Source organism: Oculina patagonica, chromosome 4, assembly GCF_052425735.1.
Source record: "Oculina patagonica isolate OP01 chromosome 4, crgOcupat, whole genome shotgun sequence".
NCBI lineage: Eukaryota > Metazoa > Cnidaria > Anthozoa > Scleractinia > Oculinidae > Oculina > Oculina patagonica.
The window spans coordinates 44,572,131-44,644,219 of NC_135761.1; the positions used below are offsets into that span (position 1 = coordinate 44,572,131).

A 72,089-nucleotide genomic window follows, 5' to 3' on the forward strand; every position below is an offset into this window, starting at 1 on the left:
TCAGCATATTTAATTTACATTGCAGAGAATCAAGAAAAGCAAATGAAGTCATAAATAAAGCACAAATATGCCGCAAAACTTAACACATTTAAATCGATTTCAGTCAGCTTCCCAAACAATTCTCGATAAATTCTCTTGAAAGAATTTTTGCTCACAGGGTGTTAAGGCTATTTCTCTGACTCAAAAATACTCTTTGACTGGAAAGCAGTATTTTAATCTATTCACACTTGTATTTAACAAATTAATAATCTCTGTACTTTTCCCAGCAGAATTTTATTCTGATAAACAGTGTCATACTGAATGAAATGCGTAGTGTCTACGTACGGCACAATATTGTGATAATTAATTTGTCCGTTTTTAATCAAAGAATCTCATTTCCTTGAATGATGGCAAATAGTGTTCTGCTTTAGCAAAACTTGACAGATAAACAAGGCAGTTAAACTCATAGATAGAGCCTAAAAACCGCGGTGAAGGTTACCGCAATGGCGTGAAAATCATTGCAAAATGCACAAACAACGCGACGGCAAACTACGAACGGTAAACTACAACTCGATTTTGTTGAGAAAGAAATAAATACTCGCCTTTTGAAGACCTTTGAGGCCTTTAATTCCACTGCTTTTTAGTCCTTTCAAATTTACAACGGTTGGTAAACTCGAGTAAACAGCTATTTCGATTTTGAAGAGCAAAACTTTCATGTGTTCGTTCGTCTCGCTGCACACTGATTTCGCGCGGAACTGAATCCCGTTCCGTTGATTCCCTGCGGCCCGCGTACCGTTGACCGCGGTCAAGATCGGAGAATTCCGCCCGCTCCCGGAACCAATCAGATTGCAGGATTTGGTTCATCTTGCCCGCTCACGCGCTGAGAAAAAAATAAATATATGTTATTTGCCGGCTGGGAGGTCCGTATAGTGAAAAACTGTGACCGAGGTCTGAAAATGCTGCCCGAGGCCGCAGGCCGAGAGCAGCATTTTCAAGGCCGAGGTCACAGTTTTCCCTATACGGACTGACCCGAAGCCGGTAAATAACTTATTTATTTTTTTCCTACCTCTAATGTGTTTGATTAAAAAAACCTACAAAGATTTTCTTGCAAAATGTGTTTGTATTATCCGCGCGCATCCTAGTGAGTCTACGGCAAGAGTGAAGAATGATTCGTTTGCTATATTCACTGCTATATTAAAGAGCTTACTGCCAAACAAATTAAATTCGCTAAAATGAACAGTACTCAAGGAGAAGTTCATCAGAAGCAAGAAAAAAGCATCTGAAATAATAATAAGCACAATGTAGAACCAAAACAGAGTATAAAAAATCAGGGAGTTGCGAAACACTTTGAACTCCATTTCGGCTTGTGAGTTCTTTCAGTTAATTAAACTTACTTTTCGGACTGGAAAGCACTTACAACACATATTTTCCAGCTATTTACATTTGTATTTAACGAGTCAAAAACCTCTGTGTTTATTCCCACAGTATTCTGTTTTGATAAAAAGTTTGCGAAAGTGAAACTGAATGAAGCTGAAATGTGTAGTTTGGTCGCCTACACACGGCACAATATTGCGAGAATTAATTTGACCGTTATAAAAAAGCCTCTCATTTTCTTGAATGGCGATAAGCAGTATCCGTTTGTGGAGAAAAGTAGCAGAAAAGCAAGGTGTTTGAACGGTTAAATCGAGTCTGTATACCCGCAGACTTGCAGTTAACCGCAATGGCGTGAAAATCAGTGCGAATGCACAAACATCGATCGACAAACCACGATCATAAAACTATAACTTCATTTTGTCAATAAAGATCATGAATACTCGCCTTTTGGAGAACTTCAAGGCCTTTAATTCCACTGCTAATTTTCCCATACAAATTTAACAACGGTTGGTGAGCAACAACATCGATTTTGGAGAGCAAAACTGTCATGGACTAGTTCGTCTCGCCGCGAAATTAAACTCACGAAAGCGTTACCGTGGGCGCCGTGGAAGCGGGCAGAGATAGGAGAATCTTGCCCGCGCTAAGAACCAATCAGATTGCAGGATTCGTTACCGTGCCCTCTGGTGGGAAAAAATAAAAAGGTTATTTTCACGTGTGAAGATATGAATTTTTCGTGCGAAAGATTTCCTGGTATTTCACTGATGTTTATATAATAATTGGTGTTATTAAACCGTTTAAAAACTCTTGCTCACGTCGTTATACATTCGTTCGAGTACTTTTCCTTTCATAACTGCGCCGTCACGAGGATTATAGGTTTAGTGCCAAACCCACTTTAAACTACATTAATCAAGCACTCCTACGCAACAGAGGTGACTGGATTTTCCACAGTTTCACGGTACAACGTTATCCAATCCTGATACTTTTAATTAATTTGGAAGGTCCACGACCGTGCACATAAAATTATTTGGCTTTGCGCTCATACACTATGCATTTACTTAATACTTATTCGACGTAAATACTATACAGTTCCAAAATCCAAGATTGCGGACAACATTTGCCACCAGACCATTTTTCTCAAGGTTCCCCTTAACTCTGGATTTCTTACTCTTCTATAAATTGCATTTTCACTTCGTTCTTTCCTTTCAGTCTTTAACCCTATTCAGACCGGCAGGAGAGGGGCTTTTTGAGGCCCGCCCCAACTTTGAAGATTTGTAACTTCGAAACAACTAAAGCCTCAACCACCAAACTTGGCGAACTTTCCTAAAACATTTTCTGGCAGCATTGTGACACTTGTCACGCGACCACAAACGTTGACGTTGCCATAGCAACCATTTTTGACTGCTATGTTTTGCAAAATTTGCATTTTGGGTGTTTTGGTCAGCATTATTTCCCTGTTTTATGATTTTTTTTGATTTTTTTTTATTGCAACACACAGAAAAAAAAAATAATGTATAGCCTACTTACAGAACAATTACTTAGGTTACCCACATGACTTAACGTACAATTACTTACATTTTTACATTTCACTGCATTAGAATTGCTTACATTCTTCACACTACTTACACTACATACATTACTCACATGCCGGTTACATTACCTAATGTACAATAAGTTACATTTGTTACGAGACATACTACATCACATGGCTTACGGAAACTTCAGTTATTATATTCACTATTTAGCTCTCCCTATTTACCCTAATGGACGTACCCTAAAGGACGAAGAACTTATTTTACTAAAAAAAAAAAGATTAAGGTAAATTTTCACATCTTAGTTTATAGTCAAGTTTTGTTTTAAACTCAGCCCAGTTAAGAATTCGCTCAATAATTTTCTGAAAATGGAGGTAGTAATTTGCAAACAGGAGGCAGAAGTTAAATTTCCTTAGGGTGTTGTCCTTAGAGTGTGGTACGCCAAAGAGAAATTCGTAGCTTGTAGGAGAAATAGAGGTGTTATGCATCCCATTGAACCACAGTAATACTTTGTTGTGAAAAGATATTGTTTCACTACATTCTTGAAATGTATGGAGAGCTGAATCAGGCTCACCACAATAAAAACATCTGTTGTTATGCGTAATTCCATAGAGATTGAGCTCTTTCTTTGTCACCACAATTCGATGAATTAGCTTATAATAAAATTCTCTCAATCTATTTTCTTTACAAATATGTTTTACTCTGGTGAAGATTTCACGCCAAGGCAAGGCTGCCGGAGCAAGGTCACGCTCCCATTTCAATGGACCGGTGGCTTGAGTCTTATTGTTATGAAGAAAAAGCCAATAGAAATCTTTGGATTTGAGTTTTAATAGGTCTATAGTTAATTGGGGCGATAGCTGAAACGACGTAGTGCCGGTTAGAAAATCGACATTTGGTCTGACCCGGCCCTTGGCTTTTTCAAATAGGGCTTTTGGTATTGCGGATATTACTTGGAAGTATTGAAGAAAGTTGCACTGTATTCCATATCGTTGTTTAAACTGTTTAAATGGCAAATATCTCCCGTTATTATCAATGACATCTTGCAAAGTAAGGGCACCCTTATCAACCCAGTCTTGATAGAAAAAAGTCTTACCGTCAATTTGGATCTCTTTGTTATTAAAGAGAATCATCTCCTGTTCCTCGCCCGTGCTGTAAATGTTTCTAAGTTCTAGAAAGAATTGCAAAATTTGTTTGTAGAAGAGCGGAGTATCTAGGTTCTTAAGGAATTTTGCGTCATAATTTGAGTCTAATAGAAAATTAAGACCCCCGTATCTTTTGAAATAATTATTGGGGATTATTGCCCACGTGGGGGCTTCCACATCGTCACTTTTAAGCAAGCGCGGAATCCACGTCAGACGCAGGGACTTGAACATAGTTTAAACGTTCGTGTTACCCTTGGCACACCATTAGGGAAGTCGTGATATAGAACCTGTCTCTTGATTTTGTCTGGTTTGTGTTTCCACAAAAATTGAAAAATAAGCGACTGGATTGCAGAGATGTATTTGCTGGGGATGTCCAACATGGACGCAGAATAAACAATCTGGGATAGTCCCAGCGTCTTTGCTATCAAGCTCCTTCCAAAAAGAGTGAGATGTCGCGAGCGCCAACCAGCTAGCTTCGTTTTTAGATTATCGATCTTCCTAGAGACATTTTTTTGCTCGTTTTTAAGACAATCATAGGAGATAAAAGTACCTAATACCTTAATCGGTTCATCGGTCCATGCGAGACCAAGAGGCTTACCACGGTAGGATCTCCAAGGCCCCAACCACATGGCTTTTGTTTTTGACTCATTTAAGTGTCGAAGTCCTGAGATGACTCCAAAATCATCCAGAATGGCCAGTGCATTCTCCACAGAAATAACGTTCTTACAGATGAGAGAAGTGTCATCAGCAAACTGGCTCAATTTAATTTCTTTATTGAATAGCTGAACCCCTTGAACAGTTTTATCGTGCCTTATTTTGGCAGCGAGGATCTCAGCTACCAAAATATAAAGATATGCCGACAAGGGGCAACCTTGTCTAACACCTCTCGACAAGAATATTTGTTTCGTAGTATAGTAAATCCATTGTTAAGAACCGAACTTTCAACGTTACAATAGAATGTCCTGACCCAGCGTTTGATACTTTCACCAAAATTAAATCTCGGCAAGGCTTGGTCTATAACAGGCCACTCAACTGTGTCAAACGCTTTCTTAAAGTCCAGCTGCAACAAGATGCCGGGAACATTTTGCTTTTCTGTTTGCTCAAGTACGTCATTTATTAATCTAATATTTTGGCCAATAAATCTATCTTTCATAAAGCCGGACTGGTCCGAATGTATTAACTGAGGGAGTACATTTTTTATTCTTGACGCTATTGCTTTAGAAGCAATTTTATAATCCACGTTCAATAAGGTAATTGGACGCCAGTTAGATAACTCAAGGAGGTCCGAGTCATCTTTTGGGATCAACGTGATTACTCCTCTTTTCTGGGATATAGACATTTCCCCCTGAAAGTAGGCGGCATTGAGGCTCTCAAGTAGATCTGGTGCAAGAAGATCGAAGAATTCATCGTAAAATTCGATAGTGAAACCGTCTTCCCCAGGTGACTTCCCATTACTGAAGGTATTTTAAACCCGACGGCATTCCTCGAGAGTCAACTCACCTTCTAGGGCATTCTTATCTTCTTAGGATAATTGCGGCAAATCGATATTTTCAGTGAAGTTGTCAAACAGCCCTTGCGAACCAGCATATTCCGAAGAGTACAAATTTTCGTAAAATTCCTCTATGCGCTTTAGTATTTCACTATCATTGACAACAGTTTGGCTGTCAGATACTCTAAGTTCAACTATAGTTTTCTGCATGAAATTTCTGGCCTCCAGATTAAAAAAGTACTTGGTCGGCTTCTCGCCCTGTTCCACCCATCTTAATTTTGATCTAAATATTGCACCCTCACCTCGTTTGCCATAGAAATATTGCAATTCTTTTTTTAATCTGTCCTGCTCTAATTGATTAGGTTCCAGCTCGCTTTGGGGGCCAGAATAATTAAGGATTTCTATGTCCAGTTCCGCTAGTTGCTTCTCTACATTCTCGATATATGCTCTCATGGTTCTCGCTTTATTTTTTGAAAATGCAATAGTGACACCCCGTAATTCCATCTTAATCAACTCCCACTTTAGCCGCATGTCTTCAATCTTCGCATATTTCGCCTTGATCACCGGGTAGTTATTTTGAATTTGCATTTTAAATTCTTGATCTTTCAAGAGAGAGTTGTTGAATTTCCAAAGGCCGGGGCCGCGTTTATTATTAGCCATTTTCACACCCAGTCTCACCGCTCTGTGATCTGGTGCGACTGAGATCTTGATATCAGCAACGAAGACTTTTGGACTCATCAACTTAGCAATGAGAAAGTAATCAATTCTAGACTTCATTTTTAGGGCTTTGGACTCATAGGTGTAGAATTTGCCACTGGGATTCTTAACTCTCAAAATGTCGACAAGATTGAACTCCCTAGACAGTGACAGCTCTTGTTCACGATAAGCGGTTGGTCTCCAAGGAATACCCCCAGTTTTGTCGATCGCTTCCAAAGCAACATTCCAATCACCCCCGACAATTAGTTCACTGATATTTGCATTAGAAGACAGAAATTGGTTTAACGATGAAATAAAATTTAGTTGAGAGTCAAGGTTGTTTGAAGCATAAATATTACACTGGGAAACCCTGACTGAATTAAAACTCAAGTTTGCCAAAACGATCCGACCTTCATCATTAGAAAACTGGGATTCAATCGAAACAATATTTGTCGACGGGTTCAAAAGGATGCAAACACCTTTTTTATGATTCGTACCATGAGAAAATAATATTTTCCCTCCCCATTCGTTTCTCCAAATCGTTTCGTCTTTAGGCTCGGAATAAGTCTCTAGCTTGAAGAAAATAGCAATGACATTTTTGGTCCTTAAGATAAGAGAAAATAGATCTTCGCTTACGTTGATTTTTTAGGCCTCGTACATTTAAAGAGATAATTTTGCAACCAGTGGTGTCAAGCATGTAAACAAAAAACGCAAGTGTTTACGAACTAGTTAATACAAGAAAAAAATAGAAAGGTATGGTGTACAACCAGAAAGTACAAAAACTTACAAAGATACACTAATAAATAAGATAAGCTTTCGAAACCGCGATTGTCATCCCAACTGCTAGCTATGTCAACTACTTAAATATCGTCGAGGTCCTCCAAACAGAAAATTCTAATGGGATTACCATCAGGGGACGTTTTTACATAAATCTTACCGTCTAGTGTCCATAAATTATGAAGAGTTCCATTTCGTCTCCGTTTACTTGCCTCAGCCACAACGCTCTTCCTGTATGGGGTAAGATTTTCGTGGATGAAGATCCGGGCTTCAGGTGTGAGGGAGTAGCTTGGAAAAATATCTGATACCTTTACACGCTTGAGCTTGGTGCGCTCCCTGTACAGCTTAGATTTGGTTTTATGGCTTGTAAATTTCACTATTATTGGTGGTATACCCTTGTCCCGCTTTAACTTATGACAGATTTCAATGTCGCTCGGCTCAATGGAGACATTTATTGCTTCGGCGACTTTACGGACGGCTTCCTCCGCGTTTGAGTACAAATTGTCGGGAATTCCATGGATTTCAATCTAATTTTTTTTTTGCATGTGTATTGTTCGAGATTGTCTAGCGCGTCCTCCAGTCGGACCGTTTCGTACTTTTGATCAATGAGCTTTTCAGCACTCTTTCTTATCTCATTGTGAGCTTTGTCAAGCTTCTTTTGAAGGGCTGTGTTGGCTGAAATGGCTTTGTCTAAGGAGTCTTTGACTTTCTTCATCTCCGTGTCACTGAACTCCAGCGATGCTTTTAAATCTGATACTTCTTTCCGCAGCGCTTGGTTTTCTTTAGCATTGTTAGTGATTGAAGTTTGAATGTTTATCAATAATGTTTTAATTTCCAGCAGAGAGGGTTCCTCATCATCTTGTTCGCTGTCGTCTTGTTCGTTTGTGCCTTCGGCTTCTTCATTGTTCGACGCCATGTTGAGACGTTTCGCGGCGTTGGGTTCTTCGTCCGTAGAGCCGCGAGCTCCTCGTTTGTTTTTTTAGGAGGCATTGACAGGAGAATGTCCAGATAACAACATGAGACGTAAGAGAAGGCTCGTGTCCTGATAATAAGGAGCAGAAGGGAAGGAATTCTCTCAGCTCCAAAACTCTCGTCAGCCTCGTAAGAGCGACATGCGCAATCTCCCTGACATGCACAATCTTCCCTGTTTTATGATGGTATTTGTATTTTTGTACTTCATTTAAAAACATTTTATCACATAAGAAAAAATTAAGTTTATTTGATACTAATTTGACGTAAATACTAACTATACAGTTCCAAAATCCAAGAGGGCTGACAAAATTTGCCACCAGACCATTTTTCTCTGTAATTCTATTATTGCCTTATATTTTTCCAAATTAAGTTTTACAGTCTGCAGACTTTGATTTTTAGGATATTTAATGAAATAAATCGATTTTAAAGAAATTCAAAATGGTCGATCCAAGATGGCGGCCATTTTAATCTAAAGACGTCATAATTGCTTATACAGTAGAAAGTTTTATCAGAAACACAATTATCAGACATGTTGCTACTAACAGTTTACGGTCATACATTCCACTGTGACGAAACTATTAGTTGAATACTATTTTAGCGATCAAATCCTACATCTACATCCCAATTGTTGACCATATGATAAACAGTTTCGGTCCTCGGTCCAAAAAAGCCAGGTCTGAATAGGGTTTAGCTTTTCGACCCATCTCTCGGATCTACTGTATGTGGGGGGGGGGGGAGGAGGGAAGAGGGGGAGGGCAAGTATTCTTTCAGAAAGGGACAAGTTAGGGGGTTGTTAGATTCTTAAATGGTGTTAATTTCGTGACGTTTGGTGTACAAACTTTGTCGCCAGCACAAACAAAAATGCCTTAGGTTACCTCCAGACCCAGACATTTCGTCAGATTTATAGCAAGAAAGTTTTTTTCGTGCTTTCTAGCTCGTATTTCTTTAGTAACACCATGGCTACCCCAATCGACTCAACATATCCATAGTGTTGGTTTGTAGAGCTTTTGAAAAATTTCTGCCATGTATCAGGGTACGTAAAGTCAGCATTAGCAGCAAACAAACTGCTTGTTCCTTCATTCTTCAGAGATTTATGTTCCAGAGTATCCATGGCAAAAAGGCTTTGGAAACTTAGAAGTTGTATGACGTCAACACTGATGAAAAAGTCGATGAGCCTTGATGAACAAACACTGTTTCGAAATTTTCCGCGAAAAAAAATGCAGTGTCTCTTGGGTTGGCGGAAAAATAAACTTCGTCTATTCGGTATGCAGTCGACGGCCGTTCGGATATTATCGTAGCCACGAACGTGTTCAAGAACGTCGGTTTTACGTTTGGAGCCGGCTCCATACTTCAAAATGTCCAATGCACTTTTCCTGCGTTTGATGCTACTAGGTTTTCAAACACGGTCAGACCTACAATTGTTATTTTTATTAGCATTTATCAAAGTCGATAAGAGATAAACGTGAAGATAAATGTCCTGATAGACCGTTTGTAAAGGGAACGTAAATAGCCGCCTCGTTCGGCGTAGTCGAACAGCAAAGTTCGACTCTATTATTCTCACTTGTATATTATTCTTACGACAACACTTCATTATAATTACCATTCTCAAAATAACAAACGCCTGCATTTCTAAGAAGAATCAAGTGCATTACAGACACTGTGTATGGCGTTACTGAATAAACCGAATTGAAGTGGAATGACGAACGAACCCAAAGGTCAGGAATGACGTCACGTCATTTTGGAGTAGGGAGATTAGTGCTAGGCAATTCAACTCCAACGCCAGCGAGGGATGTTTTCAATCCTTCGTTCCCTCTTGCACCTAGGGTAGAAACCACTATGTCTGATCCTAAATTCAATCCTGAAAAAGGTCAAGCTGTAGTTATTTCCTTACCGAGATATCATGATCAAGGACATACTTCGCTCGTGATTTGCTTGAAAATTTGCTGTGATGAAAACAAGGAAATCGCTGGTGTTTCAGGAAAACCAACTCGTCTGTATGACGGAGATGGTTCACATATTTGGTCCAATGAGAAGTTGATAGACAACAATATTCAAGTTGGATCGATAATTTCGTACCGGCTCCACAAGAGTTACAAAAATCGACGTTACTTGAGCAACACAGGAAAGAAGCTGGTAAGTCTTGTTTCTGCGCGCTATTGAACGCCGGCCACGCGTACGCTGGCTACACAACTCTCAGTTGTCCGTTCGAGAGATCAATTGCTAGAAGAGACCAATCTTATGAATGAGGACTTTTTAAAGTGCACTTTCCACGCGAAATTATAATTTGAAAAGTATTATAAAGTCCTACTAAGAGAATTATGGACACAACATATTTAAAAGCTTAGAACATGTTTGTGGGGTGTCATAGATCAAATAACTTTTAATAAGTGTAAAAAAGGAACCTCGTGTATATTTTTCGGATTTAATTGTGCAAAAGGCTAATATTATCGACATGATTTTCAAATATATTTTTTCATCACTGGAATATTACAGCCGTAAGGGACAGGTTCGTTCTAGAATTATCGGGATAAATTGCTATTGTAATCCGAGCATAGGTGTTATCAATCGAAACATGTACTCGAGCCGAAGGAATACGTTTATTATCGTGGTAAGTCGTAGACCATCATAGTGCCAGAAGATTACTAACATAGACGAATGCAGACAGATACTAGCGAGGAAGAAACTGTGTTTCTATTGTGCTACGCCAAATCATCCTGCGGCAGAATGTTTCAGAAAGGCTTCCTGTCAACATTGCCACAAACGTCATCGCAATTAGATTTGCAACTTAACACAAAAGGGAGACCGTACCGTGACAGCAGACATTGATGACAGCTAACCAAAATAATGAGGTCATTTTGTCAGTGATAGTCACGAGCTAAAAGATACAGGGACTGAAGGATTATACGCTTCTGCGAAACTGTTAGATCTGCTTAAGAAGAAACCAAGCGAGACCAAAATGAAACGTGGAGACATGCTAATTAGCTCGCGAGTGATAAAGCTTGAAATGTTTGATGTAGTTGTGGAATCTCCAGACAAAGTAAACATAGCGGAAGCGAACATCAACATTTGAAGGGAATCAAAATAGCAGATCTTGACACCTAAAAAACGACTTACAGTGAATGTTGTGCTAGGGCGTGGTGAATATGCTCGGCTCAAAACTAAACAATTAACGATTATTCGCCCAGATTCACTGAGCCTGAGGCGATTAATTGTTTTAGTACTCGTAATTATCATAGATTAGTGGAGTGCGTTCGAGTCAATTCTGTGTGCCTTAATTCGCCCGCTTTACACGATTGACCTCCACAATTCGCCTGGCATGTCAAAATCACACATGATAGAATTGCGCAACTGAGCCGTCGAGCCTAAAAACAATTCGATAGATTTACAGTGTCAATAGATTTCTTGTGTGGCACAAAAAACCAATTTAATACAACGACTGTGAATCAATTTACACTCACACACACTAAATTAGCTGAACACTGGATACTAAAATGCTTTGCTGGTGCTGCATGGCAAATGTCTGCACAAAAAAAAAATTCTGTTTTTCTGTAGCATTTATTCTTTGGTTGAGGATGGTTCAGGTTATCTATATTTCACATTTTTGTTGCTTGTTCGTTTTGCTGGCTGCCTTTATGTCAACAATAAAAGTTAGGTGTCAAAATTGATCTTTTTTTTACGGCCGCAGTGCCGCATCCTTTCTGTACATCTTTGAGGTCTTTCATCTGGTTATAAAGCAGTTTCTTCTTGTTTCCCACTTACAAATAAATTATAGAAATTATAGAAATTCTTAGGTATAGCCCCCGGTCACCTTTTAGTCCGCAATAACATCCGGTTTTTTACCGTTTGTGTAATGAAGTAATAAAATTCGCATACAATATGTTAATTAACTAGCCGACCAATCAGCACTCCTTTTCGGATTCTGGACAGATTTACGTCATCAGTATGGAATTTCTGACCGCGAATCACAGACGTCTCTCTTCGCGTTTCGCACGTAGTAGCGGGAGCGAATGAGAGGCGGCTGTATTCGCAGGCTAACTGACTGACTGACTGACTGACTGCTTATTAATTTATTTGTAATCAATATTTATTGTTTCCGTTTTGTTTGTAAACAGGAGACAAGCAAAGTTCTTTCATTACTGCACTTCAAAGACGATAAGAGGCAATTGCCTGGTAGAGTGGTATGTCGCAGTATTAAAGACGCATTTTCAGATGCAGTGATTACAGAATCAAAAGAAGTCTGTCAAACATCTAAAACCCCCTTTTCTTGTTGCCTGATCAGCATTTCCCGTGCTTACGTTGTGGGTTTCAGAATTGTGATTGTAACACAATTAGGTGAGGAGGTAAATTTGAGCAACCACAGTGTTATCCATGGTCCAAATTTAACCGAACCAATCATTTTACCGGTTCAAGACCCAGTGTCGGAAGAAGACGTTGGGGATGTTGTTCTGGTTGGTTTTGAGTCAGAACCAGCAGAAAACGGCACATACCAAGCATTCTGTGAAGGAATCCTTCTTCGCACAGCTCAAAGCACACAAGTCCACACCGAAGGCATCTTACCTGGTAAATAAATTTAAAAAAAATAATAAATAAAAACTTTCTTTAAATGTAAAAGTGATTAGCTTAACAGCCAATGAAGGATTACTGTGATACCCAGATAATAGCTGGTTAATATGGACACCAAAGGGACACAAAAAGTGTCAGTATTATACTATGAGATGAGAACCTGTGAAAAACCTTTAAAAAATTCCGTGAATGTTCTGTCATACCGGATCGCCCTGTAAAAAAAAAAAACAAAAACAAACAAAAACAAAAAATAAACCTTTCAAGTTTGTATGTGCTTAAATTTGTTCAAAAATCACAACATTCATATTTTGTGAAAAAAACCCTGAAAGTATGTTTATTTTTCACAGGATTTTTCACAAGTTTTTGCCCCTGTGAAAATTGCCCTGTTGACAGTTTATTAGATTTCAAAGGTTTTCTCACAGGTTTTTCACAGGTTATTATCCAATAGTGTTATCTGGGTGTCCGTATTAAGCGGACTCTGAGAATGAACGTTGCGTACACATGTTTTATAGAAACAAAGACTAAAACATGAAAAGCAACGATTTAAAAGTAACAGAACGTTCTCTATGCTTTAAAATTTTAGATACCTACTGTCTTGAACTTTTTCTTAATTTGAAGTAATGTTGTGCATTAGAAGTGATTTAGAATATCATGACGTTTCTCTTTTAAGAGAACATCGAAGTTTGTTTTGCACTTACCAAAAGAGATATGATGTCTTTTGTTAAAGGAGATCAAGATATGTCTGATATGTCAGTTGGGTCATCGTCTTCTGCGTATATGTCACATTTGTCAGTTGCCTCACTTTCTCCTGGATCTCCTGATGAAAAGCAACTGAAACCATCTAAAGGTGATTAAATAACTGCTTTTAGTTTATAAAATAACTCAGATACTACGCCTATGTACTATTGTACCATTGTACCGGTAGTTTATAAAATAACTCAGATACTACGCCTATGTACTAAGTATTATTGTACCGGTAAATGCGGTCATGTCGCTTCCCGACGTGACCGCACTACGCTCGATTACGCATAAGGACGAAGAATTAACAATAGTTTAATGTCTTCTTTTGGTCTTTATTTGTTGGTTAAAACGGAGGATATGATTCTCGTAAATGATCATTGTGAAAATTTACTGAGGGTGGATCACAAAAATGAATTTTCCCGCCCACCAGAGTTAAAGCGAAGGAACTAGAGAAAAGAAACGAAAACGCAAAGATAAACATATAAGAAGGAACACAATAAACAGGTCCGCTTTCACCGAACTGGAGATATATTTTAAACATAGATATCGTTCCATGCAACATTTACTAGGAAATGTTATTTGAAAGGAATAAAAAATGCATCGAATTCATTTATTGGACCGCCCTGTAAAAAAAAAAAACCTGTCAAGTTTGCATGTGCTTAATTTGTTCAAAAATCACAACATTCAGGTCCAGTGAAAAAATATGGTTGTTTTGTCACAAGATTTTTTCACAGGTTTTTGACCCTGTGAAAAGTGCCCTGTCAACAGGTTTTCAAAATTTCACACCATGTGAAAAACCAGTGTGAAAAAAAAACATATGAATGCTTAGATTTTACATGTTTTCTCATAGGTTTTTCACAGGTTCTTATCTAATTATAATAGTCTTTTATGGGTGTCCGTATTAAGAGGACTCTGAGAATTAACGTTGCGTAGACATATTTTATAGACACAATGACTAGAACATAAAAAGCAACAGGTTTTTTTTATAAAAAAAAAACAAATTGCACGATTTGTTTACATTCATTAGCGTTCTGGCTTGATTTTGTATCAATTTCTGTTATTTTCTGACTTTCTCAGAAAATAGTAAGGAGAGTTCCTCCTTTTTTTTTTAAAATTAAATCAAGATGGCAGCTCTTATGGCGTCATAAAACGCTATACGACGTCACAGCCAACAAAATCTGTGTCATCTTGTAGAGTTAGCTAGAGACTTTGTACTTATTGCAAAAATTTTGCTACACATTTACAAAATGAAAAACCACCCCGCCCCCCCCCCCACCGCCCAATCCCCCGCCCCTTCTTGTACCACGGTGAGGGTATGAATTTGTATATACGTCCAAGGGCTAAGATCATTGAGTACCTTAAAGTTATTGTATTATTATTTTCTCGAGATACTCGCCATTCTCCCAAGCAATTTGATACTTAGTAGTCCAATATATTATCGAAAAAGTCAGAAACACAGAGAACGTTTCCCTTGTCTGTCTATATCCTTCAAACAAATATCTGAACACATTTTATTAAATTGTTGCAACAGTGAGCATTGGCCCAGAAGCTTTATCAGAAGGTGCAATTAAAACTGAGACTGGATCAATGGACCAGATGGAGAGTGCATCACACTACAAGTCAGAAAGCAGAATAAAGGTTGAACTATCACATGATAGACTGGAGACCGTGTCAGGAACTACGTTGGGCGACAAATCAGAGAGGTGGTTTTCTTTCAAATTGTTTTTTACTCCTTTTTGGTCAATGGTAACTACAAGTTTCATCTTTGAATCTGTCATAGGCACTTTGCCATTTTCTTTTTCAAACTAAAGCACTTTATAATATTTATCCAAATACAATGACGTTGTGTATTACCGTGGAATGTTGCAGAAGTTATGCAAATATCGGGAAACCTGTCAAATTCTAGAAACACTGTCTCACTTGCTTGTTGCGACACTTCAATCAAGAAACATACCAAAATTGAATAGAGTCTACTTTTTATATGTTGCACTCTTGTTCTAAACAGTTTGAAATGAAGAAATACAACCAAATTCTATATGAACTTTTTTACTTGGCTCTTAGCTTAAAAGGAGATATTAACGAAAAAAAAGCTCATCAAGATCATTTAAGTGCGACTTTCTCCAAAAATCAACTAATATCGCCTTTCGCCGGCACAAATTGGACAAAATCGATTTCGCTCATATTTTGCCCATAGATAGGTCCTAGTGAGAAAGCAAACGGACTGCAGTTAGTTTTTCCTAATACAGCTTCCTTTCGAAGAAATATGCAAAAAAAGATTTTGCCCCAATTGGGCTTAAAATCCACTTCCGGTTTGACTGATTTTATTGAAAGTTTGATCGCCTTGCGCGTTATACTGCAGCTGTTTATTGATATTTCAATAATATTTATAATGTAATTAGGTCTTTATTGTATGACTTTGCGAAAAATGAAACAAATCGAGATTAATTTTTAGCCTGAAACGGGGATAAATTCAAAGGCAAAATTGGAAAATGAGTAGCGAGCGAAATTATGCAGTAAACCTCTGCCATATTTTTCTATGTGCGATAACTTAAAATATCGTAAAAACAATTTTTAATGGGTTAACTAGACACTTATCTAATAGGATATCCAAAAAAATCTCTGGGGAAAAGGTTTTTAGTGGCCCGCTTTGGCCTTTGTTTATCACTAATTTTGCCGTAAATCAGCTCAAATGTAAAGAATTGCATGACACTGCTTGTCACAATACCCGTAAACAGTTTCACAATTTCTGTATTTTAAATAATCTAATCATTTAAAATACACGAAAAGGAGTAGACGTCACATGCCGATTGTAAATGGGTACTTAAAGTAAAACCTTTACTTGCTATATTACCCTATAATGAATATATGTTTAACCTATCATTGAGGTGTTGCTTTTCCTGCGAGCTGGCTGTGCTGTTTACTACTCTTCAGCTGAAATTAAAAACAAGGCGAATGTACCATGTTTTGTCTGCTCTTAAACACTTGAAAGTGCACTTGAAAGTGTATCTACCTTTAACAAGACAATTCAGAAGAATTCAAACGGGCTCAGTTATAAGATCTTTATTTTTCATGCACCCATCATGACGGAGAGTGTCACTGGGCGCTTTGCTATATTGGAAATAATTGTCGTTTCTTTTATAATTCATAAGATAATGCTCAAAACAACGAATAGGCATACTAGGTTCACATTGAAAAATGCCCCTACTTTCACAACGTTCGTTTATTCATGATCATTGTAGGGTATTAGTTTTTAGATCTAGTGTTATTTTTGTTCTAGTACAGTTCGCTGAAAGTTAGTATTTTCAAATATATTTACGTTAAATCGGTAGACATGTAATTCGGTCTACTGGTGAATCCAGCGCAGACGACCAGTTCTTCATCTTTTGTTACAAAACTGACTATTTTGTTCTAAAATCAGTGCCAACTAGACTCCACCTCCCACTCCATTTAAAGAAACGAAAGGCGAATGCCCACCTCCCTTCCTGTTGTCAGGCCACTGATGGCGGTTTCAGTTGCATAAGCCGATAAGGCAATTGTTTTCAATGTAAAGCTTGCCAAAAAATCTTATCCTCTTTATGGAGAGCTATAGTTTTGTTTGTGCCACTAAAAATGGGCAAAACGAGGTGAGATTATTGCAACAACTGACTGCGGCAAATCAAAGGCCGGAAGGGAGGTTGAGAAGGTTGGGGGGGGGGGGGGGTGGAGGGGAGCTTGCAGGGTGGGATTTTAAAATTTTTCAACAACGTACATGTATGTAAATTATGCGATTACTGCTCTTACTTAAATAACAATAATCGTTTCCACCAAATGCTGGTATAATGAATTTGTCAATGCTTAAATATTGGATGGAGAGCAGACGACGTATTCACTCATAATTATCCATTGAACGCTTTTTGCGGGTTATCGTATCCCACCCCGCTTATAGGAAAGGAAATTCAAAAGCCTGTCTTCTTCGCCGCTCCTTTGCCCTGTTCCTTTTGTTCCCCTTTTGCTGCCTATAGGTAATGGTTCCAGTTGCATGAGGGTGATTTTTCAATGTGAAACGCCACTAAGCGCTCTAAGTCTGTTTTTAAGGGCTAAGTTTCGAAGATAAGAAAACTGAAAGGAGTAGGGAAAGGAGGGGGCTTATTGCTGAGCCCATAACGAGGGCTGAAAATAACATTTTATATCAAGTGTCACTGGAGCATTTCTCAGAATTTTGTTAAAGGATCCCTGTGCTGTGCCCAAGGGAGATACTGGGATTTCAAGTGACAGAAATGATGGAAGGGTTTTGGGGGGGTTGAAATTTTTAATTCTGGGAATTGTTTGTCTAGGAAATTTTTTAAAAGTATATTATGGGTGTTCTGAATAAAGAAGGGATTTTTGGGGGAATAAAAATCAATCTAAACATTCGTGGTGGTGCATTGGTTGTATAGTTTCGCGAATAAATGTTAAAAGCGGGTTTAAGGGGGACTAGCAGTTCCCACTTTTAAGCAGTTATGACTGACAACTTCGTCTTGTTCCAACTTCTTTAATAATCACTACACTCAGGCGTAGAACCTTTACTAACAATGATGTTCACAATTCTCTCTTGTTTAAAACAGCTCGCTCTCTTTTAAAGTGGCCAGCTTTCTAGCTGTCAATCCCTGTCAAAACGTCAAATTTGATGTATCTAAGCTTACGTAATGACTTGCGCAGTTAGTTTCCGTTGTAGTACGACTGCGCCTTTAAGGTAAACCTTCGAGCTAATTGCGATGTCGAAAACGCTTTTCTTTCCAAAATTTCGTTACGAACCAAACGTGAACTGGCCAAAATAAAACAGCGCGAGCAATATAAAAATTACAAACATTGTTTTTCTACAACAAAAACAGTTACAAGTAATACACAGTCCAGATTGTCCTAATATATTAGGACACGGCCAACTTGTCTCTCGACCAATCAGAAACCGCCTTTTGATTCGCGGATCGTGTATCAAAACAAAGCCTCGCTTTTCAAAATGGCGACGAACGCAGAACTTAGCGCCGGTTTCCCGAGTTATAATGCCGCATTCTTGACGTATATTTGCAGAATACAAATATACATTTTTTCTCTGTAAGAAATCTTTCAAAAATGCCAGTGCTCGAGTCTACATTATCACACTAAGCATTGCCCTTGAGGGCGAGGAGCATCAAGAAAACTACCACGCGCCGATCGATCGATAGCCCATTTCGGATATTAAACTGTCTCAATCATTGAAATGCAATCAAATAATCGGGTAAGTAATATTGTCCCGTATTTCCCACTACAGCTGCAAGATTTGTTTAACTGAAAAAGGTGAAATATTTTCGTTCCGTAACAACAGATTTGTATTGGTTTGCCATTGGATCGAACATCTTGCACGTTCGACAATAAATTGCTCTACTCGTGTTAATTTATTTTTCCACTCATGTCAGCTTATTGAAATTCCCGGGTACATTTATCTTTGAACAATAAAATCGAACCTTTCTCTGGCATTTGTGGCTCATTACATTGGTAAATAAAATGATAAAATAAATGAATCTGTTTTAAAAGTGATTATTTGTAGCTTTTTCAAAATGCAAATGTTCAGTAGGCAGAGTAGGGTGCACAGATATGGCCATACATTTGTGAATGCAGGAGTGTTATGCATGTACTCCATTTTCCACAAAAATTACTTTATCTTTGTACACATTGTCTTGCATAAAGGGAAAATATTTATTCAATACAATAGCTCATCAGGAGTGTATCAATACACTGATTTCTTTCTTTTTTACAACATCAACTGAGTGCTATTTGGTGGACATTGAAATAATTATGCACTAAAAAATTGTGAGTATTGTTTTTTTGGCATGTCTTATATTACCCCCAACTGCATGCAGTCAATATGCCATAGATAAAAAATTGCTTGGATGGCTTGTTGTGTTCCAAGGTAAGGTGAAGACTGTAAGGTGTGCTCTGACCCAAGTTAAAGGTGGCCCATACTACTGGAGCTTATCCCGGTTTCTGATCTGTAGCATTTAGCGACTAGGCGTGTTTTTACTCCCCAGAATGGGATGCTAGTCCATCGAAGGTTACCCCAGCAGTAAATAAACTAGCCCGGGCTCGGACCTGGACGTTCAATTCGCAGTCCAACATCTGGCTGTGTTGTACTAAGGTTATCTCGACGAGGTACAATATAGTACTTTGAATCCATTTACAGATCCACCAAAACAAATGTAAAACAAAAATATTTTGCAAATCAACACACTCAAACTTTTAAGATACACAAATGCAAAGAGGTGTGGGCTGGAGATGATCATTACCCAGAAACTTGTACAAAACATAAAACTATCAGTCAGATCGAGAGGAAAAAATCAAATTTATTCTCATGTTTCATTAAGTGAACATGTGCATCAATTTTTTGCCATTTAGCAACTGCCAGACCTGCGAAAAATAAAATACATCTACATTAGAATTTAACAATTTTGTACAAATATTGCAATGGAGGATGATAGGGCAGAACAGCTGATAGGCAAGTCTGTCTTATAATGCATGTTCGAGCCTAGTGGTCCATGAACAGATAACACTGTTGCTTATCCCACTTTCCACACTCTTACGTGACTGGCCATGGTTGTTTTGGGAGGTGGTTAGGGGGATTTTGGAATAAATTATTCTATGAACCTTTCAAGAGTGATGTCTCTCCATAAGTGGTCAAAGATAAACATTGTAAGAATATCTCAACAAGCAAATTGGTGTTTTACAAGTGAGAATTTAAGAGTGATTGATCTCGTTTGTATTATGCATTCTTCAAAATTCAATTTGGTTCACATTTGAACTTGCCATGGTATATAAAGATCCATATAATTAACACAAGTGGAAGTTTTTATAAAGAATGAACCAAATGAGCTAAATAATACAGCCTACTCCTTTCCTATGGTCGTTTCAAGTCCTTCCAGTGCCAAATTGTCTGATGAAATTCTTACATACAGTTGCATGCCCCGCAGATGAGGTTTACAACCCGGTCAATTCGTGCAACATGAAAGTTTTCTATATCCTTTATCAATACTCAAAACAATTCCCTGTCATTTCCGTAATTGTTGCTGAACAACAGCTGCTAACGCATAAATGGCCGATGTTTCATACAAATACAGTGGCCTGGATATATTTACGTTAAGACTGGCATATTTTCAAAAAGAGTTTACTAAAAATCAGGGTTGTTTACTACCTCAGACTTTTGCATAAAGACACATAAACAACACTTCAATCGAAAAAAAATACTACCAGCTGAGTAAAAAATGGGTAAATGCCAAAAATAAAGGTTAGATTTTACATACCTTGAATAACGAACAGGAAAATGGCGTCATTAATCGCGGTTTTCCGTCGAGATACTTGAAGAACGCAAACGAGCGAACACTCAAAATGGCCGCCGACGCTTCCTGTCTCTGTTACGCCAAAAAAGTCCCGGATTTACACTGTTTGGAGACTGGAAACAAAGGATTTCTTTTGTTCTTGGCGATTTGTACAAATGGCCGCCATCTTGGTCGATAACAATAGCTCCGTGACGTCACAGTTGTCCTAATATATTAGGACAATCTGGACTGATACAGTTGTACAGTTAGAGCTGAAAATAGGTTTTCTTGTTTACAAAGTTCAAACAACAACTTTTCCACTAAACTCGAAGAAGAAGGGGCGTGTTATTCGGTAACTACAGTCCGACCCCTTTCCATAAATGAATACTAAGTTGTTTACGAGTTCAGAGCAGTCGTTTGTACAAGCCGAATTTAAAAGAATACTTACGTACATGGTTGTTCAAACAAGGGTGTACAAAAATGAATAAACATTGTACAATAGTTGAAAAGGTTCTTTGTCACTTACAGAACGTGGGAAAATAAGGTCAAGGTTTCCTGCTAGAAAAATATCACCGAATACAGTGTATAAAACAACTTAAGGTCAGAAAACAAGTTATTCCAGGAAAGAATCCGTGGTTGACCAATCTACGGTCAAAAAGGTCAAGATTTATTTAATCATAAATAAGCAAACAAGTATGTCCCTTGTTCTTAAAACAATGGCTCATAGTGTAGGTTACCTAGGAATGAATAAATATTATGAATTTACTTTGTCGTTCAATAGTCAAACAAAACTGTTTTCCGGCAAGTATCTCACAAGAAACCTTGACTCTCGTTACAAAAAAACACACACTAGATAAGAAAGATAACTTCAACCAAAATTGCACTCAATTCAAACATTTCCAAAAATCAGTATATAATTGATACCGTAATCAAAGATGAAATACCTAAGTGTTTGATGATAAAAATAACTCCACAAAAGGTGTCAAAAGAAATGAATTTATTACGTGAAAATTTAAAATTTGTAATGCAAAACAACCGTTCAAAAACCTCGACTTTTTATGGTTTAACAAAAGTACAAACGAATGTTTTTTACTGATGATTAATCTTGAACGATGGTGTTCCAGTCCTTTGCTTTGCATATAAACTCGAGCGTTCCCCCTGAGTTTCCATTTTTTTCTTTGTGTTACCATCATTGTCCCTTTCTGGAAATCTAATGGACAGAAATTCGGCATGGGATATTTTCAGGGTAAATTTTTTTGTCCAGATATTTTTTAGAGTGTTTTTGGAAGCCCTCGGGGTTTTTTGGGGGGTTCCATTATCCACGTTACTTGAAATGCCAAGTACCCTCTCCCCCCACCCACTCGAGGTGCTGTGCATGTCTGTTATGTTTCCATTGTCCTAAATAAAGCAGCTTTGCACTTGCTAAGACCATTATGGAATTACTTTTAGAAAAGGCCTTTTTTGCATTTTTTCTTATCCTGAATTTCAATTCTTTCATTTGACTCACTACTACTTCCTCCTCGTTATTTACGACGACAAGTGGAGACAGGTTCTCTGCTGCTAATTTTGACAGCTTCTCTTCTTCGGAAATTGAACACAAAAATTTCTCTGCGTGATCTGCACTGGCTGCACATACCTTATAGAAACAGAAGGAAAACTGCCAGACGTATTTTTATGTCGAAATGCCTGCATTCAGACAAGATGTGAGATGTCGATATCTACCTGATCCAACGGGAATCAAATGTCCCGTTCTTTTCATGATTAACTTGGAGAAGATTTTGTTTACCCCTTAAGCTTCCTTCGGCATTCGGACATTTTCCTCTGACGATTTTATGCTTTGGTATCTCCTGAGGGAACCTACATCTTTAGGTTCCTCTTGTCCAGCCGAGACCATGGGTTTAGCAGTCATTACGTCGACACTTTGAGAAGTGTAAAAAATCGTAGCTCGAGCAAGAATCAACTTTACTTCACTCTCCATATCATGAAACTCCCAGAGTGACTTGTGCTGTGCTATATTTTCAGTGCATGATAATAGCGAGACTTTCTCCGTAGGCTGATTTCTGTCGCTGCGATCAAAGGAGTACTGACTTTAAAAGAACAACAAGCATTCATCTTGTTTTATCCGCAAAAGCGAAGAGTCGTGTTTACCGATCGAAGTATGGAATTGGATAAGGACTTGTCATCAAAATAAAAATAATTTAATTATAAAATTTGCAGGTCGCAGACACTGGATTCAGGACTGATGCAAATATTGCGTTAAAATCTGGCGCTAATCATATTAGAAGCTTCAGGTCCTTGAAACGTACTATTCGGGCACAAAATACATAGAACTTTGCATAAAACTTAGAAAGGCAATGCTATGTTTTATCTGTCTTATACCATAAAATTGTTTAAAATTCTCAGTATTACCTTCAATGTTGATATATATTGGCCGTATACAATTCTCCCCATTTTTTATGCTTTATAGTTTTCTCCTTATAAGGACATGAATTGGAAAAAATATCGGCAATTTGAGACAAAAAGGAAACAACAACACATCAACAAACAACAACGACAACATCATCGCACTCGACGAATACTTATAATTTAATTGTTGCGCTGTTTCCTTCAGATCACGGAAAGAAATAAACCAAACAATATTGACTCGTTATTACGTAAAATAATTGAACTGAGAATGCTTCCTTTATACGACCGGTTTTGTGGATGATCGAATGATCAACAGCTTAAAACAACTATTAACACAGAACTGAACCATCTAGCATGTTGTGATCAAGAGCGTGTAGAGATCACGCAAAGGTTCCAGAAATGGCGAAGGGAAAAAATCTAATATTGCCTTTACCTTGTTAAATAGTTCACCACATGACTTGTTTCTTTGCATAGGTTGTTTGACGGAATTCTCACAAGAGCGTCAAACATGCATTGAAAACGATAATTTCATTCGCTGTTTACTACCAGCTGTGTCACGCAATTGCTGTCACGCAAAAACGGCAGATTATCGGCAAAAATTAGTGATAAATACAGGCCAAAGCGGGCCACTAAAATCCTTTTCCCCAGAGATTTGTTTGGATATCCTTTTAGATAAGTGTCTAGTTAACCCATAAAAATTGTTTTTACGATATTTCAAGTTATCGCACCGTATCAAGAAATGGTCTATTGTTGTGGCCATATAGGGTCACTTTTCGCTTGTAAAACAAAGCCTATTGTTATCAAAGTTGAAACGCATTTCTTGATACGCATAGAAAAAAATGGCAGAGTTTTACTGCATAATTTCGCTCGCTACTCATTTGCAAATTTTGCCTTTGGATTTATCCCCGTTTCAGGCTAAAATTAATCTTGATTTGTTTACACACATATATGATAGGAGTTTCGGCGCAAATAGCAACAACTCGCTCGGCTCGCATGCTCGCCTCGCTCCTTGTTGCTATTTGCGACCGAAACTCCTATCATATATGTGTGTGGCTGTCTCTGTCCTTGTCGCAGTGTTACAACCAAGCTTGTCTCGCTCACAAAAAAATTTTTTTTGCAAGAGCTTGAAATATGTGCGCCAGAAAAAATTCCTATTGAACAATTGCTCTTATTGAGTAAACGAAGATGGGAAGAGGGAGAACTGGAGAAATTAACTTGAATGTAAAGAAAAACTTGAAAAGATCTCGTGGAAAAGCGTTTACAACCTACAAAAAAACTAAAGAAAATGAAAAACAAATAACAATCTTTTTAACAGACGAGCTGATTGAAAAATTAAAAAAATTAGACAGCAGTGTTGTCGCAAACGTTTTAACAAGCTAAACAAGACTTGCACGCTCCGGTGAGTGCATAAATTATTGCAGCAACACAGAAAGTCATTGTTGTGACTTTGATTGCGTGGGTGTATTGCTGTCAAGAAACTGGAAACCCCGTTGACGTAATCTAATTGTTTTTTTTTTCATCTTGAATATTTTTAGCCGGAAAACAACTCAATCGGTGGGTGATTTATTCTGTTTTGCTTTTTCCATCGCCTCAACGACTTGATATGTTATTCTTCTGACATTCTTCTGCCAAGCAGGCTCAAAAAGTTCGGTGAAAATAAAGAAAATCGCATGGAACACAGCGATCATTTTGAAACTCTTCGTATGTATGTTTTGCGAGTTATGATAAATTAACGACAATATTCAATTTGACTAACATGTAAATATACCGTGAAATATTGAGCTAAGAACTTTCTAGCACATAAAAGAACAATATAAGATCACGGTAAGTTTATTCACCAAGCGTCATTACTATTTTTAGTTAATAGGTTATTTCCCGATGTAATGACGTCTTTTGTGACCAATCACAGTTAAAATTATAACTTTATATTATTCACATAAGCTTTTTTGTATTACACAAACAAGTATGGCCGATGTATAAAGACGTTTATCCAACCTTCTTCATCGAAAAAAGAGGCAAAGACACAGCTTACGGACATGAATCATTTGGAAACGACAAACTAGGATCTGATTATAATATTTTACATCAGCTATTCGTGCCTTCGCTTCGCGAAACCTAAGCAATTACGGACAACAATCAGATGCTTGGTAGTGAAGTTTGATCGCAAGGTAAAGTATATCGGATGCTTGTAGACGTTTTTCAAACCTTTTTCGATCAAAATTAAGAAGATTTAACTCAGTTTATCGACATGAATCATTTGTAGATGTCAAACGATAGCCTATACAACTAAAGCGTTTGCCAAACTTGACCAAAATTTGCCAAGTTACAAGCCAAAACACGTCATCACTTTGGAATGCAATCGGTTAGGCGTAACCCGAATTGACCAAAATCAGCCAAGTTCTCAAACTTGACAAAAATCGGCCAAGTTAAAGCCTAAACACGTCATCACATTGGAATGCCAATGGGTTACGCGTAACCCGGATTGAAAAAAACTTGCTAAGTTCACAAACTTGACAAAAACTTGTCAAGTCATCAAAGGACAGACGCCGCGTGGCCATGAGATGTCCGCCGTTGTCAAGGAACAATTTACCTTGGATACCGCGGCCATGAAATGTCCGCCGTTGTCAACGAACAATTTACCTTGGATACCGTGGCCATGAGATGTCCGCCGTTGTCAAGGAACTGTTTACCTTGGATACCGCGGCCATGAAATGTCCGCCGTTGTCAAGGAACAATTTACCTTAGTTACCGCGGCCATGAGATGTCCGCCGTTGTCAACGAACAATTTACCTTAGTTACCGCGGCCATGGGATGTCCGCCGTTGTCAAGAAACATTTAACTTAGCAACTGAATAAAATTATTTTACTTAACACACTTGTAATGTTTATTGATTGCTTCAGAGTAAAAAAAAAAATGACATCATTAAGCTATTTTTAGCGGCAATGTGTCATAATTGATATCACGTGCATTAAATCAAAAGAACAATGGTTTTGCACGTGTAAAACAATAGTATTTACATTCCTGTGTGCTTAGAACTCGGATTTAAGCACACTGGAATGTAAACAACTTACTAACGTCTAAAAATATCATTCGGGTAAACCCCCGACTTTGTACACCCACGCACACACACAAAAAAATTTGCATGTCGCGTTCAGACAAGCACCTGACTGTGAGTGTCACGTCACGCAATTTCACGCTTTCTGCTACAACTTTATTTTATTTTTCTGAACACTCAGATTAAATCCAGTGTTTATTTTTTCAAATCGGATTTCGACTCTGCTGATAGTCTTTTTTTAACCTATCTAATTCTTGTTTTTGAATTTGCTGTCTCAGTTTCTCAATGTCAGGCTGTGGGGATGACTTTTTTTGGCTTAAATTTTTTGTAAGGTGCCTGCGAACAGTCTCTTTGAGGGTCATGTAACGAGAATATTCATCCAAAATAATTTGAAACTCTTTGTCATCAACTTTATTGTCAATGAGAGCGGCAGAAACAAGTCTATTGACAGTTTCACGTTTGGCAACAGCAAGAGAAGTAATTTCATTATTTTTCATAATTTTTGGTTCAAGTTTTTTGCTTGCTCCGGTGAAAGCGGCTGACAAAACGCCTGTAATTGCAGCACATGCTGCGAGAGGAACGCTTACCGGAAAACCAACGACCGTTACCGCGGTGCCAAGACTGGAAGCAGAGAGAACACTGGACAAACCACCCATTGAAATTGCGGAATAATAGAAAACAGACTTCACCTTTTTATACTTTTTCAAAACAGCACGGTATTTTGCAACTTCTTTGTCAAACTCTGAACAAATTTGATTGATTTTTGTTAACCTAAAGTTTTCCGTTTGAGTTGGCAAAGCGGGATACAGTGTTTGTATTTCCGCGTGTTTTACGCTGTCTTCTTCGCGAACACCATAAGCAGGGGCACTCGGGAGCACATTTGCGGATGACATTCGGTCGTATACATAAAATTTTATTTTTGTATTTAATTTAATTTAATTCCATCTCATATGCAAGATTTAAGCCGTTAAAATCGAATGGATTTCCATTCTCATCTCTAATCGAAAGAGTCAGAGATGACACATGTTCATCAGCCGCAACGTCACGCAAGACATTGGGCTGTGCACTTTTGTAATTTATGTTTTCGTAAGCTTTTCCTCGTATGTCAAAACAAGCTAAAATGGAAGATGGTTTACCATTAAAAAGATTCTGTTCTCTGTCAACTAAATCACAATGTATGAAATAAGTTGTTAGAGAATTTAATCTTTTTATTTTAGTTTCCGGTTCCAAATGCCGCACATTATCGATTCCAAGAAGTAAATTAGACATATCTTTATTGAGAATTATTTTTTTATTCTTTTTATTTTTAATTACAAGCGGGGTGTATTAACATCTGTGGTCGTTTCAATACCATGTTCAGCCAATTTCTTTTTAAATAAGCTCACCAACATTTCGAGTGTGTAATAATCAGCCGCAAAGGGAACAGTTACCGTATTTTCTTTTGTATCTTTTTCATCTTTTACAAGGATTGTTCCATCTTCTTTTAGATTGAACCAAGAGTAGGGATATGAGATGACAGGAGCCGGATATAGCTCGGTTTAGGAATAGGATAATCGAAATTCACAGTGTGAGGATTTTTTGTTGTGGTGACAGTGAGCACAACCATTTTTTATAATTATCTTTTGAAAAATAAATCTTTAATATAAAAATGGCCCCGCCTATTCCGAGAGCTGATGACATTTCTCAATCAATTTTTCTTGATTCCAAAGAAAGAGATTTTATGAAGTGGATGAAAACCCCAGAAGCAACTAAAATTTCTGAAGCGGCAAAAAACAAGGCGTGGAAACCTTTTCTTGCAAAATATCCAAACGCTGAAAGAACAAAATTTAAAGCACAGGTTGAATTTACTTACAACCATACAGCAACGGCAGACATTTATTACAAGGCAGGGCAAGGCCATTTGATAAATGTTTTTGGCTCAGACAGCAAATATTGGAGCCAGGATTTGAAAAATGCACTCGGTGTGCAAAGCGCTGGAGGTATTCCACTACAGCTGACACCAAGTGGCGCAAAAGGCTTATCTTTGCCAATTCCCGCGGTTGGATTTCACGAAGCAGCACCGAGTTTGAAAAAAATATTTAACAGCAAAATTAACATCTACGTCACACCAGACCAATATTTCACAACGAAATTAAGAGAGATTTTTCAAAAAACAAAACTGAAGCATACATCAGGAAAAGAGTCAAAGAGGTGGCTTGCTGGCCCTAACATGAGCTACTGGCCGCAGCAACTAAACTTTGCTGTCTGGTGCGCGACAACAGGCAGTGGGATTAGTCGAGAGATTTTCGATGAAGAGCACTCAGCTCTCAGCTTGCCGCCGGTTGTGCGTAATTTTTACCTTTTTCACGTTTATTTTACAATCAGGCGAATATTGTTTCAGATGGGTGGAATTCAGAGCGTAAGCGCCTTGCCTGGCGACCCAACTTTTAGCCAGTTCGACAACAAGTACGACGTGGCTTCGTACAAAAGAATATGCGCTGAGTTCGGTGTCGACCCGTCAAGCGATTTTCGTTTCACAAGAGGCGCAAACCACGGACTGGGTGACGTTTATATCTGGATCACAAATATTGGTCCAAAAAATTCTGGAGCAAAATACCCCGATTACGATAAATTTTCGGATGAAGGCGGAACTGCAAGCAAAGGTAACTTGATTCAATACATCGAGCCAGACGACGCTGCATATGCACAGGCAGACTGGTTTTGTCCTAACGCCGCGGAAGGGTTGACCCAAGCAGGTTTGTCGAGAGTAAACCAGTCGATAGAAGCTTTTGTCTACTGTATTTTGGGTTCGCAGGTCAACGTTCGAAGTAGCATACTTGGCACAGGCGGCCGTGCAAAGGAAGCGCAAAGTGAGTTCCTCGTGTTGGTTGAAGACGCTATAAGGCAACCTGATCTGGCAAAGTCGGTCCAAAGGTACCAACTTGCAATTGACGAGGCCAAGGTTCGGCTTAACCTTGCCGTCTGCCCAGGTGCCTGGCTTATGCCAGCCAGGATGGTCATAAATACAGAAAGCGTTGTTGGTTACAACAACCAGCTTAAGCAGGCTGTAGGAGGAATGAAAGTTGGAGTAAATAATGATGTTAATACCTCCACAAAAAAAGTGGGCGCAACAAGTATGAGCGGGGGGCCATCAAAAGTTAATAGACCAACAAGTCATCCGTCAAACCCGATTCACAAAGCTGCAAAAAAAGAGCCGGCGCCACATACGCCTTCAGCGGGTACTGTGTCAAAAACAGATGAATCTCAGAAGCCAGACACTGAAGATACAGCACACGAAAAAAACAAGGCCTACCTTCTTGCTGGTGCCGTTATTGTTGCGTTTGCAGTCAGCCGCTTCGTTTTGTAACTCGCTCGATAAGAAAGATAGCAACACCGGCAATCAAAAGCCAAGCATTCTTGCCGAGAAAGCTAATCACCTGGCCGGCCGTTCGAAACACAAAACTGACAATCGCGCCAAGGAGGCCCGGCAGAATACCTGCAATTTTTTTGCCAAGTGTCTGAAGACCGTTACCAACACCTTTTGCTACATCTTTTAAACCGTTTGAGAGAGAACTCAGAATTACGCCAATAGTCGTGCCAACGGCAAGCAAAACTGCTGTGACTGTGAAGCCATATTTTTTGAAGATCTTTTTCACTTTTTCTTGTAAAGAAAGACCTTCCTCGAGTTCATCTTTTTCCCTTTGTATTTGATTTAGCGTCACTCTGTCTTCACGGGTTTTTGAACGAGCTCGTTCTCTGACAGATAGATCTTCATTTTCGTCATTAGCGATTTCTTCATTTTGTTGGATTCTTTCAATAACTTCTTGCTCTTCTTTTTCTTTTTGTGCAATTTGCTCCTCCCGTGTAACGCCAAGAAGTTCTTTTATTTTTTTTTTGGAAGTGAAGGATTTAATCTTTCTTCCCCGGTATTTTTGTCTTTGGTTTTTAAATAGTAAGGTTTCTCTGTTTTTCCTGTTATACTTTCATGCTGTCTTACTTGTAGTCTTCCTGTTTTGCTGAAACTCGCTTCAATTTCTGTAAAATTTACATTTGGATAAATTTCTTTCAACGCATTTTGCGCAGCATCGTATGTGTCACCCTCGGTGTGAACCTGTCTTCCAGAAACATCGCCCTCGATAAAAGAGGTTTCTGCAGTGCGTGAGCCGCGCTCAGGCGGCCTATTCATCGTAGTGGTTCTAGTTTGTAATGGTATTTGTTCGCTTGGTCCGGGCGTTGATGACCCTCCAGGTTGGAATGGGCCTGTTGTATCGCCGTCATCGTTGTCATTACGGTCGTTACGGTCGTCTGTATGTTCCAAAAGAGGATCTGTGTCACCAAAGCCACCGCTTGCTGCCATGTTATATTAAATAAATATATTTTTTAATTTAAATATACAATGGCTGCCGTGAGCGAAAGACACAGACCAACGTTCGAAGAGAAAACACCAAACGCGCTCAAGGCAGACAGAGTGCGACATCGCGTTACATTTAACCCGAATAAAGCGTCTCCAGAAGAAATTCTGAGAGTTGCTGTGCCAAAGCTTGAAGAGGGCGTCGTTCTCGTGCCAGGCTCCCTGGCTCTTGTGTTCAACTTGACGGTGAGCGGCCATGCCAACAACTTTCTCGTAAACAACGTCACCCGGGCGCTTGTCTCAAGGATGGTGGTCAGGTTTGCTGGAGAAACGCTGCAGGATACGAACGCTTACGACGTCTACAAACTTTTCGAGGACCTTTTTCTGCCGGTAGAAAAGCGCAGCAACATGTTTCTTGAAGGTATCCAGTCCGAGGATTTATGCAAAATCCGTTCAAACGCTGGTGACAAAAAAACCTCAGGAGTTGACGCGGAAAAGAAGCTGGCAGAAGTGTATGGAAGCAAGTATCGTATCCCGCTGGATCACGAGATTTTGAGAGACCATGGTGTGTTTTATCCGCGTGCACTCGCAGACGAGCTTGTCTTCGAGATAAAACTGAACAGTCCAAATGTGGTTGTAAGAGGAACAGATCCATCAAAACTTGGCTATGAGCTAACTGACATCCAACTCGAATACGAGGCTATTTATCACAAAGAACTTGCAAGAGAAGTAGAAAGCACTTACATTAACGGCAAAAGTTTCTTTTACGAGCATGTGCATAATTACAAAACGATCACAGTAAAAAAAGCTACTGACACGATCATAAACGAAAGCATTAACGTCCCAAAGCGCTCCTTGAAGGGACTTCTACTTCTTTTTGCTGAACCCCACGACGCAGGCGCAAGAGACCCAGAATCTTTCTTTAACCCTGACATAACAAATGTAAAAATCAGCGTGAACGGCGTTCCAAATAAGGTGTACAGTCAGGGCGTTGAAGGAAGAGACATGTGGGAGGAAGTTCTCAGGTTCTTTGGCAAACACGCAGACCAAAAAATCTTTAATAACGCCACAAAGTTTTATGCAGAAAAAAAGTTCGGGCTTTTCATTGACCTTCGCTCCATGAGCGACAACAACATGCACGGCAGCGGGCTCCGTTTGGCGAACACAAAGGATGGCGTAAATTTAGAGATACAGAGAACCGCCTCAGGATCAGGGAATGTCAAATGCTACATTTTCGCTATCGCTGATGCACAATTTTCTATTGTAAATAAAGAATTACAAAGTGTTGAGTATTAATATAGGTTTCTCAAAGCGAAGCATGGATCCTGCCAACATTCCCTTCAACGCTCTCATTGTGGGACCAACGAACTCAGGAAAAACAAGGTACGTGGTCAATCAGCTTTGTGGCCCTTTCCGAGGCAAGTTTGACTACATCGTGCTCATATGCCCGACGTTCGCGCACAACAAGACTTATTATCGCTTTGCTGAGGAAGATCTTCGGTTTTTTGTTTTAATTTGCGAGCAGCACGAGGTTGAATCTTGGTTAAGGCTTTCAAGATTTCTTTTTGAGGGAACGAACACGCTTATCATCCTCGACGACTGTGCTGCTTCGAAAGATGTAAAAGGAAGAACAGGTGAATTGGTGAATCTTGCTTTCTCTGCTCGCCACGCAGGCTTGAGCATATGGGTGTTGACTCAAAAAATGACAAGCATAACCGCCTCATTCCGCGAAAATGTAGCGGCAATCGTTTTCTTTTACACCCCCTCTGCCAAGACCACGAAGGCAATCTTTGAGGATTACGCTGGCGAACTTGCCAATGAGGATTTCAAAGAACTCATTTCAAAGCTGAAAAAAATTAAGTTTTCGCATCTTGTCATTTCTCATCGCCACCCTTATGGCACAACATTTTTTTATTGAACATATTTTTTAGAGTAATAAATGGCTGACCCGTTCGCAACTTCCCCTTCCGAGAGCGTGAACCACGCTGCAAGTGAACAAGAATTTGCTTCCGTAATGGAACTGCTAGGAGCTGAACCAGAAAGTACAGAAAGCGCTATGGCATCCATTCAAGGACCCGACATTCCTGCATTGCGTGAACAGCTTGCTATCCTTGTTTCAACAGGAAAAGCCAAAGAAGCAATCGGTGTGCAGCTGACATACGAGCAGGTGAAGCGCTTGACAGATAAAGAAGTTGAAAAGTACTTCAAGAGATATGAGGCATACGTTGGGAATAAAACAAACGAAAGCTTGATTGACAGCTTTATTTTTCTTGTAACCAAAGTCGTTGGTATGGCCGTAAATATCAAGGACGTCAATGATTATCAGAAGGAACTCAAAAACGACTACATTATCAGCAAAGAGCTGTCCACTTTGGCAGGCGGTCTGGCTTTGAAATGCGGCCGCTTTCTTGCCGTTGCAAATGCTGCGCTCATCACAACAAAGCACATTGATTTAAACGAAGCCGCGCCTGGCGCGGGGACCCAAGGGGTCCCGACAAAGTCGCACACCAAAGGTGCTTTCAAAGATGCGGAAACACACACTACTGAAGATTTTTCTGAGCAATGCTAAGAAAATGCTAAGTAATTACTGAGCAATGCTTAGAAATTGCTTAGCAAAAAATCTTGCTGAGCAATTTTCTATTTAAATATTAATTTTTTTCTCATTATATAATGGCCGAGCTCGAACAACGTGAATCGCAAGCTCCGGTTGCTCAAGAAGAAGTACAGAACAGCCAAAATGGCTTGAGCCCTTCGCGTTCACAAGTTACTTCAACAACTCCTGCAACAAAGCCTGCCAAAAATCCAAATCGAGTAGCTGCTGGCAAGCTTGCAGCTGAAAAAACAAAACAGGCTCGTGAAGCACAGAAAAAAGCTGCTATCGAGGCTGCTGCCATAATTGCAAAAGAAAAGGAAAAGAAATCTGCGTCTGCTAAGCGCAGTGTAACTCCTCCTGCTCCTGAGAGCACAAGTAGCGCGGCACCAGCTCCGCCGGAACCCAGCGGTCTCAGCACAAATCAATGGATCTCTTTGCTAAGTATTGGCGTTGCAATTATTACAACTTATGTCAAACGCGAAGACATCAAAGCATTTTTCAAGGGAAAAAGCGTAAAAGGTGATGACTCTCAAGTTACACCGCGCTTGGCGCGGGACCCAAAGGGTCCCAGAGAGTGCAAGAGTTGAAAACACAGTCAGAAAGGCTTCGGCGCTGCCAAGTGCGATATCTCTGCTGCCATCGAAAATCCCACAACCAAAAAGAGGAATCCGGCGATGGATTAAAAAATTTCAATTAAAGATTTTTTTTCTTATTTTATACTGAACTGTCATGTCCGACAACAAGCTCGTGAAAACACTCATGGATGCCGCCACCATTACAGGTCTCGCCGCCGGAATCGGCTGGGCTGCCAAAAAAGTTGTGAAAGAAAACTTTACATCCGACCCAAGCAGCAGTTTTATGAACTATGCAAAGTTCACGGCCGTCATGGCCGGCAGCGTTGCACTTAAACAGTATCTCGAGGACCAGAAAATCCTCCCCACCAATTAAAAAAAATTTGCATAATATAATAACAAAGTTCTACTATGGCAAGCATCGCGATTATGGCTGGCGGAGCTATCTTGAACGCTGCTGCTTTCATTGGCGGCAACTACCTTGCTCGAGCTTTGGGTGGCGGAGATGACGCCGCTTTGAAAGAAAAAGAAAGACACGACAAAGCTCTTGAGGCTTACCAGGCAGCTTACGCGAAATACTCTCGAGACCGCACGAAGCTTCTCGACTGGATCGAAACCAACAATGAGATCAAACAGCAAGCGAAACAAAACTTCACAAACACTGACTACGCTTTCAAACTCTACAACCAGGCACATCCTGACAAACAAATGATTCCTCCGAAAGAACCCAAGTTCTCTGATTTTTATCAGCCAAGTGAGCAGCAGAAACAAGGTGAACTGATGTTTGTTGGCGCTGGCGCGCTTGCACTTGGGTACGCTCCCTTTCGGTTTCTTTAAACTTTTCTTTTTTTTCTTGTATACGCATGGACGCAAAGATCTCGAAAGTGTACTATAGCCCCCAGGGCTACTGGAAGGGAATTGCAGCGATAAAAAAATTAGCCGAGGCTGCCAAGGTTTCCGAAGATGCCGCAAAAAAGTGGCTAGTTAAGCAGGCCCTTTGGCAGATCTACCTTCCGGCACCACGATACGTTCCTCGCCCAAAATTTGATGTTTCTACTCCAAACGCGGTCCACCAGGCGGACCTTCTTTTTCTGCCACACGACAAACTGCCGCGAGGGCGAAAAGTTTACAAATACGCGCTGACTGTTGTTGACGTTGCCAGCCGTTACAAAGAGGCCGAGCCTTTGACCTCCAAAGATTCAACTGAGGTTGCAAAAGGTTTTCAGACAATTTACAGGCGAAGTGCACTGAAATGGCCACAGATGCTGCAAGTTGACCCCGGGCGCGAATTTATGGGAGCTGTTACCAAAGAAATGGAAAATCACAAAACTTATATTAGGCGCGGGCGTGTTAACATTCACAGAGATCAAGCTATTGTTGAACGTTTTAATCAAACACTGGCAGGGCGCCTGTTTGGTTATCAGTACGGTGTCGAGATGAACCTGCCATCTGGCCAGCGGTCGACAGCGTGGGTAAAAAGGCTTCCCGAAGTTGTTGCCGCTCTGAACAACGAAGTTACCAGTCTTACTGGAAAAAAACCTGCTGCTGCAATCAAAGAAAAGGCTGTTTCTTCCAAACCGTCCTCAAAATATACAAGGCCTGTTGGCAAGAAAGAAAACAAAATACCCTCTCTCGTTAATGTGCGCTATCTCTACCAACCTGGCGAGCTAGAAGGCGGCGTAAAAAGGGCAACAGATCCGATTTGGTCATTAAAAGTCTACAGCATCGAAAGGTCTGTTACTAAACCTGATCAGCCAGTGCTTTATTACTTGCACGATGGTCCAAAGCGCGGCTTCGTGCGTGAAGAATTGCTTGTTATTCCTCCAAATACACAGTTACCACCAGAAAAGCTATAAACGTTCTGTTTATGTCGGCTTTGTTTCGCAAAACTTATACCCGTAAGCATTTGTATGTATCCCATCATCCGCTATCCATCGCTTTGAGTCAAAAGGCGACAGCGAGACTTTGTTGAGATGCATTCCGTAAATCTCATGACCCTCGCTTCTAAGTATGTTCATTCCATGCCATAACTGCTTAATTTTAAAAAGGGTTTCTAAATAATTTTCGTGCAAGATTTTCTTTTTTACCACACACTTTTTTACTCCTTTAGCTTTCTTTATTTTTTTTTGGTCTTCTGTCAGTATTGAATACATTTTTGGCCTCAAACAAACACACTCTGCAATGGGGGTTCCTGCGCATTCGTCTTTCATTTTTCCCAAGACCTTTTTGTTTTTCTCACAAAAAAGTGGATGATCTTTGGGATAGTCGCTTGTGTCGTATTTTTCTTTGTCAACACTCATGTCTTTGTAAACATCTTCTGTTTCTATCTCTACCAAAAGGCTGTCTGTGTCTGTGTACAGCAGCTCACAACTCGAGCCGTACTTTTTTTTCAGGTGGTTGTAAAAGAAGTCATACATCAGTATCTTGCTGTTGTCAAGGATAGTCATACCTGTGTAGACAGGCTTGTTAAGAAAAAGCAAGCTTTTGCGCATCTCAATTCCGACCAGATTTCTTGAAAATAGAACGTGTCTTGAGTATAATGGACTAGCAACCAGTTTTCTTATTTTGTTTTTTTCGTCGCTTCGCACTATTTTTATGTCAACACGATTACGCAGATTTTCCATTGTTTTTCCAAAAACAGAGTTATTCATTAGCTTGTAAAAGTTCTTTTCAAAGTCGTTTTTCGCTTTTTTCCTGAATTCTGTGTTCATCCTGATGTACGGCTCCATCCAACATTCTTGTTCGAACTCAAGCACCCTGTGCACCTTTTTCAGCTTCATTCCTTGTTTCAGATAAAACTGCAAGTTTCGATAATGCACAACATAATTAGTTTTGTCCTCAAGAGTCAATACGAGCTTTTCACTGTCAGGCGGATCCAGATCAAGGTCTTTTATTAATTTTTTTTGGTAGGGTGAAAACAAGTCCTTATTTATTTTCTTTTTCTCTGGTGCTAATGGGTAGCTGTTGTGCTCTTTATGCAGTTCTGCAGGGTATTCGAGGTCTACTTCCAAAATCCAGCCAGTTTTTTCAAACTCCTTTTTTCTCATAATTTCTTTTTCTGTTGGCATAACTCTTTTCCATCTAAAACCACTTTTTGGCAGTGGCTTGCTCATTGCCCACCCATAAAGGTTGTTTGCATCAAGGTACATTATGTGTTTTTTTGGCTTGCTTGGGTCGTAGCCTTCAACATAAGGATTGTTTGCCTTTGCGTATCTCTTGCTTACCATGGAAATGCCTCCTCTTATTCCTCTTTCCACAAAAAGATGCATGTCGTAGTCTGTCAGTAGCTCCAGCTGTACTCCTGTCTTTTTCAAGAGTGCGTCCCAAGAAAGTCCTGGAGAAGTAAAATAGTGTGCAGGATCGAGCTCATATTTTTCTTTACATATATTGCGAAAGTTCTCAAAAACATCAGCTAAAGGAGTTACATCCGTTTCAACATAAAGGTCATGGTAATCTCCCAGCGTTTTACACCCAAAAGTTTTCCACACACTGTTTGCATGCTCGTATTCTTTGTCAGTTATGTGTTCATCGTAAAGCTTGCTATAAAACTTTTCTTTTTCAGGCAAACTTGTCTCATTAAATCTTTCCCATGAGTCCATGTATTCGTAAGGATAGATTCTCTTTTTGAAAAGAAGTTCTGCATTTTTCCCAACTTCTTTTATTTTTTCTTTTAGTGTTTTTGTTTTAAATTCAGAATTTTTTTCGCTGTTTCTTTTTGATATATTTTTTGTTATTTTAAATGCCTCTTTGGGTGTTGCATTTACCAGTGAATCAAGACTTACTTGAAGAAAGTTTAGGCTGTCAATGAAACGAAGGCAACCAAATGAAAATGTAATGTATTTTTCCATGTTGTTGGCTACGCATTTTACCTCTTTATTAGTTTTTTGCGCGATCTCTGCCATCGCTTGCATTAAATGGTGCGCATCATAACCCCTCAGGTTGTGGAATACAACAGGTATTTGGTCTGTCATTGGTTTTATTCTCATTTTAAGATTGCATGAGTCGTGCGCAGCTCCTCGGTAATTTCCTGTAATGTGGCAGTGATCTTTTACTGCATCTCTGAAGTTTCGCTGAAGTAAAGGTTGTCCGCAGCATAAGCAGTCATCTTGTTCTTCTGCAGCTTCTTTGTGCTCCTCTTCTGTCAATCTTTTCAGAATCAATCTTTTATTAATGAAAATCGAACTGTCTTGTTCTTTCTTTGCATTGTAATAACATTTTTTGTGCCATTGCCCGTCATAAGTGTACACGTCGCTGCCTTCTTCACTTTCCCAAACAGGTAAAGAGTCTAAAAAGTAATCTTTTATCAAACTTTTTTCACAAATATGGCAATCAGTTGCATTGTTAAATTTTCTCCAATCTTCTGAAGTCATAATAAGCGGTTTTGGTTTTGACAAATCATTTTTTATTATTTTTTCTTCCACTTGAAGACAGTTCAAAAACACTTCAACCGCGTTTTCACCCCTGTAAACAAATGGCCGCTTGCTTTTGCCGTCACTCCTTACAACTGTGTAAGAAAAACCACATGCCTCGTGCTGTTCTGTCTCCTCTGTGTAGCTTTTTTGATTGTTCTCTGGACTACGCTCGCAGCCAGAAATCTTTTTGACCAATGCCTCAAAGTCGGCATAAATTACGTAAGGAACTTTCATCTGTTTGTTATAGTTCTGAAAATGAAGGTAATTTTCACCTTTTTCAGGCATCTCGATCCTTGTTGGTCTGCCATTCACTCCATTGCAATATTTTGTGTGGTTCTCGAGCAAGTCCTCTCTTGTAAAACCTGTCAAGCACAACATGCAAAAGTGTTTTTTGTTGTGTGCTTTGCTCTGATCGTAAAGCAGAGCGCTTAATTTTTTTACAAAACAATAGTGCTGGATTTCGCCTGACTCAATTAACATAAGGTTAATACGAGGAATGGTTTTTTCTTTTTCGCTCATTCTGTGCAAAATCACACGATCGTTTTTCCATCCAAACACATTAATTGCAAGGTTTCTGTTTTGCGCCTCAAGATTGCCAATCTGGTTAACAGGTGTAGGAAAGACAATTCCTTCATAGTTAATTCCGTCGTTAACCGGATATTTGCTTGTTCTTTGTGGGTCCTTACCGTTGCTTGGAGGGAATAAAGCAGCTCTTAGAGCCCACTTCAGGCATTCATTGCCCCTGTTTCTTACGTTAATGATTGCTTTCTTTTTTGCCAATTTGGCTGGAAGAGGTAAGTAAGTTCCTCCGCGCAATGGCTGATATCTTGCAACATTTAAGTAGGCAGCCATTATTCTTTCAACCTCCCACCCTGAGCCACGTTGTGACCAAGCCTCAATTTGTCCCTTTATTATATCAATATATTTATCATACTCTTGTTTTATCTGTTTTTTATTATGTTCGCTGAAAAAAACGTGCGGTTGTTTTTCTTTAAAAAAATGATTCATCTCTTGTGTTTCACCTGTCTTTAAATTTTTTTTTTTAAAACCTTATTTTTGTTTCAAAACTAACTTTTGCGCTTCCCAAATCACTTATTTCATTGTTTACCAAATTAACATACTTTGGTTTTGTTTTCTTTTGAAAAACAAAAAGGTCTTTGCTGGACGGGTCACCTTCAGGTATGGTCATTTTCCACACTCGTAGCCATTCGTTGAAATCGGATTGGGCCAATAAAAAGTTGTTGTTCCATTGAGGATTTTTTTGAAATTCACGTATTTCTCTCAAGAGTGCTTGCAAAACTTCTTGCGAATAACTTGCAGCAGCCATCTTGGTTAATATACACAAAGGAAGCAATTGTTCAATAGGAATTTTTTCTGGCGCACATATTTCAAGCTCTTGCAAAAAAAATTTTTTTTGTGAGCGAGACAAGCTTGGTTGTAACACTGCGACAAGGACAGAGACAGCCACACACATATATGATAGGAGTTTCGGTCGCAAATAGCAACAAGGAGCGAGGCGAGCATGCGAGCCGAGCGAGTTGTTGCTATTTGCGCCGAAACTCCTATCATATATGTGTGTTGTTTTATTTTTCGCTCAGTCATACAATAAAGACCTAATTACATAATAAATATTATTAAATGATCAATAAACAGCTGCTGTATAACGCGCGAGGCGATCAAACTTTCAATAAAATCAGTCAAACCGGAAGTGGATTTTGAGCCCAATTGGGGCGAAATCTTTTTTGACATATTTCTACGAAAGAAAGCTGTATTAGGAAAAACTAACTACGGTCCGTTTGGTTTCTCACCAGGACCTATCTATGGGAAAAATATGAGGGAAATCGTTTATTCCATTTGTTCCGCTGTCTGGTTGATAATTCTAGAAAGTCGCACTTAAGTTTCGGACGTACAAGGGGAGAGATGGATGCAACCCCCGCTCGTGTTATTTTTTTTCCCTTAATTCCGTGATGCTTCAAGTTTCATTAGCGGTTCATTTATTTTTGATTTTTTGGCCTAATTTTCAAAATTTTCCAGCTTTCTTAAAAAAATTGAAGAATTAGCACCTTTTCACATTCCATTGGTGTTGTCGTCGATGAAAAGTAAGCCAGGCAAACAAACGTTTAAGTTCGTTTGCAGTTCATACTCAAAATTCTATAATTTATAACGAACAATCCCCCACCCCCCCCTTGTTCCACCGTGAGGGTATTAATTTGCTTGTACGTCCGAGGGTTCAATTACGTGTTTCGTTCTAGATGTGAAGTGAGCGAGAGAGGAGGAGTATGGAAGCTTCAAGAAATTCAAGCTGCTGCTTGTATAACATTTCCCCAAAACGCTGTGACAAAACCTGTGCTATTCATGTGTACACTGTGGGGGTCAACAACTAATTTCCCACCTTTAAAGAAGGATGAGGCATTGGTCAGCAGGGTAATAGTGCTGGATTACGACGATGCACTCAACTCCAACTTTACCGGAGATTTTGATAAAGAGGTGACAGTTGCCTTAAGTCACAGCGCCAGTAATCTTGAGGGGTACGAAGTGGTGGTCAGAGAGTTAATCGATCCAGACAACAATGATTGGAAGGATTTGAAGACAACAAACGTATGGAAAGCGTTAGGTAACTAGTAATGTTACAAATAGTTTTAATTCCAAATAAAACTTGTCATCCAACTGTTCGTTCATCTGTTCCTTTCTGTCCACTTGTACCAGAACTAATGTTCAGCTGTTTTACCTTAGGATGTTACATTTGAAATAAATTAGCATTGGTAGAACTCCATGTGAATCGAATTAAAGAAAACAACGCTCTTTTAATTTTGGATTAACAGAAGAGCAATGTTTCGCTTTCTCGATAAAAAGTACATAAATCGTATTAACAGCTGGTTTAATTGAAGGCTACATTTGTTCACTATCGGCTACAGTAAATTCTCTTCTTGCTTTACCTTTCTTTTTTTTATATAGCAGATGTTCAACAAGACCCCTCCTCAAAACCAAGAGTCCCCTTTGCTGAGGCCAAAGTTACATGTTGTTCTGCATTTGCTGTTATCTGTCGTCTCAAGTCCTACACATTCTCGACTAATGACAAAGGGACGTGTGATTTTACTTGTAAAGTTCAAGAGTATCCGGATGTGAGTGTGACAATCCCAGCGAGTGTCGTCCATGAGAACAGGGACTTCCTGTTAACTCTGAAGGTATAACGCAGAAAAAATGAAATCGCTTACTCCTTTATGGGAAAGAAAGAACCCCACAGAAAAGGAAATACCTGCCTCTCGATAGGTGGCTTTATAGCTCAGTTGATAGAGCACCGCACCAATATTTCGCAGACGTCACGGATTCTAAAGGCATACTTACTTTATTCTCTGATACATTATGTTTAAAAGATTCTGTGTACACTGTATATAACACTACTTAGATGTACGTTAAGCTGCGTAAGACATAAAAACCAAAGCGAAAGTAAGTACGGGTGAAACAAATAGAGTACCCTAACTTCTGTAACGTGCCCCCCACCCCCCCCCCCCACCCCCTCCCCCCATCCCCCTGATAATAAAGTTCCCTAATCTGAAATACGAAGATCCTTGCGGTAATAAAGAAAGTATGTATTTCGGAAATAATCCTCTAAGCGTACAGCTAAAGCTTGATCTGTGTTTTTTGTGTGTAGTTACATTTATTTGGAAGCGCTTATTGCTTATTTTGTGTTTTTGTGATGTTTCGATGATTTTGTATTCTCCTAATAACTAGTTACCATACAACCTTATATGCACCTATTTTTGGCATACAACATTTCCTCTAATAAACAACCAAACATTTTAAAAGACAAAACACATCTTTAAATGTTAATACCCCTTCTCCCTCACCCACCATAAAAATAATTTAGCAAACGGCTAATTTGCGAAATTCTGTGGCACGTATATTGGTTTTGTTAGAGCAGTTAGATTACAATTCCAGCTGTTGTTCAAATTTCAAGGTGCAAGAAATCCCACGGCAGTGGTTTGACGATAGTGGAATAACCGCTGGGCCTGTTCTTCACATCACATGCTCCCCCGCCATTCACCTTGGAGAGCCAGCAACGATTACTATGCCTCTCTGGCTGCAAACAGACAAAGTTGATTTTGCAGAATATTCGTCTAAGAATGTACGTGTGCTAGTAAATTCTGATGAGGAATCGTCGGATTGGAATGAGATTACAGACCAGCTACCAAGACCAGCTGATTTGACGAACGGAGTAGTGACATTCCAAGCGACACATTTTACTAGGTAACTAAAAACATTAGACAGAGGCGGATCTAGGGAGAGGGTGCAAGGGGTGCACACCTCCCCCCCCCCCCCACACACACACACACGCACACGTCACCACGCAATTCCTTAGTGATGTACCCCCTCCTAAGAAAAATCCTGGATCCGCCCCTGTTAGACTATTGTTTGACCATTAGACAAAAGTTTAGGTACAATGATCAGGAATCAGCTACAAGTGATTTATTAATATATGTTTGTAAGGGTGTCTTTATTTCTTGTTATATATTGATCTTTTTTCTTCAATTTGTCAAATCAGCCACTCAGCTTGATAAATATAAGTAAGGGTTATTTTTAGGCAACGAGGGGATATGTGATTTATTCACCTCGGGCTGCGCCCTCGGTGAATAAATCACATATCGCCGAGGTGCCTAAAAATAACCCGCTTATTTTTCACATGGGCGAGGTATCAACACTGGCTCAAACAATAAGAAAGATTTTTTTCTTCGTTGTTTTGATGTAGGTGCGCTGAAATGCGCTGAAATGTTTTTCCCGACACACACTTAACAACAGGAAAAAGGTTCCGAAAAGACGCATTGGGGTTTCCACATTGTTAAATTTTATAATAAACAGGTTATTTTTTCGTTTTTGATACGCCGACCAAAACAATCAATATGCTTGCCAAACAAGCTTAACAATAGATTAAAGATTCCGAAAGTACGCATTGGGATTTTGTAATTGCCTGATAGTTCCGACAACTTTGTAACCACATTTTTCACCACTTTACTGCAAAGTTGGCGGAGGTGAGCGAGTCTGCGAAGGAAAGTTTTTATTTTGCGACAAATCCAGGCAATAACTTGGAGAAATTGCTATCCTCGTCGAAGATGACAAATTAAAGAGCTGCTGGCCAGGAACAGTGAAAGGATCCCGAAGAACACTAAAAAAAGGTAACCTTTTGGTGTTTGAATGTTTGGAGTGTGTTAGCAACCGAACAGATTGAACTGCAACGGAATTCTGAAAAAGAGCATACGTCGAGGCATGAGTACCGGAACGCATTTCTCGTGTTTTCAATTAAGCAATTGCTCAGTAGTATTTAAAATGTAACAACAGTCAAGGTAAAGTAAATCATAACGTTATTAAAGTAAAGTTGTGTTTTGTTTGTAATGCGAGACTTGTGGCTTTGCTACGAGGGGAATATTATCGTAATATTCCCCTAGGGGATTATCAACTTTAATAATCCCCTAGGGGAATATTAGATATCAGCCCCGCTCTCCCCTGTTACAATAAAAGCCGCCCCCAGCTTTTCAGAAAGTTGCTAATTAGCGGGGTTTATTCAATATAATCAGCCTCGAAGAACAAAGGAAAACGAGCCATGTGAAAAATAAGTTCCTGTAGTATTTGTGGGTGAAATTTCACCAATTCATTTTCATCAATTCATTTCACCAACGCGTATTCTGAAATGCCGTATGAGCACGTTGCACACAATTGCTAATTTCTCGACTGCTCGATAATACTCACCAAAAACGAAAATGGTTACTTAAAACTTTAGAGAAATTGGATTTAAGGTGGCTCCATAGGGTAATCACATATGATGTGGCGCGCGCTAGTGTCATACTTTGAAATGTGATTTTGCATTCGTTTTTTAATCCTAGTTTGCTAGAACTTATCAAATGCAATCAGCAATGATGAAATAGTGTTCTACAACCATCTCTGTTAAAATAATGGGTTCAAGTCGAGAATTAAGACTACCCAAACAAATGCGTCTTTTAGTGTTTAGCTGGCTTTGAGTGCTATTTTCTACAATTTCCTTCGGTGAAATCTTCCGAAATTTTTACAGTACATGGATACAACCTGGAAAAAAATTGTAAACAGGAAAAAAGTAAGGGTTGTTAAGGCAGATTTTTTGCTATCTGCAGATTTGTGTCTTTTCCCTCTGCGTAAAAACACGTCTTATAGATTTTCCTAAAAAACGAGCGCCACGTAAAGCAAAATAATTATAACCTCTCTGCCAACTTTTACGAAATTTCACCGAAGGAAACTCAAGAAAAGCTAGACGAAAGTTGCCATTCCCCCCCCCCCCAGACATTTGTAACAAAAACGTCAGCAGAATAGAAAATATCCAAGATCGCTATTTGAGCATGCGTCAACGTTGAAACCACTAGGCGCTCGACTACAGTGTTTACTGAGCGTTTGATGTAATTTCATGAAGAAAATCTACAAACTCATAATCTTTGGAAGATTAAACAGCGTTGTACGGTCTCGGAAATCTATTACGGATAAAGTTATCCTTTGAAATGTTTAACATAAATCCGTGGTTGATCATTTTTGTCTGAGCTCGCGTCAGCTCGCGCGCGCAGATTCCGAATGCTTGCATCATCAGCGCGCGCGGTCATGAGAGCCACCTTAAACAAGATTTAATCTCAGGATGCACGCGCGGAATGGCGTGGCGGATCGTACGCGACGGCGTCAAAAGTTTTTGATCTACAAATTCTTTTTTTCTTCAAAAACGCGTCTGATTTTTTGGAAATAAAAGCAGGTTAAGCACTAATTGAGGTCTTATCATTAATATTTGATAGAGCTGAACCACTCAAACCTTCAAAATTCTTCTCGGTTTGCTAAAACAGCGAAATTTGAAATGATCCACAAGCTGCACGCGCACGCAAACGGTAAAAAATGGCGAGAGCACTCGTAAGCAGCGTGCTTTATATTCTCATAAAGCACGCTGTTTAAACCAATCAGAACGCTCGTTAGATTGTCACTTTATTATAAATCTGCTATAACATTGCGCGCTGGCCGAGTTTGCACGCGAGGATTTTTTCAAAGCGTTTTTTGCATAAAGCGCAAATAACTGCAGATTTTTTCCACTCTGGACATATTGGATAGCAAGGAGACAAGCAACAAACAGAAGCAGTATTCTCGGCATGTTCATTTCGCGGTCGTCACGTAATGTTGGTTCTAGCAGTAATTAATTCACGTGTCAGCGATCCACGGTCTGCAATCCGCGGTCAGCGCATGGCAACAACAGAATCTCCTCCTGTTGGGTATACAGTGGGCAACTGAACAAGGGTAACATCAACCGGCACCAGGAGAGAAGGGTGGGGCGACAAAATCTTTCTCCGCCGGAACGCCGGCAAAATGACAGTTATCGAAGTAAAAACCAGGAATTTAAGCCAGAAAGCCGCAAAGCATCATGCACGCCCTGAGGCATGAACGCATGCTGTATTGTAGTTTAAAAGTTTAAGTCAAATTCCGTGATGTGGTACTTTATGTAGGCAGCGAGGATACCGTTAATAAAACGAGTGCTCCATTCGGAGAGTGTAGTGTTTGAAATATTACGTAGCAACAAAGATTCACACCTCTATAAAGCCGAAGCGGTTACCGTTAAGACCATAAATAAATGCAACACAACATTGTCCTCCTTTGGACACGACGATAAGCATCACGTTTTTACTTATCACATTGCATTAATGTTGATGACAATAAAACTTACATCGTCATTTATTTCGTAATGTGAACTGATTTCAGTTTAATTTTCGTTCTAATCACAATATGCGAAGTTTTCGCTTATTTCCCTCCTCCGGCCATTTGACCGGTTATAAATTCATGCTGACTACAGACCGTCCGAAAATCCAAGTTTTTGATTTGCTGCTTCTTTAGAGACAAAAGACTAGAAATTCTTGCAATTTATACCTGGAAACGCGAGGATTTTAATCTTGCATATGATTACATACGATCTTTTGGAAGTAGCCCGATGATTTTGTGACACTCCGGCTGCAACTCATTTGAAAGCCGATCTTTTGAAATGAATGGCACGCTTGTTCTACTTCAGTGAGCATTAGTCCACACCTAGCGTTATCCCGGTAGCGCTTCCACCTCACCCACAACCACCGCATAAGTGTAGTTCAAACACTATACTAGAAACTAGAAGAGAAAGGAAAAAAACTTGCTACCTTCCGGATTTGAACCAGCGAGCCAGCGAATGGCGCATATCCCGTAGAACTGCTTTCTACCAGTAAGCTCCCGTAGATTTGAAAACCAAAAACAAAAATGCGGGTTAGAGTTATATAGAGCTACTTTCCTCCATATTTTAGCTCAAAAGGTGTAATATTCGAGGTATAACATTGTTTAAACGTAATTTATTATTTAATTATTTAATTGTATTTATTTTATATTTTGTTTGTGTAATTATTAATTTATGTATTTATTTATTTATTATTTATGTATTTATTTATTTATTTATTTTATTAATTATTTTTTTATTTATCTAGGGGCAACCGCACAAACAAGATAGTGACAATCATTTTTGTGATTTTCGTGGTCGGTTATAACATTTAACATTATTTCACTGTTATTGACTCTCCGAGATCATCCGTTTACATGTAGTTAGAAAATACCATGAACGCCACATCCATGAAAGAGGAAAAGTAGAGCGGTACTACTTATTCGGGGAGTGTCACGGAGACAATACGGGGCGGGATATCCTCTTTGAGACGTGTGCCCGTGTAAATGTCATATTTTGAAAGAAACATCTTCAAACTGATAATGGATACGGAGTGTCCGAAACATATGTCTTTGAAATTTAGAAGTGTGTTTATTTTTTCAAATGTTTAATTTCGCTCATACTTTTTAGAGATTTCGCTAATATTTACTTGAAAGGTGCGATAGTCTTTAATTTTCTAAACATGCACGATAATGGCCCTACACCAGTTATATATATCAAACAACGTAGCTCCTAGCTTCCTAGTCAGCAAAGGAATCAGATTGCGTACAATGTTTGCTGGACGCACACACTTGGGACTTTTTCACAGCAAAATTAAGATAAAGATATACGAACGAAAAATTCGCTCGCATACATAGCTTGATTTCTCGGTGGTGTTTTTTTCTACACTACAAACGTTCCAATTCTATTGACTTCAGCGGTTGAAGTCTCACTGAAATAGCCGGCGTTCGATCTCAACGTACTGAAATATCAAAATTTACTGTTGCGTTTGTTTAACCTTTAAACTTTAAATAAAACGCCATAGTGACTTTTTTTTAAAAAAATGAGAAAAAAAAAGAATAATTATAGCTTCCATTTGGATTTGAACCAACGACCAAGGCATACACAACTTCTGTATCAAAGGTTGTCTACCAACTGAGCTATCGTAACTTTGTATGGTACAGAATATTTTGTTTTGTATATTTTAATATTATATTTGGACGCGCTTTAAAAACGACATGTTTTATTACTCGGTTATGAGTAAGCAAAACACTAGAAAATCGCTTTGTTTTAGCTTGTCGTACAGGGATAATTTCTACCAAATTTCTGCTCTGCGTGTCGCAATAATATTCAAGCGTAGCGAATAATTTAAATTTATGCAATTACAGAGCAATGTATGGGCACGTTGCACAGAATTGCTAACTTCTTGACTCATGAAAGATCCACGCCAAAAACAAAAACGTAGGGTTATTAATTAAGAGTCATACAGAGATACTTCATGCCCAATTTTTGACTGGAAGGTGTAATATTCGAGCCGGAGAATTATTTAATCACAGAGATGATTTACATAATTACAGAGCAATGTATAGGTACATCACAGAATCGCAAATTTCTCAACTCTTGAAAGATTTTTATCAAAAACAAAAATGTAGGGTTATAAAGAGTCAAACAGAGACACTTCATGCCAAATTTTAGACTGAAAGGTGTAATATTGAAGCCATCGAATTATTTAATGGTACTAATATGATTCTTTATTGAACTAATTTACAGAGCAATGTATGGGCTCGTTGCACAGAATTGCAAATTTCTCTGCTCTTGAAAAACTTACAGCAAAAACATAAACGTAGGGGTTTAAAGAATCAAACAGAGATACTTCATGCCAAATTGTAGACTGAAAGGTGTAATATTCAAGCCGCAGAATTATTTAATGGGACTTATTTAATTATTTAGTGAATTATTTACAGAGCAATGTATGAGCACGTTGCACAGAATTGCAAATTTCTCGGCTCTTGAAAGATTTACATCAAAAACAAAAACGTAGGGGTTTAAAGAGTCAAACAGAGATACTTCATGCCAAATTTTAGACTAAAAGGTGTAATATCCAAGCCGCAGAAGTATTTAATGGGACTTATTTAATTATTTATTGAATTATTTACAGAGCAATGTATGGGCACGTTGCACAGAATTACAAATTTCTCGGCTCTTGAAAGATTTTCATCAAAAACAAAAACGTAGGGTTATAGACAGTCAAACAGAGATACTTCATGCCAAATATAAGACTGAAAGGTGTAATATTCAAGCCGCAGAATTATTTAATGGTACTTATTTAATGACAAATTACAGAGCAATGTATGGGCACGTTGAACAGAATTGCTAATTTCTCGGCGCTCGAAAGATTTTCATCAAAAACAAAAATGTAGGGTTATAAAGAGTTACACAGAGATACTTCATGCCAAATTTTAGACTGAAAGATGTAATATTCGAGCCGTAGAATTATTTAATCGTACTTAATTATTTAATTATTTAATTTTATTTATTTTATATCTTGTTTGTGTAATTATTTTTTGTCCAGTGCAAGAAACGGTTGGCTAATGAGTACAATTATTTACCATTTCTTTGCAGGTTTTCAGCATGGCTGGAAAAGATAACCTCTTTAAACGTGGAAAGTCTTGCTTCTCGTCTTACTAATCGCCAGCCCTTGGAGGCAAGTTTCTTTGCATGTCTGTGCAGTACTGGTTGCCCTGGAAGCTCCCAATTAAGATTTTGTTGTTATCCATATGATCATGACTTAGAAGTTAGAAAGAGCATATGTTCTACTTATGAGGTGCTCCGTTATGGTGATACAGACTCCAGTGAACCACTGTGTCACGGTGACGTTATATTTGTCTCATTACGGAATGGTCTCGATCTAAGTGAGGGCACATCAAAGGAGAGGTTGAAACTCAGGTAAGACTGTGTGGATATACCCTTGAGGCAAAGATTTAGACTGTAATATCCCAAACTTTACACTGTTTCATGAATGCCACGGGTATAGTATTCCTTATGGCGGAGCTCCCGCGCGCTCCGAAGGCGCGCGCAACCATACCCATAGAAAATTTACAGAACCATACATTTGGTTTTTCATGGTCATCATGGCAAGCGGCATGGTTCGCGGGCGCGTACGACGTACGTTTGTCGTGCACATGGCGGCCATAGTTTGATTGTAGAAAGAGTGAAGCAAGACAGCCGAATAAAGGCGGCCTTTAAAATTTAAAGAGGTTGGACAATAAAAACAAGAAGCGAAGAAACAAAATGTGGCTGACAATTACGTGTAGAAAGTAATCAACCGCCAAAAAAGTGGAAATTAAGAGCCATAATCGATCGATGACTTTCGTGTCTATCTGTAGAGCTAGCGTCGTACATGAAGGAGCATTCGAAACCTAAATCGGGTTTCACAAAAGCTTCATCAACATTGGATCTATCTAGAAACCAGAGCGTTGGCTAAAATCGAGTGCGTGGCTGCTTGTTCGCAAGAAAATGAAAAGCTTTTCAGATGTAACAGCACAAGTACATTTTTATCTAAATCAGTCTATATGTTCTGATATGTTATTTATTTACTGCTTACATATAACTGCTTTTATTCTGCAATGCATACCTACGGAGCGATTTAATAAACAAACCGTTTTAGTGCTACGGGGTAGAAAAGAAAAAAAAAAAAAAGAAATTGACTCCTCTGGGATTTGAGCTCACGACATCCATCGCCGCATAATGGCTAATCTGACAGGCTCAGTGATACACAAACGAATATATCCTATATCAATGTAATAGATATTGTAGGGTCTACTAAACTGCTGCGAAACTATAACAGGATCGCGAAACTATTTGCTATTGCTAGAAAGCAGATAATTTACTGTACTCTTAAGTAGTTTTTCGTGCCATGAGTAATGACATTTGCCCTGCAAATGCATTTTGTACAACATTTGTGAAATTTATATGTCAATTTTCAGTAACTATTCTACCTTCTTACTGTTAGGTTTCGTGCTGATAAGAAGTTTGTAAGTGATGTAGTTGTTCGAGATCCGTGTGGAGTTGTTCCAGAAATAGAGTTCTTCAAACATCTTGATGAGAAACCACCAAGAGACAAATGGCTGTGTGGATTGTCAATTGTCCACCCAAACACTCAAGTAAGATATTTCTTCATTTTTCGCGATATCTCACTTTCTTCTGCATTCCTTTTTTCTAAAAAAAAATATGACGCTTATGTTATGGGAGGTTTTCTTCCGCCCTCCCATTGCTACGCATTTGTTTCTTAACTGAAAGCGACAGCTGACTTCCATTCTAAATCCGCATACCGTAAAACTCCGGTTATATGCCCTGGTCTTATACAATACACTTTTTCGGGAGAGCTTCGTATGAGTGGAATTAAAAACGTTTCGAATGGAGCCACGGCAGCGTTTTTTGAAATACATTTTTAAGTTAAAAAGTCGTAATAAAGCAAAATTTTTACCTAATCAGTACTGTCATAGTGCGCTGAAAATAGATTACTATATACCTACTATAATTGGGTCCTCTTTATAATTACAAACATTCGGCCGATCTAAGATACAATGAGTCCATAAACCATGGCTAACCGGAGTCTATTACATTGTTTGAACGCTGGTAAGCCTAAGCTTACGATGACAACGTTTAGATGCCGTCTTATAAGTGAAGCTATTCTTTTGAGATAATGCACTTTTTTAATAAAAGGGCTGCATGCATAATGCAGTATAGAATTGCCCGGAAATATTTACAAGCAATTTTATTTGCGCTTTTAAAGGAAATGAAAAATAGAGTCAGGAAGCACATAAAAATACAAATCCAGACATAAACTGAATCCAATGGGAGCGGGTTTAATTTGCCATTGTTTGTTAGTCGACGGTTGAACTTCGTCCAAAGGTCGGGACACACTAGGCGACAGGTCACAGCGACAGGTCTCTGCGACAAGTCGCTCCGTGTGTACTGCTACAAAACAAGTCGCTGCGACAAGGTGTTTGTTCGGTGTAAACGCTGCTAATTTGGAAGAGTGGGAATGTGAACTAGTTTTCCAATTCAATATGACGAGAAAACATGACGCTCTCTCATTGGTTAATTTATATTTTGTCACAGTGACTTGTAGTGGAAGCGTGCACACGCTGCGACGACGCCGCTTTCGCTCATTTTATCGCTGTGATCAGACGCACGAATTCAAACTGGTTTGAATTCGTGCGACTGATCGCAGCGACAAAATTCTGTCGCAGTGACAAAGATTGTCGCAAGAATGCACCATGTCACACGAGGCAACAACATGTTGCAGCGACTTTTCCTTGCGACATGTTGCAGTGTCCCAATCTTGAGATTATCGTCGATAATAACCGCAATCAAAACCTCGTTTATATAATAATAAATTATCTTTTTATCTCATAGACCTTGAATAGACAAAGACAGCCTGGTAAGTTCTCTTGTTATTTTAGCTGTTGGCCTCTAATAGTTCATTTAACGTAGCTGCTAGTAGTTTTCATAGCTGGAATAACAAAAAGGTACATATAAGTTAACTATGTGTTTCTATTGCAGTCAAAGATGGCAATCCCTCTGTAGACGAATTGGAGGTGCTGTCCACGAGACTTGGTGATAATTGGGAGAAGCTAGGACGTCGCCTTGGTTTTGATCAACCAGAGTTAACCGCATTTGAAAGAGAAAACGCGAGACTGTCCGACAGGGCATATCGAATGCTGATGTCTTGGAAACAAAGAGAAGGCTACGATGCTACTTACCAGGTTTTATATGATGCCTTGATTCATGATCTGGTGGCATGTAGACTTCTCGCGGAAGAATTTTGTTGTACTTAACTCTGGTGAAAACTCATCAAGTCACTCCTTATAATAAGGTGTATACGTGTTAACTTACGTTTCGAGTCTCGACCCCACAATTTCTTCTCCGATACAAACCTTTGTGTACAGCTCCCATTGGCCATTTCAGGGGCTCCGTAGGGGACTGAGCGAGCTTCAAATATTAACCATTCGATAAACCGACAACACCACACGAAAGATCACGGTGAGATTGGTCATTTTATTCATGTTTGATGCTCTTACGATGAACAGAGACCAAGTTATGGACCTTGAAACATGGTTCAAAATCATACAAACGTCTCTTTCTGTGACAATCTTAAAACGGGGAAAACATAGAACTTTCCATATCAGCTTCTTCCAAATAGTAGGTCGTGGCAGGATTTTACAAATGTCGGAAAACTGATAAAAAAGTATATTATAATCATTTCATCGGGCATTGTGGCGCATTTTGCGGGCTAAAATTGAGAATTCAGCGGGCTAAAATATATTTTAGCCCGCTGCCGTTGACCAATCAGAAACTAGAAAATAACGAAACCAGCCAATGAGTACCGGGAATCCATTAACGGTTCGCGCCGTTTTCTTGCTGGCTGGCAGCACTTCAAGCGCTGTTTGAATCGAAGCGAGCTTTTATCTCAAACTTCAAGCGGTTTTACTATCGACAAAATGGCTGAACCTTGCGAAAATACAAACTCTCAGTCGTCTCAGTTGGACGAAGAAGAGCTACAGAGAATAGAAGAAGAATCCATGCCCGAAAACACAAAAAAACAAACAGCATGGGGCATGAAAAAATTTAATCAATGGCGCGACAAGAGACAAATTGAAGTCGACCTTCACTCGGTGAGTGCAACTGAATTTAGCGGCATCCTTCGCAAATTTTATGCAGAAGTCAAAACGAACAAGAAAAAGGATCTCACACCAAGTGCCTTGACAGGTATTAGAGCTGCGATACACCGTACAATCACCAGCCAGCCATTTTCAAGACCCATCAACATTCTAAAAGATCGCGAGTTTTTGCAAGCAAACAAAATGTTTGAAGCAGTTTGTAAATCTTATTATAAAAGAGGTAACCCGAAGCCGAAGCACAAAAGCCCAATCGAAGCTGGAGATATGGAGAAACTTAAGTGCAACTTTCTGTATTTAGTACGGATCGGTGTGAAAAAAGGTAAAATCGAAATTCCTTAAACTTTGTCACAATAAAGCCCTTCGGAAACTATTTTAAAAAATATAAGAATCAGATTGTTTGGATTTATATTTTTCAAATAAATCGATTTTCTAGTTTTCACCCTTGGATAAGGCTTCAGACTAAAGTAAAATGTGCTTCGTATCTTCGGCCCGTGTATAAAAAATAACACAAATGCCACAACTTCTTCGATTAATTTTAATTTAATGACCCTTCCTGTACATTTTGCCGTTATTAGATTTTCGCGAGATTCCAATTTGAGTTTTTAAAATTTTTCGAAGTTGACCTCCAAATTAGCATTTTCGTGACTACTAATTTTGGCAAACTTCAACGGCAAAATTCCCTACCTGGTACATGGCTTTCGCTTTGAAAATAGTACTCCAAAGAAAGAGCAATCCTTTCTCTATCGTTCTGTGAAATAAAATTTTGGGGCAATTCAAACTACGAGTTTTGACAACCGAAAACATTAACGGTACTTGCTTGGAATTTACGACCTTTGAACTTACAGTTGTACTGATCAATTCAAGAAATAAGTCGGACCTCAGCTGACATTTTGACCTAAATGCGACCATTCCTTTCATGCTAAATACATGCTAGGTATTCTGAAATGTTAAGAAGCAATTCATTAAAGTAATATTACTTTCACACCAAAATTGAGCTTCCAAAACTTCTTGAAGCGTTCGTGCGTGTTTGTTTACTTGTATTCTAATTGAAACGATTGAAAATTCTGCCTCGCGTTTGAAGTTCTATTTTGTATTCTGCAAAGTTTTAAACACTCTTACTGAATCAGGATGACTTTACAGAACAGAAAGGTTTTCTTCCTGGATTTAAGAATATATAGCCTACCTTCCTATATGCATGCCTTGGTTAGCAGCACAGCATTAGTGATGGCATGTTGCGTGACAAGTCACTTTTCCACAGATACCGGCCGGTCGCCGCTTGTGCCGGTATCGTATTACACTGACACGTGAGACCTTACAATTTTAATTTTTGGTTCTCGCTTTAAAAACGAACACGAGCGATTTTATCATTGTGTTTTGATTGAAGAGTTCAACAAAGATATTCGAGGACATCTGAAGGCTATCTATGTGAGGGATTCTTCTTTGAACAAGGGAAGGTTACTGTTGGCTAGAGCAGGTAAGTGTATAACCTTGCTGTAATTCTGAATAAAAAAAAAGGAAAAAAACAACAGAAATTTCTGTGATAGTTCTGTAACAGCTGAAGTGCTCCAACCCGACAGTCCGATGGAAATAACTTAAGATGGCACTGTCGTGTTGAAAATTTCTTGATAAGCAAAAACAACATCTAGTATAATGTTTTTGTTTTCCCTCCTAAACGGTCGTCAGTTATTTACTTTAGTCAAAAAAATACCGATTTCTGAGTACCTCTAAGGGGCGGAAGAGGGAGAGAGGGGGGGGGGGGGTGGGGTGGGGTGGTGGGAAAGGGGTCCATTTTTCTTTATGTTTCCCAGTTTCCTAAAAGAATTTCGTTTATTTCTGTTACACCTGTTCGCTAGATAATCAAAAACACAGCTTTTATGCCCTTGCCTTCCTCTTTCTTTTCCAATTGCTCTTTTGTTACCGCATCTTTTTTGACACTTTTAATCTTTTTGATATTGACAAATCTGAGCGTATCCATGCTGCGTTCGATGTGCGATGATTTCGACATTGATGTGAAGAACCTCAAAGAAACACGGAAAGCGCCGTACGTGTCCTCTTCTCGAGACATCGAGACGTTTCTGTGATCCGTCTCAACAATAACGTAAAGAGAACGTTATTCTCTTCTATAATAGTTCCTGGTGTCATTTTTAAGAAGTCGGAACAAATTTGACAAGCACTTTCCTCACTGTCTGAGCTAACCACCTCGCGTGCCCGTTTGCTAAGCCGTGAACTAGCTCTCGCTGCACATTTTACCGTAGAAAGTAAAGAAGTGCTAAGCAAATTTGTTGCGACTTACTAACAATGACACCAGCAACTACTATAGAAGAAAATTACGTGCTCTTTATGTTATTATTGAGACGGATCACAGAAAAACGTGTCGAACGACAGTAAATATCCACCACTATTCACCTCCACTTCGGTGATTAATTGTTTAAAATATTGACATACCGTATTTACTCGAATAAGCGCCGAGGCGCTTATTATATTTTTCGCGCCTCAAGTGCGGCGCTTAGTTAAAATTTGGACGTCACAAAGAATCTTATCTTTTACACCCTTTTACAGTTATTGAAAAGAGCGTCTTTTGATTGTCAGTATTCGACTCTTGCTGAAACAGAAGTGGCGCTAGCTGTCCTGGAAAAGTTTACAGCTCACAACATTTACAGAACTACTTATTGTAAGAGTGCTGAATAGAAAAATTTCTTGGATCTCCCAATTTTTTGAAGCATTTTTTTTTTCTGGAAACTCGAGAAATCAGTGCCTCTCAGAGATAAAGGGAACAAAAAAATAAACAGAAAGCGAGCGAACGGGAATAGAAATCGGCAAAATACATTTACATTAAAAACCCAGGAGTATCAAAAGGGTGTATTGTGTGATCGTCCGGGTGAGAGTAGTTCTGAGAAGAACTGTTGTTCGTGACTGACGTTTCGACAACCTAAGCGAAACTCATCTTCAGTAGAAACATGACCCCCCCCTCCCCCCCCCCTCCCACTAAGCGGGCCTCAAAAATAACTGGGGACCTTTTTGGAGAAAAAAATGCTAGATGCTGTTTTTGCTTATTAGGAAATTTTCAACACAACAGTGCCATCTTAAGTTATTTCCATGGGACTGTCGTGATGAAGCACTTCAGCTGTTACAGAACTATCACAAAAATTTCTTTTTTTTTTTTTTTTTATTCAAAGAGTTACAGCAAGTTTATACACTTACCTGCTCTAGCCAACAGTAACATTCCCTTGTTTAATGAAGAATCCCTTACATAGATAGCATTCAGATGTCCTCCAATATCTTTGTTGAGTTCTTCAATCAAAACACAATGATTGCGGGATTGGAAACACTAGGACCGCATCTACCTTATTACATGAAATTTTCGCGACACGTTAATTTCGCGATTTTGAGGTGCGCATATTTCGCGACACTTAAATTTCGCGATTTTGCGAAAATTTTGTATTTTGAATCACTTTAATTTCGCGTTTTTGAGTAAGACACAATTTATATTTCCTTTAAAAACGACTTCATTAATGAAAAAATAACGTCAAAATTAACAAAAAGCAAGGGTGTGACAAAATCTCGGCTACAACAGAGCAGTTAGTGTCTAGAAGTAGGTTAGGCTTGTACTTGCATGAGTTATTGTTCTTGAGTCAATTGACGACAACATCCATTTAGATTGATAATTCCTTCCTTCAGCAGCACTAAACTTATTTTTTCTCAATTATTGACATAATGTGAGTCACTTAATTTTCGCGTCATGTTATGTTTGCGACACTTATTGTTCGCGTCACTTTAACTTCGCGATTTTTTTGGAATCGCGAAATTCGCGAAATTAAAGTTTCGCGAAAATTTCATGTAATAAGGTACCATCCACAATTTACGAATAACTTCAGGTTCGCCATTTCTCAAAAGTAACCACATGAAGATATAAAATTATCGCTTTAAAAGCAAAATCCTTCCAGAAGTCACATTGTAAAATCGCTCGTGTTCGTTTTTAAAGCGAGAACCAAAAATTAAAATTGTAAGGTCTCACGTGTCAGTGTAATACGATACCGGCACAAGCGGCGACCGGCCGGTATCTGTGGAAAAGTGACTTGTCACGCAACATGCCATCACTAATGCTGTGCTGCTAACCAAGGCATGCATATAGGAAGGTAGGCTATATATTCTTAAATCCAGGAAGAAAACCTTTCTGTTCTGTAAAGTCATCCTGATTCAGTAAGAGTGTTTAAAACTTTGCAGAATACAAAATAGAACTTCAAACGCGAGGCAGAATTTTCAATCGTTTCAATTAGAATACAAGTAAACAAACACGCACGAACGCTTCAAGAAGTTTTGGAAGCTCAATTTTGGTGTGAAAGTAATATTACTTTAATGAATTGCTTCTTAACATTTCAGAATACCTAGCATGTATTTAGCATGAAAGGAATGGTCGCATTTAGGTCAAAATGTCAGCTGAGGTCCGACTTATTTCTTGAATTGATCAGTACAACTGTAAGTTCAAAGGTCGTAAATTCCAAGCAAGTACCGTTAATGTTTTCGGTTGTCAAAACTCGTAGTTTGAATTGCCCCAAAATTTTATTTCACAGAACGATAGAGGAAGGATTGCTCTTTCTTTGGAATACTATTTTCAAAGCGAAAGCCATGTACAAGGTAGGGATTTTTGCCGTTGAAATTTGCCAAAATTAGTAGTCACGAAAATGCTAATTTGGAGGTCAACTTCGAAAAATTTTAAAAAATTTAAATTGGAATCTCGCGAAAATCTAATAACGGCAAAATGTACAGGAAGGGTCATTAAATTAAAATTAATCGAAGAAGTTGTGACATTTGTGTTATTTTTTATACACGGGCCGCAGATACGAAGCACATTTTACTGTAGTCTGAAGCCTTATCCAAGGGTGAAAACTAGAAAATCGACTTTTTTGAAAAATATAAATCCAAATAATCTGATTCTTATTTTTTTTAAAATAGTTTCCGAAGGGCTTTATTGTGACAAAGTTTGGGGAATTTCGATTTTACCTTTTTTGATACCGATCCGTATTAAATACAGAAAGTTGCACTTAAGTCGTATTTCTCCACTGAATGTCCGGAGAAGCTTCAAGAATTTGTCTGGTTCAATCTCTGCTATTATCTGGGCAGGAGAGGAAGAGAAGGTTGGCGCGAACTCACAAAGAATTCCTTCGAATTCAAAGAAGACGATCAAGGCAAAGAATATGTCACCATAAGGTATACAGAGCAGTCTAAGAACTACCAAGGGGGTAATAAACAGAAGGACCAAGATTACACGGACGTGAGAATGTACGGAATACCTGGCTCGCCGATGGATCCAGTAGCCTCGCTGAAACTGATGCTCGCTAAACTTCACCCGGAGTGTGTGGCGCTCTTTCAAACTCCATTGATAAACTTTGACAAATCAGGAACTTGTTGGTACAAAGCTTCTACAATAACCAGTCTTCACCAAGCTGGAGTTGATGCCAAGCAAATTTGCGCCATTACCAAGCACAAAAACGAACAAAGCCTTACGCCGTATATTAAGGACAGCTCCAGCTCCCAAAAACGTGCATGTTCTGGAATTTTAAGTCGCCCTTTTACTACATGCACAAGTGAAGTCGTTGGTGCAGAGGATGGCTCTAGTCAGAGTAGCTCCATGCACGGCGGCGAAGTGAACGTAAGTCTTTCTTCGAGCGAAACACGCTCGGTACAGGCAATCATGCCGAACTGTCAATTCAGTAATTGTACAATTAATTTCAATACTTCAAAGTGACCGCAATTTATCTTGCTATTAATTCTTCCTTTCAAGTGAGTTTAGAAAAGAGATTTCTTGACACATTTTGTGCATTGCTGTTAGGTTTTATTATCAACATTTAACTTTGTATGGTTTTCATTCAATATTAAACGCCGACACGACACCGGCAGTGTATTCATGATATCGCTTGCTGTCTTTGATTCTTTTTTAAATGAAATGCCCTCTGAAATGATTATAATAGTAATAGAGTTGATGTTCGCGGGCGTAAATATGTTTTTGGCCCTTCTCAGAGCTCATTTTAGCCCGAGCCGCAGGCGAGGGCTAAAATGAGCCTAAGTCGGGCCAAAAACATATTTACGCCCGCGAACATCAACTCTATTGTTATATGAGTTTATATGATTTTGGGGGACGCTGTTTAAAAATTAGAGTTGTTCGTATGAATCTTGAACCACGTTTCAAGGTCCATAACTTGGTCAAATGACTAATCTTGACGTGATCTCTTATGTAGTCGTGTCTGTTTATCGATAAGTTAAAATTTAAAACTCGCCCCAGTTCCCTGCGCAACTATAAAATGGCCGGCCTATTGGTACTTCGGTGCCGACCCGTTTAAGACACAAACCAGTAAAAGTAAAAAATAAGAGTCAAAAGAGAGATTAGCATCACGTTCGTAATTTCTACAAGCGTCAAAAATCCCGTGTTGGCAGAACTCCCGCGTCTCTTGTGAACGTTAGAATTTCCTTCATTTTTTTCGGAGCTACATAAACCTTACGACATATTGCCATGGAACGTGGTGCGCTCTAGCGTAAGTTTTAAATTGCCATTGGTAACAATCATCGTAACAAAATAAAGAATATGTAGATAGCGAGTGTGATAGGCTGATCATATATAGAGGTAAAACAGAAAATAGCCAATGGTTTGTTTTTGGAAATATGAAAAGAAGACAACCACGCATTATTCCGTTTATTATATGAACGTACTTGTAAAGACCTTTTTGGCGATTTTCCGAACACTTCCAACCATTTACAAACGATTGCCGAGGATTTGTCAAAGATTTGTTTTGAAGGTTTTGAACCACTTTTTTTCTAATCACTGCCGAAGATGACTTGACTTAAGATTACTCATGGTAAAGTTATCGGGTTCTTTTCACAGTTCATATAAAGAAACGATTTTTACTAGCGAGAGAAATATTTAGTCCACTGTAGTTTAAAGTTTAGTAGTAGTATGTAGTTAAAGGGGGGATAACGAGTTTGATTTAAGACATGGAACTGATATAGCACTGAACATATATACGCTTTGTCCTCATGAAAAGTTTTGTGGATCTTTTCAGCAGCAGTCATTTTGGTGATAGCTTAATTAATAGTGCAAAGTATTTGTTATTGCGATATTAGAGAGTTCAAGCAACCACACAAGAGCGACGCCGAGGATGCCGTCGGTTTAAAAATAAATTCATATCTTATATCTTGAAGTTGCAAACAGAATATTGAAAAGCCTTCGTTGTGGTTCCGTTATGACGTTACAAGAATTGGTCACTGCATGTTGTTGTTTTGTAGAAGACGGCAAAGAGAACCCGCACCTGTAGAGCCATCGTAGTGATCTTTGGTTAAGTGACTGTCTCGTCTCAGTTGTGGTTTGTTTAAACTCCCTTATACTGAGCGTAAAAAAGAATAACAGCATGTATTCGTCACTAGCGGCTGTGGCCACACTAAAGTAAGACGAGTAAGCTTCTTGATATTGTGTCGATATTGCAAGAAGATAATTCAAAGATTAAGCTTCACGTTCTATCGGCAAACGTCAGAATGTTGCTGATTCTGTTTACTTTTTCTCCAATTATTACATAAATATATCAGAAAAATAACAAAAAATCTTATTCACACTAAACACGAAACTACTCACTGACGTATAAACAGCAAACGTTGTTGCCGTTCGCGGGAAAAACTTATGTGAAGCTAAATTGTGTCGAAATTGCCTCCGATAGTAAGAGAATCACATGATATTATATCTTTTAAGCAATCTCTTAATGTCCATATGGCTTAAAGCATAGTACTGGTAATTTGTGACATTTATTTTTTCGACTTTTTTTGCTTGTTTACAAGCAAAAAAAGTAGAATAGCGTTTACCTGGGCCAAAATCTGAACCGGAAGGGATTGCATTCTTGTTAACTCTCAAGGGACTGTTTTAATTTCTCAAGGGAATACTTTCCGCTGTGGGTGATCAAAGCGCGTGACTTGATAAAGTGTCACTCTATAGCTGTGCTTCAGCACTTCCGTTCTTGTAGAAAAAACGTGACTTGTCAAATTTACAAACATTATATAAGAATAAAAAACGTGAGTAGCCCAAATCTTACGTCACATAACCAATTAAGAATGTAAGGGGTTCAGCGCTCGAAGGCTGCGAAGTTTAAAACGATTAAGAACGCAATTTTTACTAGTACAAGTCTTTAGGGGCTAATATTAATTTAACCTAAAATCACATAGCGAAAACAAAGACCGCTTGGACATGTCCAAGCTATTTAAAACTACCACTACGTCAGACCCATGTCACGCGATCTCTCGCTTGTAGCTATAAATAATCATTCACCTTTTTTCAGTTTGAATACTCTGCGCTCTGTTTGTGTGAAATATTTATTGTTGTGTTACTCAAGCGTTTGGCTCGGAGCGAGTACAAGTCGTACAATTTACCCGGAACGTGTTAAATATTGCAAAACAACGACTTATTTTCTGGATATCCCAATTTTTGTTTTGAGTTTACGGTATTTTGAGAATCGAAACGTTATCGAAACGTAAGTTGCAAGCTCAGCAAGAATGTGTCAAAGCACGGGATACACGTCATCGCGCCAGGGGAATTACCAAAAGCTTGTCGGAAGGCGCTAAAAGGAGAAACACAATGGGATAGCCTTTATAGTCTACTCTTTATTTTGGCGTGATTTGGCTTTCTTTTAAATGAACTGGTTTGGGTTATTTTATTGAACATTCGGAACAAAATAAATATTTGCATGCTAAGCAGGCATTTTTCCGGCTAGGCATGTGGTTTTAAAAAGCAAAAGATGACGTGGTAAAGGAAATTCATGTCACGTTCACTCCGTGACTAACGCAAACACGACTTGTGTGTTTCTCAAGTGACTGCTTTTCTAAAGATTTTACTGAGTGTGCGGCGCCGTGCCTTTAATTTAGCCAAAGCACTGAAAGAGGTCAGGAGGTCAAACATTACCCGCACGAACATACTAAAACGTTGCTAATAGTTAACCAAAAGGAACTCATTTCATGACAATTGATTATTTCTGCTGAGTTGCACAATTTAGAATTGCAACATCATCTAGCAAAGCGCACTATTACTAAAAATAGATTTCACCACAGTGAGTCGTGAGTCGGACAACAATTTTAGTTTTGGCAAAGGCTTTGTATGGAGGGGACGCATTCTTGACAAGAAAAAAAGGGCGAGAAAGGCACAATTTGAGGCCGAGATTCTCGAAAGGCTCGAAAATGATAGATTTCAAACATTTTTGCTTTAGTAAGTGAAAAACAGATTGAAGGTATCCCAAAAATGGCCCAAAATTGAATTTATTAGTCGAAGATCCGGCAATGACACCTTGATTTCCACTGCAAAATTATTCAGGCTGCCGAGAAATTTAAGCGGCGGATAGCGAATTACTATCGAATTATATAATTGCGAAGGATAGCACTTGTATGTTTGCTTCATTTAGGCACCGGAAAGATCGTCGTTTGCAAGAAGTTCAGAATTCTTCCCGAATTTGACGGCACTGATCGCCGGCCATCCGATCTGTTTCGACACATGATAGATAGAGGGCGAAAATATTATGCTAAGAACAGTGTAAACGCTTTGCATTTCTCATAAAAATAAATGTTTTCTTTCAGCAAATCCCGGCAGCAAATCGGGCCTTTATAATCCATTCAATAACTGAGAGTAAAACATTTTACACATTTATTGAATAATCGCTCTGTTTGACAAACCTTTTGTTTCAAACCACGGTTTGAGCTTTCTACGTTGCACAGGTAAGGCTTTCCGAAGTCCGAGCCAATCTGGCCATGGTTTTGTGAAACAATCGCTAAATATGCCTCCAAAGTGCCCGCCAACCATACATTGCTCTTACAGAGCGATTTGTTTGTCCGAATTTTGACTCACACCGGGGTCAAATTCTGTGACGTCATTAGTGCGCTTCGCTAATTGCAACATCATTAAATGTGTTAAGTGATATTTAAGTGTTTTTGTAGCTTTCGAATAACAAAATGTTTTGTGAAACATTTGAGAAGAAAAATAAGCGATAGGAAAATAGAACGACGTTTCGATGACGCCATGTCATCATTATCAAGTTAAAATTATAATACGGAGTTCAGGCTTACAGTGTATATAGTGATCTAGGGTGTGATAATATATTAGCATATTAAGATTTTAAATAAAATTCAGTTTATTACGCACATAATCTGATTGTGTGTTAAGTTTCGGCTTTATGTTCCTAATAAAGAGCATTTCGTAAATTAAACAGTCCAACTTCGTGCGGCATTTCTTTAAAACAGAAAACTGGTCTTGTACATTGTAGACTTGCAGCTGGTGGTCTTCTTTTAAGTGTCGGTTTTGTAGCCTGTTGTGAAATTACTTCCGGTGGAAGCAGTAAACGTTAAACGTTTCTTCCGTTCAGAAGTTAATGCATCGTCATTAGAAAAATAAACAGCAACTGTTTTGCTGGAAATGTAGTCGTTAGAAATGGGATGTGTAGCCGTAAGGTAAAGAATAACAAGGAGAAGCGGCTTTTGGTAATATCCAAACGAAAATTTAACTCTCAATGTGGGGTTAAGATTGCGTGACGAGACAAAAGGTAACTCTGTCGTGCGTAACCTAACCTGCGATCAGGCGTTATTTTTCTGCATTAAGCCGAGTAGAAATCTTTCTAACTCGAAAGGAAACAACTATTTCGATTAAACATGTTAAAGGCAAACGTCAAAGTTTACCTTTTTTAACCAAGCCAAAGTATATGAGTCGCAAAGCACCCAGCCGTCGCGACTGACAAGTACAGCATTTACTCCGCGAAAATAAAAAAATGCTTGAACTGAAAGTCGTTTGAATTCTTCCATGATATGTTCGAACAACAATGCCCAGGATAAACCTTCTACTCATACTAACTCCATGCAAAAAAAGTCGATATCTCGAAGAGACCTTTGATTTATATATATTTTAAATATTACTTGTAAAATTTTAATTGTAACTATCAATTCAAATCAGCGTTTTAGATGTTAAGATATATTTTTTTTTCTTTTTAAAATGGATTGATTACCTTTAGACACACGTTCACGTTCAAACGAGAACACACGTACTCCTCGGTGTTACGCTCATAAATAAAACTTGATTTAATTTGATTTGATTTGACCTGATTTGATTTGAAGAATTAATTTGTAATTGTTTTTGCAAATTTATTACAGTTTGTAATGTTTTCTACCTATAATCCTATTTAAATAAACTAATTATAAACGGATTTAGAGACTTATTTTGTTGTTCAATTTTTTATGTTTTGTTTGTTCTATTTTCTTTGCCTTTTTACGTTTATTTTTTTTTTATTTATTCCACACCTTCGCTTGCCGGAGAGTCAAAAATAAACATTGATTCTGCACCCCAAGCTTGTAATAGTAGATATGCAGTTTGTCTAATATATAACAACTCGAACTGATAACAGTGGTATAGATTTGTAAACCAGACAACCATACTTAACAAAAACGATGTTTCATTTAATATGGCCGTTCATTTGTGTTTATCAGTTTTATTTTGCTCTCCGAAAAATCTTTCCTGATTTTCAAAATGATAAATTTTAATCAACAACAAAAAAAATTTTAAGAGTAGAGGTGCATGGGGATGCGCGTTTTGGACCTTCTCCAGAGAAAATGATGATTAATCTCATAGTTGCGAGCTAAGCCGTAAAGAAAGCGCCGTCATCTTGAGGAGCGCGCATGAAATGGATAACACTAGAAGAACGTTAAAAAATCTCAAATTCAATCAGAAAAATCATAGATAGAGCATACTACCGCGTGAGAAAAAAACGAACCAAAATGTTCCGTGATGAATATTATGAAAAGACACTGTTTTGCTTTCTTTTGTATTTTTTTGTCAAAATACTCATGCACAATTCTGCGTCTGGGCCTAGAGACCAATCAGGCCGGAGCTTATCCCGGTTTCCGTACCATTTAGCGACTAGCAGTATTACCACTCTCCTCTGGATGGGATGCTAGTCCGTCTTTATAGCTTCGCTCGTAAATATTGACATGAACGCAGGATAAATATAGGAATAATTGACGTGTTCCTTTTCTGATGGCTTTTACCAAAGTGGCTCACGTTAAAACCTGCTCAGCCCTACAAACGTAATCTTTTATAGCAAATATTCCAGAATTATTTCAGTGCTTGGCGACTCATTAAAGTTGTTTCCAAGAAACAATTATTCTAAAGGAAAAGTCATTCCCTATTTGGGGTGTTATGCCCTTGTCATTGTTTCACAATACTTTGCTTCTGGCTTCTCACCATTTCAGCAAACAGTCCACCTTTTCTTATCAACACCTCAGGTTTGTCAAACTCCGCCACTCGTCCGCCATCAAGAACCAGCACCTTATCATAATCCATGATGGTGTTCAGTCGATGCGCAATGGTCAGCACTGTGGAATCTTTAAACTTATGACGAATGACGTCCTGGATCAGACGATCAGTCTTAAAATCCACATTAGCAGTGGCCTCATCCATGATGATGATCTTGCTCTTCTGGAACAACGCACGAGCCAGACATAGCAACTGCCGCTCGCCAACGCTTAAGTTTGTTCCCGACTCTTTTAGTTTGAATTCTAACTGTCCTGGTAGACCTTCCACAAGAGTCTTCAACTGAACTTCCTCCAGAGCTCTCCAAAGGTCCTGCTCTGTATGTTGTGAAAATGGGTCTAAGTTCTTTTTCAAGGTACCTCCGAATAGCACCGGGTCTTGCGTTATAACGGCTATGGACTTTCGGGCTTCTTGGAGATCAAGGGAAGCAATATTAACACCATCAATTGTCACCTGAAAAGTAAGGGTCGGTGTTGACTCTAGGTTTTGCATGATTTGTTCCTAACCGGACGAGAGACTTGGTTTCCACTCCTTCTGACTTACACAAAACTGTTTATAAGTTGTTAAGTATAGGTTATCGAATGTACTTGGAAACAATTTAGGGTTACTTTCACACGCATATCCAGGGTTTTATAAACTTAAAAACGCAAGTAAAATTGAACCTTGATGCTACAAGGGCCCATTTTGATTACCTATTTATCAAAGTCCCTTTTAAAGTCTCCCTTTCAAGTATTAACTAGGTGGTGTTATAAGATTTTCGCTCGTAAGATGGTGGCATAAAAAGGATACTAACCTGAAAAGCTTTATAGCGAAGCTCCATATCTAAGAAAATTAATTTTTATCGAGCTGAAAAATGTTGACTGTCACATGATTGTCCGAACGTATGAAGAGTGACATTTTGTTTAACTCTAAAACCGGCATTTGACTTATTTCAAAAATTTTCTTTCAATATAAATCAATTGCAACTGGATGGTGTGTACGTTTCAGTGGGCTTCTTAATGAAGTGATAGTATGAAAAGACGGCAACATTTGTTGCGTGCCGTTCACTGTGTGAGCTGAATGAAGCTCGGTGAGAGCAAGCGAGACAAAATTTTCTTCCGAAATATACCTCGCGCAATTTCCTCTGCCGTGAGTTAATTTTCCTTAGCCTTCAATTGATTCACTTTTCTGTGAGTTGATATTGTTTTGCTATGAGTTTACTTTTTATTGCTGTGAGTTTATTTTGTTTGAACATATTTTGATGTGCCGTAAGATATTCAGCCGGCTTGTACCTCTGGGCCACCGTCCTTTTAATATTTTGGCTGCTCATCAATCAGAATGGAAAAATCATTACAAAGTCCAGTAAAAATAATAACTGGCGAGCTCGTTTTTAGGCTTGCCTTAGATCTATGGGATGGGCGGACGAATAATATCACCGACGGTGAGCTATTCACTCAAAATATCTTCAGAAACAAAAGTCGGAGCTAACTTTATTCATCGGACTTATGAAGCGTTTTGCCTTTTTTGCCTGAATTGTAAATGCGTTATTACCAGGTTTAAGTTTAGTTAATGCTATATTCACCAACCTTTCCTGAAGGTTCTGGCATACGAAACAAGGCGGATACCAGAGATGACTTGCCAGCGCCGGTGCGACCCACAACTCCCACTTTCTCCTTAGCGGAACAAAAAATTGATGTTCTTCAAAACACGCGGTCCTCCCTCAAAGTATACCAAAGAGAGATCTTGTATGGCTAAGCTTCCTTTATTTGGCCAAGACCTTGGAGGAGGGGTCTTCGTGCCGTAGCCGGGTTCGGAATTTATTTTTGCGTAGGTCATCAGGCGTTCGACCGACGTCATCATGTTTTCCACCTCTGCGGCCACCCGCACGCCATACTGAGTGGCATCCAATGTTTGCAGTGCGTAGGTAAGAGCAAGTCCGGCTAAGGCTGAGGAGAACGAAGAGGTAATAAAAATGCTTAACGGTCACTTGCATGTTAACTTTGTCTTTCATACGAGGTTTTGGGGAAAAAAAGATCAATGGAGAAATATTATAGGCTCTCTAGCGCTTTCATTTTTCCCCACACTACTGTCTCCGTTTCATGACCTAACCTTGTTAAATATAGGAGTTGCTGCTGTGATCATTCTCCCGAATTCCACTGTGATTTCAATGGTTAAAATGTCACACTTTCACTGACAATATATTTTAAGTGTTTTACAAACCATGAAGACGGCTTTCTTGAATACTAGCTTACTTAACATAGGCAATCGTTACCAATCGCTGAAGATGTGACGGAAATTTGCTTCAGAGTCGTCTTTTGCAGCATATGGACTCAAACAGTTTACGACTATCTTTTCATCATAGTTTACTAAAAATTAAAGGACTCAGGGTAAAGGTTACTCTCACTGCAGTATCTAATAAAGGCCTAAGCAAATCGCTAAATGTAGTTAGAAACTTTCTGTTGCTGTGAATTGAGGAACTACAACGATATTGCTTTAGCCTGTACATGCATAGTCAAACTTCGCTTGCAAATACTCACCAGGATTATTTGTAATCAGCATAAGAGCCACTGCCACAATCGTAACGAACACACTAGAAAGAAGATCCAGGCGAATACTCAACCAACGAGTACAAGACACCACCATAAAAAATGCTTGTGAGTTCTCGTCTTGTTTCCTTGGAATACATAATGAAAGGACATATTTTACATTGTTATGTTTTAAACTTTAATTGTACATGCCTATCTATATATTAACAGAACAGATGTCGAAAAAATCAGGTACGTATATTTCGAACAAATGTTCATCATCAAAGAGGAAAACTCTAATATGCCTATCTATATATTAACCCTATTCAGACCGGGCTTTTTTGGACCTTCTCAGACCGGGAGGGGGGGCTTCGGAAGCCCCCCCCCTATGTAACTTCCAGAATATTTAAGCAATCACCATGAAACTTATAGGATGTATTGTATGTCCGAAACTCTTTCTTTTGGTATACGTCACGTAAGATGGTGACGTCACATCACGTGACAATTTCGTCATGATGTCAAAACAGCCGCCATCTTGGATCCGCCATCTTGTATTTCAAAATTTTTCCAAAATGCCAGAAAACCACCCAAAATCACTGCAAAATACTCAAAATAAATAAAAATGTGCTTTAAACCCGTAAAAATGTAAAAATAATTCCATTTAAGTTGATTTTTATTAACAGAAACACGCAAAATTACAAATTTGGGAAAACATGCCTGTCAAAATGCCGTTGCCATGGTGATGTCAAGTTCCTGACACATCATCCAACCCTACCAAATTGTTGCCAGATAAATTTTAGGAAAACTCATAAAGTTTGGCAGCATTTGGTTAAATCTTAAAAAAGTAATAAAAGTTCAAAGTCAGCGCGGGCCTCAAAAGCCCCTCCCCCCCCCCCCCCCCGGTCTGAATAGCGTTAACAGAACCAATGTCGGAAAAATCAAATGCCCTGAGTGGGATTCGAACCCACGACACCCCGACCTCATGGAAGATGCTTTAACCACTGAGCTACCAAGGCAACCACAGTGGAGCTTTTTTCAGTGATATCCCCCCCCCCCCCCCCCGTATCAGGCTCTGCTGCATGATAGTTCCAGTGCAATATCGAGAATACGTTAAGATAAGATAAGATAAGATAAGATAACTTTATTTATACACGGTTTTTCCATCAGTCAATTAAGTTACTGGACTATCTACCTATCTAACTAACTACAAAAATTTAATAACAACAAATTCAAAATAACAAAAGAAAAGTCTGCTTTTCATGGAGGCCGTGTCTAAAATTTACTTAAAATTTAGATATTACTTTAAACTGTTATACATAGAAATAGAAATTTGGTGGTGCCGGTTGTTTTTGTTGTTGTTGTTGCTGTTGTTGTTACAAATATAAAGCATTGGTTAAGCGTTGAATTCATTTCCTTAAAACAAAATCGACACTAACCTCTGAAGTCTGTCCAGGAGCATCCCTTTCATGTTTGACGTGTGAACTATTTCAAGACCATCTAAAGTTTGCGTGATGTGTGAGTACACAGGACTGAATCTGATCGCCTCGATTCTTTTCAGTTCTCTGGAAGACTTTAGGTAATAGCGTGCATAGTAAACTAATATTGCAATAACTGGAAGAAGAGCCAAGAAAATCCAGTAGTTTGTTGCCGCTGGAACCAACATGGCGAAGAGGGAAGATAGACAAATTACAACAGCTTGTAAAAATGACGATGGCAGTACGTCATCCATACAGCCAACATCTTTGGAAAACCGATTCAGGATACGCCCAGCTGGAGTTGTGTCAAAAAACAAGACAGGAGCGTGAAGAGTTGTAATTGTCATTTTTTTGTGAAGGTTTTGGGCCGCTTTCAGAAGAAGATAATAAAATAGGAAACACGATGCTGCCATGACAACAATGGACACCGCCACCAGACAGGCGTGAATGACTTGGGTGACTGGTGTTTTTTGTTGGTCATGTGACATCTCTGCAATTCTAGCCAACCACCAATTCGGAGCTAGAAGACAAGCTAAATACAACTGTTATTAGTCGATTATTAAATAACGTGGTCACATTTTTAAAATAAAATTGAATGGTACTTTGCATTATTTAATAAAATCTCTAAGTGTTATTGTAATGCCTGAGATACCTGCCGTTTTACTTAACAAAACGATTCATTAGTCCATGAGCCAAATTTCAAAAGGGCCCTAAAAATAGGTTTTCGTAGCACCCCCTTAATACCTAGTGAAATTGGTATCAAATTAAAGCTGAAGGTCTGAATTTTCTCAATCCAGTTGTTACCAGGACGGTAAGTGGTGCATAAGGGAGATATGACATGCTTTTTACGGGGGGAGAGTGGAGATAAGTTTTGCTTTGTAAGTACAAGTGATGTCAAATCTCTAATACAAATCGCAAAATACGCGCCCAAAGTTGATAAAGTTTTTTACAAACATATTTAAAATTAGTATTTTGCCACATTTCACACTTTTTATGTGTGTTGCTTTCCACCCGTTGCCATGGAAACCGTAAATAAACCCATTCCTGCTATTTTCTTGATTACAAATGTCGTTGTCTTATGTTTACAACCCAATTATCACGAAAAAATCAATTGTTTTTGTGTTTTCCCCTTTTTATCGCCTTGCCTTGTTTGTACCACAATGCATTTCGAGCCCCTGTCCCGTCATGCACTTAGCAACCACATGGCAGGGTCCGCCATCTTGGAAATTTGCTGAATCAGCAGAAGGTAAGAAATTGCCTCTTTTTCGCGAAATAGTCTCCAATTATCTTTTAATCAGTTTCTAGTGTAGTAGTTTGTCTTATAACCACAATTTGCAACATGTAATAGGGCAATTACTTATTTGAAGCACTACAGCGGTTACAGTGGAGAGGATTCAAGTCGTGGCTTCAGAACAACGGTCACCCAACGTAACCAACTACTTAAAACTCACTAATGCCATAGTGGATATTAGAAAAGACATTTCCGCTGAGAAATTTAATAGCTTCTCACGATGGCAGACTTCATCAAGATTCTTGATCTTTTTAAGTTATATAGTGAAGAAGACAATGGTTCCCTTAAAAAAGTTCTGGAGATCGTTCTTTGAAATGATCTCGTTGCTGCTGGCATTTATCAGAGCAACCAGAGAAGGCAACTGGCCCCTCCATCTTGAGTGCAACAGGGAAATGCTGCCATGGTATTTCGCCTACGACCATGTGAATTATGCTGGTTACCTACCAGAATGGAGACTTTGGCGTCCAGAGGAACACTAAACATGGATTTGCTCAACTTTTCGTTGACCAGACCATAGAACAGACTTTAAACAGAAGTACGAAAACAAAAGGTGGCATCGTTGGCTTCAGTCTCAAAAAGAATGCGGTTCAGCGATAGATCTTAACTGCGCATTCTCGTGCCCTTTTTTGGCAAGTGTCGTAGGATGACAGGCAAGAAAGAAGAAGATCGTCTTCACAAGGAAGCTGGGAAGTCTCGGATGAAAAGCGATAAAGATGTAAGGAAAGTAATGGAGGTTGTCGGCAATTGGACGGATCCATTTGAACCATCAGGGGAACTCGCCAGTCTTAGTTCTGGTTGTGTAGCGACTGAAACCAAAAAGTTAGATTTACTTACCGCCAAATAGAAAGAAACAGAAACTCTGACAGCGTTTGTGAGGACAGACTGCTGAGTGATTCTGTAGGTTTCTTTGAGACACTCTCCAAGTTGAAGCTTGGTACGTTCCGTGACGTTCAAAGGAAGACAACCGTGTCAAAGGGAGGAAGTGCTGTCATTATAAGAACAGAAAAGAAATCTTTCTGCTAGATTACTCGTTATTGGTCAAAACAGGCAAATGGATCTCCGACAGTTGCCAGTCCACGAGCTGGGCTAACTTCCATGGTCACTGGCGCGCTAGTGAAAACCAACAAAGTGGCAAACTTCTAGAGGTTGGGGTAGAGAGTCTTCAGGGCATGCCAGCTCAAACACCAGCAGTCATTATCGACGCAATGGCAATGCTTCAAACAGTGAGGATGATACCAGAGAGACTCTCCGAATTGGCAGTTATGACTATCAACATCAAAGGGTCGCTATAGTCTCCCTGGATACAGATGTTGAAGTGGTGGCATGTCACCACCAATCAGCCATTTCTGCCGAACTGATCTTGATAAGTGGAAAAAGAAGTAGATCACATTTGATAAGCGTTTCCCGACTGTGCGAGAAGCTGGGTCCCAGGGTATGCTGAGTCCTCCCTAGTTTGCATGCGTTAACAGGCCGGTTGTGATGCTATGAGTTCAGTTGCAGGCAAGGGCAAGAAAAGAGCGTTTAAAATGGTAAGAGACAGCCAAGTCATGCATGAGTGACAGTGTGCAAGCTGGTCAATGACTTCCGTGACAAAATGTTTTGCAAGGGCAAAAACGTGCAGTCTCACCAACTCCCGCCAACAAGCGCTGCCCTCCGATACCACCCTAAGCGAGCCAACTA

At 39.0% G+C, this 72,089-nt stretch overlaps 2 protein-coding genes and 1 pseudogene across 5 annotated transcripts in view; 2 read left to right on the plus strand and 1 right to left on the minus strand.

Annotated features, from left to right (window-relative positions):
• The first annotated feature begins 9,701 nt into the window (after positions 1 to 9,701).
• Positions 9,702 to 52,237, plus strand: LOC144652516 (uncharacterized). Of its 3 annotated transcripts, none has more exons than XM_078512541.1 (11): positions 9,702 to 10,091; positions 12,071 to 12,518; positions 13,249 to 13,368; positions 14,794 to 14,965; positions 40,187 to 40,548; positions 40,890 to 41,119; positions 41,893 to 42,182; positions 48,760 to 49,083; positions 50,150 to 50,300; positions 51,559 to 51,583; positions 51,706 to 52,237. In XM_078512541.1, exons 1-11 carry the CDS (start codon positions 9,795 to 9,797, stop codon positions 51,978 to 51,980), a joined length of 2,694 nt encoding a protein of 897 aa, XP_078368667.1. In that variant the 5' UTR covers positions 9,702 to 9,794; the 3' UTR covers positions 51,981 to 52,237. The 3 variants fall into 3 exon arrangements, with proteins under 3 accessions (XP_078368667.1, XP_078368668.1, XP_078368669.1); XM_078512542.1 differs by having other exon boundaries at positions 40,893 to 41,119; positions 51,706 to 52,236; XM_078512543.1 differs by lacking the exon at positions 13,249 to 13,368.
• On the plus strand, positions 27,748 to 29,766 carry LOC144647929 (uncharacterized). The gene is made up of 2 exons (XM_078507602.1): positions 27,748 to 29,140; positions 29,723 to 29,766. Exons 1-2 carry the CDS (start codon positions 27,748 to 27,750, stop codon positions 29,764 to 29,766), a joined length of 1,437 nt encoding a protein of 478 aa, XP_078363728.1.
• Positions 52,238 to 64,564: 12,327 nt separating the features above from the next.
• Positions 64,565 to 72,089, minus strand: part of LOC144652493 (ATP-binding cassette sub-family C member 4-like) — a 26,137-nt pseudogene continuing 18,612 nt past the window's right edge. The window contains exons 5-8 of the transcript XR_013570556.1: positions 69,080 to 69,650; positions 67,656 to 67,792; positions 66,705 to 67,064; positions 64,565 to 65,592 (exon numbers count right to left, since the gene is read on the minus strand). The product of XR_013570556.1 is annotated as an ATP-binding cassette sub-family C member 4-like (transcript). The remainder of the gene's footprint in view (positions 65,593 to 66,704; positions 67,065 to 67,655; positions 67,793 to 69,079; positions 69,651 to 72,089) is intronic.

What these genes read in the sequence shown, in the direction of transcription:
- LOC144652516 (XM_078512541.1), top strand. Translation starts at nt 9,795, where the DNA reads ATGTCTGATCCTAAATTCAATCCTGAAAAAGGTCAAGCTGTAGTTATT. An exon ending in AAACGTATGGAAAGCGTTAG is followed by an intron (nt 40,549 to 40,889) that starts GTAACTAGTAAT and finishes TTTTTTATATAG; the next exon opens with CAGATGTTCAACAAGACCCC. An exon ending in GAATAGACAAAGACAGCCTG is followed by an intron (nt 51,584 to 51,705) that starts GTAAGTTCTCTT and finishes TTTCTATTGCAG; the next exon opens with TCAAAGATGGCAATCCCTCT.
- LOC144647929 (XM_078507602.1), top strand. Translation starts at nt 27,748, where the DNA reads ATGAAGTGGATGAAAACCCCAGAAGCAACTAAAATTTCTGAAGCGGCA. An exon ending in AAAAAAAGTGGGCGCAACAA is followed by an intron (nt 29,141 to 29,722) that starts GTATGAGCGGGG and finishes TATTTGATTTAG; the next exon opens with CGTCACTCTGTCTTCACGGG.